Source organism: Scatophagus argus, chromosome 12 (genome assembly GCF_020382885.2).
Source record: "Scatophagus argus isolate fScaArg1 chromosome 12, fScaArg1.pri, whole genome shotgun sequence".
Classification (NCBI taxonomy): Eukaryota; Metazoa; Chordata; class Actinopteri; family Scatophagidae; genus Scatophagus; species Scatophagus argus.
In genome coordinates, this window is record NC_058504.1 from 2,644,013 (window position 1) to 2,716,101 (window position 72,089).

The 72,089-nt window shown below is 41.8% G+C and overlaps 1 protein-coding gene and 1 long non-coding RNA gene across 4 annotated transcripts; both read left to right on the forward strand.

Moving 5' to 3' along the window:
• Positions 1-289: 289 nt before the first annotated feature.
• On the forward strand, positions 290-36,727 carry gfra3 (GDNF family receptor alpha 3). 3 transcript variants are annotated; one of them, XR_006844909.1, is made up of 9 exons: positions 290-877; positions 13,677-13,973; positions 16,893-16,964; positions 18,722-19,076; positions 19,718-19,827; positions 21,566-21,700; positions 23,099-23,232; positions 29,962-30,317; positions 32,024-36,727. XR_006844909.1 is itself a non-coding variant. In XM_046406694.1 (8 exons), the coding sequence occupies exons 1-8, from the start codon at positions 838-840 to the stop codon at positions 30,172-30,174; spliced, it is 1,356 nt and encodes a 451-aa protein (XP_046262650.1). In that variant the 5' UTR covers positions 290-837; the 3' UTR covers positions 30,175-36,727. The 3 variants fall into 3 exon arrangements, 1 of the variants encoding a protein (XP_046262650.1); XR_006844910.1 differs by having other exon boundaries at positions 29,962-30,313; XM_046406694.1 differs by having other exon boundaries at positions 29,962-36,727.
• Positions 36,728-36,873: 146 nt separating this feature from the next.
• Positions 36,874-38,162, forward strand: LOC124068437. The gene is made up of 2 exons (XR_006844911.1): positions 36,874-37,414; positions 37,578-38,162. It is a non-coding gene; the product is annotated as an uncharacterized LOC124068437 (long non-coding RNA).
• The last annotated feature ends 33,927 nt before the right edge of the window (positions 38,163-72,089 follow it).

Consider the following 72,089-nt stretch of genomic DNA (forward strand, 5'->3'; position numbering starts at 1 on the left):
GCACAAACCATGAACACGCTATTCTAATAACTCCTGGGAAACAGGCAAGTCCTTGAGAAAAATCCTTGTAGTCTTTGAATTATCAGCGTTCAGATCATCAACAAACTGCAATTATTAGCAATACAAAATATCAGAGCTTTCTTAACGAAAGTAAGACTAATGTTTGCTTTAGATCTGGGATTTCAGCAGATCAGAGGAATGTTTTTTTAATTTCATCCAGTTACAGTTTTTCGTTTCTTTGTTTGTCTCTGAGGGTGATGATGATGATGATGATGGTGATGATGATGATGATGGTGGTGATCTGAGGTGGGAGAGGAGGAGGCAGGAGAGGAGGGGGAGGGCTGTCGTCAGTGTTAACCTCAGCCTCCTGCCGGCAGCATCATGACCACGCAACGCACCGGGACCGTTTCACCAGTGGAGCCCGTGAAGCAGCGACGACTGTCCGCCGGCAGACGAGCATCCCGGTTACGCTTCGCATTTCCTCAATCCAGTAGTTGATTTCTCAGGCAAGCAGCGCGGCGTGAAGCTGAAGCTTTGGCACAAACATTCTCACACGCTCCTCGACACACTCACAACTGCCTCTCCGGCGCGCACTTCAGTCCGACGCGTTCCTGCGAGGCTTCTTCCTCCTTCCATCTGGGGATCCGAAACTTGAGGGACTTCACCGTCACGGGCAGAGAGCAAAGGACGGACGGACGGACAGGGTCGGTGCGGTGAATGTAGCGGCAGGCTGGGTGTCTGTCTGCGGGGCTGCTGGACCAAGCCGAGAACGCACCAAGTGTCGTCCCACGTCTCAGCCCCCCTCTCCTCCGCTCCGGCGTCCCGAACACGGCAGAGATGGTTCTCCTCGGGTCTGTGCTCGCTCTTTTCCTCTCAGGTACGTCCTGTGGTTTGTTTGTTCCGGTGAGGAGAGAAATCTTTCTGGTGAACCTCTTGAACAAACATCTCAGTCTTTGTCTGGATGCTCTTTGACTCGCAAGTTAGATGGAGACGAGGATCCGGACCGGAGAGTCTCACTTCATTTGTCGCCTCACGTTGTGCTCCAGAGTGAAGGGGGGTTTTGCTCCTTTCGGTGGGCCTCTCTAGTCTACTTCTTCTATTAAGTCCAGTTTTTTTGGCGCTCGTTTGGTTAATTTCACTGTTTTGGGGGCACAACTTTTCGTCGCTGTTACTGAATGTTAAAACTCTCTCATTTTTGTCTCTCTCTGTGTATATATATATTTATATTGTTTACTTGGCTGTAGTCCAAGCTAGACAGTAAGTGTCTCCGCTGTGTTTTCGCCCTAAATGCCACTAGGCTACGCCCTTCCAGCTCCGAGCCGTCAGCTCAAACTTTAAAATGATGAGTGAATACAGAAGCGCGGTGACTGACGGCCATCAAAAGCCTCAGTCAGGCACGGATACGTTTTATTGTTTGGCTCCTAGCAGTACAAGAATATTTTATTTCATTTTATTTATTTATTTATTTTTATTAATATTGATTTCAGAGGCTAAAAAATGATTTCGTGATTGACTTCATAAAAAATAGGCTGCAACAATAGGCTTTAGTCGACATATACGTTTTTATTGCCGTATTTTGCGCCAGTTGCAGATGAGGAAGGGCACAAAAAGAGCAAGAAATAAAAAAAAAAATCAAGGTTAAAGTAAAGCAGAATATTCATGATGAATGTAAGTACATAGAAATGATAGAACGCTTTCATTCACACTAACACCTTCTTAAATGTGCCATGTGGATTAAGAGGAAGGTTGATGGAAAAAGTGAGTTCATGTTGATCCTCTGTGAGGCTCAGCCACCTTATTGCAGGCACATGTAAGCAGTTTGTCTTTCAGCAAAGGAAGGAAAATATTCAGGTATGAAAGTCATTGATTTCAGGGACCCACAGTTTGACTACAATTACTGATGTATTCAAATAGATGTTTTTCCCACTGCGCCACTTTATACACACTTACAGGCACCTCTTTACAGCTGCAGAGAGGCTTTCACTTGGTTATTGAAAATAAAGAACTTTTATAGATATAAATGTCTTGTATATAGAACCACTTTGCCTTGTTTTTTCACTTTCACTGACTGAGTCTGAAATGATGAAATGATTCACTTTGAGTTGGGATTATGTTGTGTGCTGAGGAGGCCGAGCTCGTAAAAGACGTGAAAAAAAAAAGAAAAAGACTTCATTACAGCACCATGAGCATACTCCTGAAGAACGTCAATACAGAGTTGTTTATGTCAGAGTACTGGATTGTGATCAAGCCTAAAATACCTGCGTTGAAGTGAATATGACAGTATGGATGTACTGAGAGGTCAAAACAGCCAAAGAAGCCTCAGGTCAGAAGTGCAAAGCTGATCTAATCTTTAAAATTTAGGAGTACACAGGAAGAGATGCGACAGCACAAAACAAAACTTGAGCGTCAGTTTTGTCTCCTCTCTTCGTTGGTTGTTTGGTCAGATTCAGAGCATTTCAGAATGTGAGGGGACTGTGGACCCAAATCACGTGTCGTGGACTGGAAAACACTCGACACCTTCTCCCAGCCCAGAGATTAAACCGCATGTTGTTTAAAACGTGTGCCGCGAGTTGGTCGTTTCCCTTCATTTCCTGACTCGGCTGACACCAGCTCAGCACCAACAGAGCAGATTCTCAGTGTGGGCAGTAAACCTCAGAAGACCCTCTGATACCCGACAGGTCGTGTCTTAAAAACATCTGCTGTGTTTTGTTGTCATTTACGGGCGCGTTGCTTCTGTCCTCTGCTGTCTGTCTGTGCTGAGTTTGATATCCACGGGGACACGGACTCTAAACTCTGAAGTGGTTTGTATGGCAAAGTGCCAGGGTGCCAACAGGGACTTCAAGATGCATTCAAGTGCACCTTGTGAACAAACCACCTCAACAAGTGAACAGCTGCAGTATTTGGAGTTACGCTGAGAAGAGCAAGTCGAGGCTCTGCTGTTAGAGTGCGGTTACACTTGGTGAGGAAAGCATCGTTACTTGTTCAGGATTTGAAACTCTTGCAACTTGTTGAAATGCCTGTGACTTGATCCCACTTCTGTTTGGCTCTTGTTGGATGTTTTTCATAGACAAATGAGACAAAAGTTGATGTAGCACACAATGTCTCAGATACGTTTTTTGTAATTAATTACATCCATATATTCAATCTATAAAATAGAATGTCTACAAATCATTTTAAGCTGTAATTTTTCTTATACTACATTAGCTACAGCTGTGGTTGGGCACATTTTTGGCTGTATGTGGCTCCATACATGACACCGAGTTCATGCAGTTGTTGTTATGTTTGTCTTTGTGTTCTTTTGTGTTTTTGTTTGTTTCAGTTTAGTTTGTATTTGCCCTTTTAACATTTAACCATTTAGTTGGCTCTTCTCCGGCTAATTTTCGCACAGTCTCGGTGCACTGGACTCGGGCTAGTAGAAGACTGAGTGTCTTATGCAGTCAGGCTACCAGAACCGGTAGGTTATGCTGGAAATACATACTAGAGATATGTCTCACACAGTTGGAAAGCATATTTCTTTGTTTGTTTTCCTGCTAAACACACGTGTGGATGTGTTATATCATATCATCATTTTTACTTTTTACTTTCTTGTCAAATGAGCTGAGCTACTCCCCAAACGTGCCAGCTGATGGTCGCAGCAGAAGTAACCCCTGGCGTTGGTGCACCCCTGCCTGGGAATCAGTGGGTCATGTGAGTACTGTAGCAGGACTAATGAAATTCCCCCACAGTGGCTTTGTGCGAGCACGGCGTGCACTGCAGCACGGCCCTGCTGTGTTCATTAGCCGTGTTAATGATTGTCCAGCATGTAGTGACACTGTAATGTTGAGTGACAGGCTCACATATCTGTCTCTCAGCCTCAGGTCTACCCCCCCCTCCCCCCGACTGTCTCTCCCTCAAGGCTTTCAGGTCGTGTCTGATTTTCCCTTTTTTTTCAGTCTCAATCTAAATTCCCCCTTGGATTCAGCGGCGCGTCAGAATAAATTGTTCAAGTCGTTCAATGAGGAAGTGCAGTCAACCGACGCCGGTGTGCAAACACATTTGGAGCAGCGGTGGTTCACGTCTTATCGGTGTGCAGGCAGGTGTGCATGTTTGTGTGTATTTTTAGGGGTGGGAGGGTGTGTAACAGGGCTCATTTTGCCTCGACACCACTGCTGGTTTTTTGAAGACCTTTACTGATACCGATACTTCAAGAGTGGAGCTGCCCACAGGACATATTTACCTTCTCTTGTTGATCACAGTCTCCTAACACTGACTTTTCTCCATGTGGTTTCTGTAAAGGCCTTGAAAACTTCAAATCTTCAAATTGTATAGTCTGAACAGTTTGATGATTGAAACTGAGAGAAATTTGTCTTCGGTGTTTTTCATGTGTTTCTCTCACTGATTGGAAGTGTGTGGAGTTCTGTTATGTCACATATTCCCACCCACCAATCAGCATTTAGCAGCATTTAAATAATCTGTGGTCAACAACGCTGTCCAGATGAAGCAGATTAAACCCACAGAACACAATTTAAAGGAATAAACTTGACCATAATAATAATGATACTTATACTAGTTCATTTAAATAAGTAATGTGGAGTAATCAAGTGACTTTCAAACAGTTTCAGGACTCATTACAGTGGATCTGGATGATGCAGCAAAAATTTGATCAGAATAATTTTTCCCCATTGATCAACACTGATATTTATCACAGTATATAGTTTGCTTTGCTTTGAGAATTCTGACAATGACAAAAATATAAATAAATAAAGCGATAAAATGGTAAAATAGAATAACATAACTGTGGCTTGGTTTAGAATATTTTGTGATTAAAGAACATATAAAACAACACCTTGGCTAAATGTAAACATTTTCACTTTGTCTGCCTCAACAAAACAATATGGCTTAGCTCACCTTGTAACATTAAAATAATGCTGTGGTTGCTGGGATGGTACCAGCAATGAACTGGCAGCAAATTTCATACTGTGAGATTGGAATTGCACAGAGCAGCTGCACAGTATAAATAAAAATAATGTGTAATGGTTCAATATGTATATATAAGATCATGTGTATGTAATATGCTTGCTCCCCGGGCGCTGCACGCGGTCGCCCACTGCCCCGGGTTTGCTGTGTGTGTGTGCACGTCACTTGGGTGGGTTAAAGGCAGAGCACAAATTTCGTTGGAGTGAGTTCCCTCCAATGACAAAATATGTCACTTTCATCTTTTCATCTTAATATGAATACATAGGATGTACTGTGTAACCTGAGACCAATAATGCTAAGTAGCTTGCGATGCTGTGGGCTACAGTGACAACAACGCTGTTACATCACGTTATGCTCCAGTTAAAATTGTGAGTGCTGCTTGAATGCAGTTGTGCCCCCTTCTTACACTGAAGGAGTCGCTTAAGGCCCCCCACAGTCAGTGTTTTTCCGGCCTGGGGTCAGCTTGGCTGACATCCTCCTCTCACCCGCCTCCTCTGTGGAGTCTAGACGGCAGTCCAGGACAGAGCTCGCCCTCTTCACCTGTGCCTCCAACTCGCCGACAGACCCCACAGCGTTGAAGGCTGCAGATACCACTGCAGTGATTTAACAAGGTCCTGCATCCTCCAAAAGACCTCAGTCACCAAAGCAAATGAAGATGCACAGGACATCCATGTTGTCCAGCCAGCCCCCCCAATGTGTGCATACGCTCCCACCATCTCCCCACCCAGTATTTTTGCAAAGGGGGTTGAGCTCACTCCAGTCAGCAAAATCTTTATTACACGTACATTTTACGAACATAAGTAATATGTTTGTTTGACTTTAGACTTTATGTCACATCCCGATACACAAACACGCATACGAGTGTCAGGTGTTTCCAAGTGTAGGCTGTTGGCTATCTCACCATGCTAATGCACATATCACTAATAATGCTCAGCGCTGCAGGAGTGTGTGCTCTGAACAACAGGTGTCCTTCCAGTAGGCATGCAGAGAGAGAGTGTCTTATCTGTATTGATCACCAGTGACAGATGATGACGTCTATGAAGAGCAATGAGGCCAGAGAAATGAGCATCATAAACCTGCTTTGATGACAAGTGTAAAAAGCTGCTCGGAATAGGAGAGGCAGTCATCCTGGGTCAGAGGAGAGAGAGAGAGAGAGAGAGAGAGGGAGAGAGAGATGAAGAGGATTAGAAGTGTGTGAGGTGAATGAACTTGGTAAAAGAAGTGAGGAAATCCATCTTCCTTTTTCTGTCACATTTAATGAAAAACGAGCAACTTACCTGGCCTCCATCCACCTGGTCTGGGTTTGGAGGTGTGTGTGTGTGTGTGTGGAGAGTGCATGTGTATGTGTGGGTGATAGCGTTCTTCTCAGAGGGAATGGTGTATATCCAAGGGGGTAGTTTGGAGGTCTTCTGTGTGTTTTGTTGATAACTGGGATTTGGAACTTAAACACAGAGGCAGCAGATGGTGTTGGCTTCTGCTTCCATGTCTCTGCATGTGTGTGTGTGTCAAGCGTGTGAACAGGCATTAGATTGAGCGGTGTGTGTGTGTGTGTGTTGGTGTGTCCTCACTGAAACTCAGTGTCGGAGTCAGTGGTCCCTGAAGGTACCGTTGCTCCCTGTGGTCAGAGGCGGGCTGATCCCAGGTCAGCCATGGCCTGACCTCAGGCCCATCTGCTATCATGATGACAGATGTGTCAGGGACTGGCTTCAGATCTGTGGCTGGGCCCACAATCCCCAGTTAGTCTTTCTGACAGACTGCCCTCCAAGTTGGCAAGGAGGAACCACTGCCAGATATTTAGTTTGGTTCATCAAATCCTAAAAATGTTTGGAAACACACTGAATCAAATGTTTTGCCTTTGGAATCTTTGTGTCGAGGAGGGCGTGGCCAGCATGTTTTCTGAGGTTTAAATCACAGTTTTCATCCAGTTTTGTCTCGAGTGTGTGAATTTACAAGTGAGCGTAGCTTCACTGTCGCTCTTAAAGCCTGAAAGCATCCTGTAAAGTTCAGCTGAATCACTTGTTTCCAGCCTTTGTGAAAACAGACTGAAGACAGTCCCACAAGACTGTAGGTGGTAGCTCCTTTAAAACACAATGATTTGGCAGGAGCTCCTTTGCAAAATGTATAGAAAAATGGGAGGCATTCATCACTGTCTGAGACCTTTGCAACCATTCAGACATTATGCATTATTTGCTCTTTGATCACAATTGCACTAATTATGGCTCCTCTTATTACCTCAGTTTTTCATAAACAAGGAAGAGTTAGAAATGTGAACGTAGAGACTTAGTGATTCAGAGCCCCTGAGTGTCTGTGAAATGTGATTAGAAATGTGCAGGTGACACACTGACTTCTGTGTGAATTATTCTGGTTAATGTGTGAGAGGAAAAAGTGCTGGGTTGCTGGCATAACGTGGGAGGGAGGGGAACCAAAGCTCAGCTCATATTGTTGATTTCCTGCAAACTGCTCCACATGCTCTTGCTGCCACATTTTTTTTTTATTATTAGATTGGCTGACCTACCCTGGTGCAGCAGAACTAATTTTACCAATATGATGAAGTTTTTGCTCTGTTAAAAGGTCACTCAGACTCCAATTATTGGCTCTCAACTTAAGCTTTTACTGAGGCAGCACAGAACAGGGAGGCAGAGTCCATGCAGCGACCCTTAGATGTCCTCTAATCACAGGCCATGCACGGTCTGTCCTCACTCTGTTCCAGTGTGTCCCTCCAGCATGAGTGCCTCTAACTGCAGCCATCAGCCATGGATGGACTTTTCCTCTGACATCATGACAACTGCTCCAACACTACATGGCTTTGAATTGGCATTAAGTTTGGAGCGACTTGGATGGTGCTCGTTACTTGATGGCTGGCGTGCTGTAATGCATGTAATGCTAATGTAAATGCTTCTACAAATTGGTGTCATGATTATCGGTTGAGCATAGCTTGCTGTTTCATCAATTTGGCGTTTCGTCTTGCGTTATTGCTTTACTTTGCACTGCCTAGTGTGAATCTGGATCCACTGACTTTATATGTTATGAAAATTTCAGATATTTGCTTCAAGTTCATTCTTAAAATGTCATCAAAATTCTGATAATAAGGGAATAGTTTGACGTCGTGGCTGAAAGCGTATTTTCTGCCTAGCTGAAAGTGACTCATGTTTGGCCGTTCATTGTAAAGGGAGAAACAAGGTTCACGCAAGTACACGAATGCAGCCGATGCAGACGCTTCTAGCTGCCCAGATTTGATTACCTGCATTGTTGCACTCTGAAATGTGTCACCTGAAAACTGTAAAGCAATGCAAGCTCAAGCTGCAGTCAGAATGCTGAGGCCAGCGGGCACTACGGGCTTATCGCTTCTGTTTGGGTTAACGTTTACTCAAAATAAATCACGACTGACAAGTTTTCCAAAGGTTTAGCGAACGCATCCGACTCTGCACACATCGGAATACTCTTCTCTTCTCTTCTCTTCTTCGGCTGTGGTTCCCATCATTTCTCATTCTTCCCGACCAGTTATTCCTCTCTTTGTTGCAAACAAATGCCGGATGTGAAATGCATCACTTCCACTTGTCATCTCAGTGGTGAGAATACTTTCACCCAGGGAAACACTTTTATCCCCTGTCATACGACAACTAGCTCTCAGTCTTTCTCTGCCAATAAGAAGAGGGAGATATTTGACAGACAGAGGGATTAGAACTGACAACAGCACACAATGACAGCCCGTATATTCTGACCAGGTGAGACTGGGAAGTTGTAACAAGACAAGCGTAATCACATTGTGGATTAGCTGCAATTGTGATGTAAACTAATGCAGCATTTTCACATGTAATCCAACCCCGTGGCACAGGATGTAAAAGCCAGGAGGAGCAGGTGCTTCGTCTAATTATTTGTTGTAATTACACTGATCAGCCACAACAAGAACTCCACTGACAGGTGAAGGGAACAACATTAATCGTATGTTTTAAATGCAATGTTCCGCTGGGAAATCTTGGCTTCTGGCAATCATGTGGATGTTCTCTGACATACATCTCTCACCTAAATATTACAGACCAAACTGAAGTTCATCTTTATAAATTAATGAGCTGTTGCCTGAGGCGGGCGACACGGTGGTGCAGTGGTTTGCACTGTCGCCCCACAGCAAGAGGGTTCCATGTCTGAATCCTGGTCTGGGTCCTTCTGTGTGGAGTTTGCATGTTCTCCCTGTGCCTGCGTGGGTTTTCTCCGGGTTCTCCGGCTGCCTCCCACAATCCCAAAAACACATGTTGGGTTTTTTGGGTACTCTGCATTGCCGCTCGGTGTGAGTGTGTGCTTGTGTGTCTTGTGTGTCGGCCCTGCGAACGACTGGCGACCAGTCCAGGGTGGACCCCGCCTCTCGCCCGTAGTCAGTTAGATTGGCTCCAGCCCCCCACAATCCCGATGGATAAAGTGTGTATGGAAAATGGATGGATGCTACTTGAGGCTACACCCTGTAGCACACACCATGATGGCTAATAATGTTGACTTAGTGCTGTTTAGAGACTGACATTAACACTGCTTCTAAGTTAAACAGCTGTAATGAAAAAGTTTTCCTTTTAAAATGTTTTTAACTTTACTTAGTTGTGCAGCACTATTGGAGGGAAGCTGTGCTCCTGCTGCAGAAAGACTGCATGAGCGCTTGCAGGATGGAGAAATCCTGTTCATGCTGTCTTGCCGACCTGTGATCACTTGAAGAGTTCCCCAGCTTCAGAACTCTGGCTCTGGAAAAGTCTCACTGATAATTCCAGACTCAAGTGTGGCATCAGAGCGCAGGTTCAGCTGACAGAAAATTAAAACAGCCATGAGAAGTAGTCTACTCAAGGCAGACTCTTTTGATGCGTTTGATTGTGTTCAAGCAAGCACCCGCTTTAATCCATGTGGACCTGGAAGAAGGTTTGAGTTCAGCTGGTCTAAAATTGATTTAAATGTTTTGTAAATGGTTTGTTAATATTTTGATCGTGCTTTCCTAATTGATTATCCCTGTGGAAAAAAACAAAAAAATACAAAACATTTATCTGCCTTGTGAGGTGATGACATGCAAAGTGACTGCACAGTCTTTGTTCTCTTTTGTGTCCAACCCCTTTCCAAAGCAAGTTTGTTCTCATATGAAATGTTATTGAATAGGCATTATTTATTATCTTTTAAAGAAAATCAAAGTAAATTATGACAGAACTTTTAGTGACCCTGTTTTTCAAAATGATGGCTGATAAAATTCCTGGGAATCAGCATCACAGACAAACTGTTTATATTTGTTGCATTAACATGCATCTTGGGCCATCTAATCTCAAGTAAACAGCTCTAAGCACATGTGTGAATTCGCTCAAGACATCACGTTCTGTTTAAAACCTGGAACACTTGGTATGAAACGTAACCTGTGGCTGCTGGATTGAGGAAATGTTATACAAACACGCAGAGTCTGAATCATAGTCCTCTTTGAAGCAGCTCACCAGACCTCCTCTGTGTATTCATGCAGTGTTAGTGAGCAGCAGATGACATAGTGGATGTTCATTGTTTTCAATGGGAAAACAATGATAAACTCCATCAACACTGATGGCGAGTGCTGCTTGCCCCTGCAGACACTGTGGCAACAAAAGTGTAATTTTCCTTTCTGCTGTCTACCTATGACAAACAAGTGTCGGAAAATCTACCAAAATGGTGGCACATGATGTGTACTGCCTGTTATTCCCCAATGAAGTTAAATACTGAACAGGCTTTCTTCCTCTGACTAATAAACGTTTTAAAGTGTGGGAAGAAAAAGATGTACTGCCAAAGTGAGGGTTAGCTGAACAATGTCACTTCCATGCTTGGCCCTCTTTGTAGTCAGCCTGGGCCTTTAAGCTTGGCATTGCCCACTTTGTCACATTGTGACTCGGACTTCCTGTGGGAACACCCCTTGAAGAGCTCTGAAAACCCCTGCAATAGCAAAACAACAAAAACGCTGGCTACTTTATTCATTTCAGTGGGGCTTAACTTTTGTGCAGTGACTTGTCCCATCACAGGACAAAGCAGTGAGGATAAAGGTTGGTTCTAGTTGGCACTATGGCCTGTGATTGCCACTGGAGCATTAATTAGCTTCTTACTTTACCAACAATGACACCAGAACCATCAAATCATTTGGCTGGCCACAAACTTTATGCTTTTACCTGACATGATGAGGTTTTCTGTGGGAACTCAATGTACGCTGTTTAAAATTGAAAACATTTTCTTTCTGTACGGGGAAACGGCGGTTCCTTTTCTCTCTCCAACCAGCAGTACTCTTGTTTTAAAGCATGACAACAATCAACCAAGCGTTTATTGTAACCGTGATGATGTATCTTATTTAAAGGGGCAATTTTTAAGGCATGGGCAGAATTTTAGGGTAAAACATCCCAAAAATAATCAAGTGAATGTGAAAAAACAACAGCATAGACGTTATGTCATGTAATATGTGTTGCGGATATTCAGTAGCTGCTGAAGTTAGCATGCTAACCAGCGAGGCTCCAGCTGGTTCTGTCTCATGTTACACACACGGAGTTAGTGATGAAAAATCAAATGTGTGAATAGGCGAGAATGTCGAACCTTTCCTTTAACAATCAAAGAGAAATTGTACAGTGGGTTACTGCTGTCACTGGCTTATTTTAAGTCTGTTAAAGGGGAACTCCACTGATTTTACACATCAAAGTGTGTTTTCCTGGTCTTTGCTACCGTCTGTGTGTGTGTGTGTGTGAAAAGTTGTATTATGCCTCTGGGCTTTGTTTAGACTGCAGGCGAAACAGATTTGTTTCTCAAATCAGGTCTTTAAGACAGACTGTTCATACATCAGAGATCACCAGCCCATCTGCATGCTGCAGTAATGTTGTCGGCATTGGCAGCTACGTATGCTGATGACACAGCTTTCCAACACAGAACCATAGAAAAGCGGATCCAGGAGGTGACACAACACATGAAAATAAGACGACATGCTGCTTTGAGCTTGATTCAAGCTTCAGACAAAGTCTCTCTGCAGACGTCACGTGTCTGACCTGAGCGTGAGTCCATACGGAGCTGCTAACATCGGAGGACTTTGGGTTGAAAGGAAAAATGCTGTGTTTTCTGGGCTGTAGATTTGGGAACTAATTTTTTTTGTTTGATGACGTGACACTGGCACGAGGCGGGACAGCGTCTGGTCAGAGAGGTGGTCAGGATCGGGCTGAGCGGCTGGTCTGATGTGTGGACAAACTGAGTGTGGGGATGTGGCGCTCCACAAAGGCTGTTTGTTCAACCAACAATGTTTTATGTATGTGGTTAGTCTTTCATCAGCGCACTCAGTATTCAATTTACATACTGTCTACTGATCCGGCACTGAATGTTAAGCTGTTTATGCTCTCTCAGCTACTTTATTCTGACACCGAGATGTGTGTGTGAAAGTCTGCACGTGTGTGTGTCTTAGACAGATTGCTTTGGCCCCTCAGCCCCCTCCCCCGTGGTTGTGCAGTATTGTGTTCTGCTAGTAATGATGGGTTCTGTGCCTCCCAGTCTTCCTCCCAGCAGGACACACACATAAAAGGGTCCTTCTCAGGGCAGCCATGCCATGTGTCTGTGTGTTGTTTTCTGTGATTTTGTGTGTGTGTGTGTGTACATCTTTGTGTGATTCTAAGAACATCATTTTCGGTGGTGCATGCTGATTGTACCTCATACTGTGCGCGTGTCCAACCCATCAAGGTTCGCATTGGTACGCTCGCTCTCTGTCTGTGCTTCCATCTCTGTCGCTCCCTCCTTTGGGCCTCACTCCCCCTTTTTCCATCTATCTTTTCGTTCCTCCATTTCTCCTCTCCATATGACATTTCTGCTGTCCTCAGACAACTTCTCTGCACTTCCCTTGTGTATGAGCTACTGGATTTTTACCAGGGGAGCCTCTTCTTTTCACTGTTGCAAATCGAAGAATCCGCACTTGAGAAAACAACGGTTCATCGTGGAGGAACTTTGTGTCAGACTCAAACCAAATGCTATCTGTTGTATCAAATCAAAACTGGAGTGTCCCCCAGTAACTTGGCCTGCTTTGTCTGTGACTGCTGGCCTGACTCCTGGTCCACAGCCTTCTCTGTCCTGTAAGTGCTTTCACACCTTGGCACAGTCTGAATAAACTCTGTTATTGTAAAGTTTTGCGTGTTTAGTTCAGTTCATTAAGGCTGGCGTGAAACTTTGAGCGTCTTTTCACACCTGACTGGCTTTTAAACCGAGAGTGTTTCCCCCCCAAACATTTGGACTTATATGAACACAGCAGTCACATTTAGATGCGGAACAAAACAAACGGAGCTGAGATCACCAATGAACGGTCATATTGGGTTGTTTCCAGTCAAACCCCGGAGCGGTTTGTTTGTGGTGCGAACGCAAACGATTCGACGTTGGGATTTTATGGTAGCAGATATGTGATATTTCAAAAACTGCTAATTAAATTACCAATTAATGGTAAATGGACTGTATTTATAGAGCGCTTTTCTAGACTGCTCACAGTGCTTTCACACTAGTGACACATAATCAGTGAGTAATGTGATGAAGTTGTGTTTGCGTGCGGTGATCAGCAAGTCCCGTCCCGACACACAAAGTGTTCTTTATAGCGTGAAGCTTGTACCTGCTTATTGTATTTTGTGCAACCGTTTGTTAGCACTACGGAAAAGTTATGTATTTGACCTTTACGGTGCCGAGGGTTTCCTGTCAATCTAAACGAATCTCCCTCCATCTCTTTTGTCCTCTCTTAGGTGTGTTGCCGTTCTCAGCGTCCATCTTCCCTTTCTCTCCCTCCCCCACCGACTGTGTTGAAGCTCATCGGGAGTGCTCCACTGACCCACGCTGCAAGGCGTTGTACCGGGGCTTGGAGCTGTGTGCAGCCGACACAGCAGTGTCCCCACAGGGGGAGCAGGCAGCTGCCGAGTGCCTGGAGAGACAGGATGCTCTGCTGGCCAAACACCCCGCTCTGTCGTCCTGCAAGTGCCAGCGCAGTTTCCGCAAGGAGGAGCAGTGTCTGCGCATATACTGGAGGGTTCGCCTGCTGCCAGGTCAGCCAGGCCTCTGTTGGGGCTGGGGTGGATGGATGTGGGTGCATATACAAAAGCTGAGTCCCTTAATTCATCCTTTACCAATGTCATCCAGTGCAAGGTCATCGGGAGTTAAAACTAATGCCGATTTGGTGAAATGTAGGGTACATTTTGGACAGGTCGTCAATTTGTCAGAAGGCTGCACTCAGCAATTTAAGATAAGATAAAATAAGATGAAATTTCCTTTATTGTCCCACAATGGGGAACATACATCATCTGTCAGTACTTTCTGACTCTCCTAATCCGCCTTTGGCTCTGCAACACACCTTATATTTAGAAATGCCTCTAGAAATTTTCATCAAACATGAGAAAATAGTTGCTGGGCACTACTTTCAGCACTTATTGTTGGTTTTGATATTTTCATTATTTGCTGACATTAAGAAAAACAGACAGTAATGCCAGACTGTAAATCTCCTGAATATATTATATACAACATATAAGTAATCTTACGCAGGTCTGCTGAGGTGCATGTTGTGCCACAGATGAAGACATTGTTGTGATGCATTGTTCAAAAACACCTTCACAATTTCTAGGAACTGCATTCGTCTTAACACTTTCGCACAAATCTGGATAATTTCTACTTAAACCATAAAATGTAGACGAGGTCCAGTTAAGAAGTCCAAACTCTGAACTTGCACACACACACACACACGCAGAGGGAAAGAGTCACAGAAGCATATCTGGAGAGCTGGTGTGATGGGTGCATCAGTAAGCGAGCTAACACTAGCCAGCAGACTCCTCCTCCCCTGTGGCCTATTAGTCAGCGGAGCATTAGTGTAATTACACACTCTTCAGTTCCTAATGCTGCTAGGCTGCTCTAGCGTGTCATTACCATAAATATATAGCCTAGAATGGGATTTACATACATAAACACTTTACATGTCATTACATTCTTGATTGAGTTTGTACTTTGCAGCGTGTTTAAATAATTTGGAGGAACAAACGACTTGTCCACTAGTCAATCAAGGCTCTGCTCAGGGGTTTCACAAAAGGACAAAAGCTGCCTTACCAACATGGTGACTTTGAGTTAGCGCTCATAGCTTTCTTGCTAATCTCACGCTGATGAGATTTTGAATGATGGGGCAACTGTAGAATAGGAATTACATAGACCCCACGAGTAAGAATATGGTGAAAAATAGCTACATTTAAATAATGTTCATAAAATGCTATCCAAGATTAATTGCGTAGCACACCTGAACAACTGAAGTGGCTCAAATGTGAGCTGCTGCACTTTACTGTTTTCAAAGCTGCTATAAACTACGACTACTATATTGATTGGCATAAAATACGGTACAGACATCAATGGATCTTTGGATTATAATCTAACACCACCAGCAGGTATATTTTTCTTTGTGTCCAGTAAAACTAATGACATCCTCATCAGCCTCAGCTACTTTGAGTTTCGTGCTAATTAGCAAATGATAGCACCCTAAACATTGCACACAATATACCTGCTAAATGCCAGCCTGTGAACATAGTCGCTAAGAGTATGTTTGCATGCAGATGTTAGCTCACAGATGTGCTAGCATAGCTGTTGTTAGATTTAAAGTTCTGCCTTTGACAACAGTGCATCCCACGTATGTAGGAGGCGTGCACGCAGATGATGTGCACCTGTCATCCGTGGGCTTCTGCTGCATGTTCCTCCACACGTCCTGAAGACCACATCTAAAACGGAAAGAAAGGATCACTAATTCTTGAAGCTATTGTCACTTTGCCACTGCCTTCTGTCACAAAGTATGAAAAGAATTAAAAAATGAAGATTGTAGATTGCAGTTGCTTTGTACCACCAGCAGTGAAGAGAAGAATGTGCTTACATTTTTCTATTACAAAGACTGGAAACACACTCACTGTGAAGAATACAATTAAGCACAGTGTGGCTTTTTTATGGATGTAATAGCTCCGTCTAGTGTGGCTGTATTGCGACCAAAAGTTGAGATCTGATGCTGAACTCCAGTTAATAATACTTGCAGTACATCTGGATATCTCGGTCCTTTCCAGACCCAGTGGAGGGTGGGGGTGTACACTGTCCACTAAAGTAAGAAGGGAGTAAGGAAGGAAGCTAGAACATTTTGAAATGTGCAGAGGAGGTGTGGTTGGACTTCAGGGACCTCTCTGCATTGCAGGGAAAGCAGGGAGAGGCCTTTGTTCTCCTTATTAGCTTTACTAAAGTAAATGCCATGTCAGTACACTGATCTGCCAGAAAATACACGGCACAAATTTATTTAGAAACAGAATAAAATATATGTGATATATATATACATCACAGAATCATTTACTTTTAATCATTTTACCTTCAATTTCATTGTACAGGAGACAGTACAATGACAGTAAGGACTGTCTTATCCTATCTTATCATATCTTATCTTACTTTACGTGAAGAGAAGCATGATGGTGAGGCCAGTAACTGACACTGATATGTTATTAATGATTTTATTTTGGGTGATTTGAACACACGTTCATGTTGCAGATGACTCATGTTTACAGTCGTGATCTTATCATTGCAGGATTTTCCACCGCTGTCTTATCTATTTCCTGTATCACCGTCTGTGATTATTTTATTTACTCTTCTCTGCGCTTGCTGATACAACTGTAAAGTATTATTTTTACTCTATGTGCAATCACACACCTTGTTATCTTAAAAGAAAAGTTTGTTATTTAGAAATTGGGATCAAACTTTCTTCTCTCAAAACGTTGTCATCAGACATGATGAAGGCTTTTATTCATTGGAGATCGTTTGAGTTGCTCACTGAGTCTCTTTGGTTTTCAACTCTTCCTTTATTCTGTTTGTCTTCGATTTTTTCCCCCTCCAACCTCCTATTGGTCACCGTGTGAATGATTGCTCAATTGTTTGCACATTTTTGTGTGTTCTTTTTTTGTCAGGGGAGGATGAGCTGGAAATGTCTCCCTATGAAGACACACTAAGGGATACTCACATGGCCTCCTTAGTGGCAGGTAAAACACACACACACACACACATTTGGTGTTATGAATAGATAGTTTGAGTTAATGTCCGTCACTGTTTTCAGTTTTCAGTGACAGACGGCTCTTAACAGTCATACAAAGTCATGTTAGTGAGCCACCTGTTTATTAATATGTGTCAGTCACTGACACATCTGACAATATCTGGAAACTGAAGCTGCTACCTGATCTTTCATCAACCATCACATCTCAACAAGTTCCCTTTGACCAGTGCTTTCTTGTGTGACAGGTGCAGTCTTTTACAGTATACTCAAAATCTCAAGAGGGTGAATCATAAGGGTTGTGGAAATCTCCTCCATATGGCCAAAATTTCACAAAATGGTGGTCATTTGGTCTAACTGCTCCGATTTCTGCAGAGTGTCGCCATTGTTGCCATTCAGTATAACATGCAGTATAGAGCTGCAGCAATAAGCTATTTTAGCAACGGAACATCCACAGATTATTTCAACTATACACTGCATAATCAGATAAAAAATACTTTTGCTCATACAAAAGGGAAAGTAAAGCAGAAAACGATTGCAGTGAGTCGGATCAACAGGTGTAGGACAACCTTCAACACAGCACAACAGTCAGTCTTATTAAATTACAGAAGCCCTTCATAAAAGTGTCGAATGTTTCTATAATTTCTATAATGAAAGGTTGTCTGACTCCTGCTGATCCCATTCACTGCAATCAAACTAAGGCGGAACTAAGTCTCCAACTGCTGCTCACAGCGCCTGGTATTTGATATTTTACTTTCTGAGGTATTTTATGCATCAGAGGTTATTTTGCTTGTGTGTGTGTGTGTTTGTGTTGCGGATATCATAATAATAACATGACTGAAGCTCAGGCTTTGGCCATAATTACATACTAGCCTTCATCTCAGCCAGTAACCATATTGATTTCTTGGTTCATTAAACATTAGCGCTAACATTAACTTGTGTCAGGTCGGCTCCGGATGTTCAAAAAACTCTAAGCCTTGAGGTCATGCTGTGGTTGTATTCTAGTTTGGTTTCACAACAATCACACTGTACAGAATTTTAGTTTTGTTCCTACTTGATGTGAAGTTTGGATGCTTTCTGATGTTTTCTCCGGCTTGTCTTCACCTCTTCACACCTCACTGTTTTCTTTTACTCTCTTTTTGCAATGCGCACCATGACTTCATGTCCTGTTTCCACAGCGTTGTGTATCAGTGATAATCATCTGTTCGACACACAGTGCATTGCATGTAGTTATATGGATTCAAGATTAAAGATTTTTCTGTAATTGAGTCACTTGAGGAACTGTATCAGCACTAGTTCAGTGTAGTTTATTAGGAATACTATAAAATAAAGATGATGATCATCGATGGAGTGAGAAGCTGTAGTTTTTAAGACAAGAAAAACAAAGATGAAACAAACTGTCATTCCCACTTTGCACAGAGAAATGCTGAAGATACATCAAAATGTTTCCACAAACCACCTTTCTATCAAAATGTTAAAATTTAATCCAGAGGAACTGTAGTTATGTCTTTGGCCCTTAACTCCATGGGAGTGCATTTTCAAACTGCCCCTGAAACTGACTATCTGATCTCTTGTAAGCATCCCCCATTTTTTATGAACTGCTCCCACTCACATACTAATGTTAATAAATATAAAATTCCTTTTTTGAGCGATTATTATGTGAGGCTTGGCACTTTTCTTCCCCTCCTCCCTACACACACACAGGTGTTTTGTGTTTGCCTAATCTGACTTTTCCTCACCTCCCCCCAGCCTCATCTTTCATGCAGCTGGATGGAGAAAACCGGTGCCTGAAGGCAGCACAGGACTGCGGCCTGTACGAGAAGTGTGGATCCCTGCGATCAGAATATGTCCTGGCCTGCACCAAACCGGTGCCCGGGACCAACCGATGCAACCAACACAAATGCCACCGGGCCCTGCGGCGCTTCCTAGAGCGGGTGCCTCAGGAGTACAGCCTGGGTGTCCTGTTCTGCCCCTGCACCAACACCCTGTGTGGCGAGAGGAGGAGGAAAACCATCGTACCCTCCTGCTCCTACCAGGAGATGGAGGGTCTGCAGCCTAACTGTCTCCATCAGCAGAGCTTCTGCCGCCGAGATGACCTCTGCAGGTTAGACATGAAGCACAGACAAATACGCGATAATTGATGATGATTCTATGCTTGCATTCAGTACAGCATGGGTCTCTGTTTGGGTGAACACGCATTCTGTCATTACAGCTGTGCATCCTTGCAGCTCTCCATTCATAAACTGAAAAACTGTACTGACTTTAAAAATTTTAGGGAATTTGGAGTGTGGGATGCTTGATACTTGGCAGATATTTGGCAATTGGGTCAGATAACCCAAAATTAAGTTAAATAAGTGCTCACCACTGCACCATCGTGCTGGCAACGTGCCACCCAGCAGCCCACCCCTGCCCAGAGATTTCAGCATTTTGAGGGTATTAAAAATTGGGACAAAATACCATGCTGGTAATGGCCATTAAAATGAATATAGCCCCCCTCCTGTGTTAGGGGGCAAAGGCTAAAGGGAAAGTGGATACTAAGCAAAACGATCAAGAAGAAAGTAATACCAAAAGGACTGGAAGGAAGATGAAGGTTCATGTACTAAAATGTGTCAGTTCTGTATATTAAAAAAAACAAAACAATAACAAAAAAACCCACATTGGTACTGGACTTAAAACCTCAACACATTCAGATTTTTTGCCCCCTTTTTGAGTTTGATGTTGAATTCTTGTTTATGCTGTTGCCAGGTCCAGACTGGCTGATTTTCTTCATAACTGCCAGCCATCTGCTCTGATGGCCAGCGGCTGTCTGAAAGACTCACCAGGCCTGTGCCTCCGAGCCTACGCTGGACTCATCGGTACGGGCCGTCGGGGGGGGGGGGGGGGGGGGGGGGCACAGTGTTACACCTCCAGCAGGACACAAGGATGTTCTGGCACTTTGTGTCAGGGAAACTTTTTCTGAAGTGTAAGAGACAAAGAGACCCTGGGCATTTGAACTGTGGACCAAAATCAGTGATTGCCAAATTCATTGAATTGTAAAAGATAAGATGATCATTTTAAGACTATGGCATCTAAATCTTATGTGTGGGATCTGATTAAGTTGAAGACTATTCAACAAGCACAAAGATGTACCGTATTTTCCGGACTATAAGCCACTACTTTTTTCCCACGCCTTCAACTCTGCAGCCTAAACAACGATGCAGCTAATCTATAGATTTTTACGGGCCAACTGCCCGGTGATGCGAAGAGGAAGACACTAGTTTTAAGCGTAACTTTTAACAGTCATTTTGCGCGTCATCCAACAGCACATACCGTCATCATGGAAAACACTCGAAGAAATGCATATGATGCAGCTTTTAAGTTAAAAGCAATAAAACTGGCTGTCCAAGAAGGAAATAGAGCTGCTGCACGTAAGCTTGCCATAAATGAATCAATGGTGAGACGTTGGAGACGTGAAGAACTGACGCAATGCAAAAAGACAACAAAAGCTTTCAGAGGTAATAAAAGCAGATGGCCCGGACTTGAAAACGTATGCTATGTCGTGGACACCTGCGGCTTATAGTCAAGTGCGGCCTATATATGTACAAATATTTTTTCTTTTTAAATTTGGTGAGTTCGGCTTATACTCAGATGCGTTCTGTAGTCCGGAAAATAAGGTAGAAGTAAAGGGCACTCACTACTGCATCTGTCCTGGAAGCAAAGCGAGACCCTGTTGGACCCCACATTAAGTTACAGCAGGCTTTTCGTTTGTCTGCAAGACTCTAATCAAAGACAGCGAAGGCCTCACTATCCTGAGCCAACTGAATCAGTGCACATTCAATGTCCTTTCTGGTTATTTTGGTCCCTTTACTACCACCAGTCCAGCCTACCAGTCAATAAAAAGGTGTATGCAAAGTTTACTTTTCATGCATGCATAAAGTTATCAAACCAAGTTTGGACTCATAAGTGTGTCTGTGATACTTAGCTGCTAAGCATTAAGTATTTCAACAACACATTCGCAACTACAAAGAACAACAACAACAATATTTATCTAATAATGTTTGCTCAACATAAAGTGGATTAATGTAATTACAATAGTATACATTCTCTTGCATAATAGTAATCGTTGTGGAAATATTTACTAAAAGAGACATCAATCTGAATGAAACTGATGAAAGACATCACTGAAGAACAGCCGCTTTAGGCAAATCAGACATTGCTTAACCTTTTTATGGTTACACTGAGGAACTCAAAGTTGTGTGAGGTTACGTTTTGGCTTTTTACACAACAAGCCAATAGTGACTTGAAACATGAGACAAAACGTGTTTACTTCTACTGAGGTATAAGCAAGTGGCTGATCTTTCTAACCTGGACCAGAGTGATTTTGTCGACTCAATCTGCAACACTTGGTGTCAGAGTCCACCATGAGCACCTCTAAAGTTCTTTCTTTGCTCACAGTAAAACACAGAGTTGAAGCCGATAGATGCTTCCAGTCGTTTTGATTGTGTGATCTGTGTGACATTTTTACTTCTTAATATTAAAGTAAAACATGCACGTATGTATCCTTTGACTTGTCCGAAGCGAACATTTGCCAGCTTTGACCCCTCTGACCTGCAGGCACCATCATGACGCCCAACTACATCAGTAACAGCTCTGCAGACGTGTCCCTGTGGTGCAACTGTGAGGGCAGTGGTAACCGGTGGCAGGACTGTCTGAGACTGCAGCTCTTGTTCACCCGCAACGCCTGCCTGCGTGAGTTTATGCTCGTAATGAGTTTGATTTATTTATTTATTTGTTGTCTTTTGGCCCTCAGTGCTGAACTAATTGATTGTTAATATTTGGATCGGATTTTATACAGTTTATTTTTAGTTTATTTTTGTTTGTAGTATTTGTAGTTCACGTAACATTCCCTATTGACATACATTATATGGACAAAAGTAACCTGTTTATTAGTGAATTCAGGTGTGGTATGGACAGGGGCTGATTTCCAGGGTTTGCGCTCGGCCCCTGACTTCCAGTGAAGGGAAATCTTAATGCTTCAGCATACCAAGACATTTTGGACAATGCTATGCTTCCAGCTTTGTGGCAACAGTTTGCTGAAGGCCCTTTTCTATTCCAGCATGACTGTGCCCCAGTGCACAAAGCAAAGCTCCATAAAGACATGGTTGGATGAGTTTGGTGTGGAAGAACTTGACTGGCCCACACAGAGCCCTGAAACACACACACACACGCACACACACAGATAGCCTTCCCAGAAGGGAGAGACCAACTCCACACCAATGTCCATGCACTTACAATGGGATGTCACCAAAGTCCCTGTTGGTGTAATGATCAGGTGTCCCAACACTTTTGTCTATATAGTGTGGTTTTAGTTAATTTGGTGCAACCTTTTTCTTCCCAATTTAAAATATCCTTAAAAAAATGGAAAGGAAATCATTTATTATGTTTTCATGGTTTCACACACTTTTTACTCTAAAACATTTGAGTGTTTAGAATTTAGATTGGATTGGATTGTTTGCAGTATAGTCACATTAAAAAGACTAAGCAAAAACCACTGCTGTCTGTATCGCTTTTATAAATCCTATTTTAAATAATGTATCTGAGGACCAGATTTATGAAAACAGAATTAATGTGTCACCATCAAAGATTCTCTGAGGAACAACTCAAAGGGAATAATGAAAAAAATGTCTTCAACGTGATGTCTGCTGGAGCTGCCTGGGTGGCTCCTGCAGCGAAGTTCCCATCATGAACTCAATGCCTGTTCTTTGTATGTCAGCTACGTAGCATTCATAAGAGTCTTACAAGAGTCTGCATGCGCAGCATTAGTCCTCTGCAGGGCTCAAGAGGTGTGAGGAGAAGTGCTGGAGAGTAAAGCCCTCCAGGTGTCATTCAATCACAGGAGCTGTCAATAGGGCTGTCGATACACACTGAGCCTGTATGTCCAAACACTAAAGCCTGGATCGATGCGTCAATGCACTTCCCATAAAGCCTGGTGATTTATCAAGCTGTCGACAGCTCAAACAATAAAGCTGCCAAATAGATATGTAGGTTTACGCCCACTCAGATGCAGCCGCAAAGCACGCAGGCCAGCCGGGTGCACACACACACACACGCGCGCAGAGGCAGTGACGGGGGTGTGTCTCCATGCAGGTAACTCTATCAGTTGGATGGGGAGCCCTGGCTCCCTGCCTGCAGACATCACCCCTCCTCCTCCTCCCAGACCCTCCCCGCTACTTCTGGAGGATGAGCTGCTGAGCAACAACCACCTGCCTGAACACAACATTGTGAGTACACTTCAGCTCATCACGCACATCGCCTTCACATTTTAAATTACCTTTCAGACTTTTATCCCAAGGCCTTTTCGGTTATCTTTGGTTTGAGCTCTTCTTGTCACTGTCTTGTTTATTTATAGTATCTGTTTGGCGCTTTTTATCTCTTTTATTATTTTCACTGTTTTCCTTGTTTGTTTCCTGTTCATATTCCCTTGCTACTTTTGGATTGCGACAACACAAGATGGAGTATGTGTTTACAGATAAGATAAGATAAACTTTATTGACCCCACAGTGGGGAAAATCACTTGTCACAGCAGCTCAATAGTCAAAAGTAAAGGAAAAGAGCGTTAAACAAAAATAAAATAAAATTTAAAGCTATAAACATTACATACACATTTCACTTTTTAAAGTAAGTTTACTAAAAAAAAAAAGCTCAAAATCGTATGTCCTAATCCACCTCATGTGTTTCTGTGCTGTGACGGTAACCTGACAGGTTTTTTTTATTTGTTCAGTCAGCAGAGGTGAACAAACGGTGGAGGTAACGTCACTAACATTCAAGGTTTTCTGAGGCAGTAACTAAACACCTGAAAAGGTAACATTACCTCGGCACATGAGGCAGAAGTAAGGCTAACGTTTCAGGTGACTGTTAGCGCTGTACCTTGTAGCGCACTCTTCTTTACACACTTAAACTGTGCAATAACTTTCAAGGCTGCCAGCTGTCACACGTCCATTTTCTCACAGAGAGATAAAACACATCTGTAACCAGTAACGTCCAAAGAGGACACTGACAGCGACAGTCAGGACAAAGCAGCACGGCACAACAGCAGTGACTTGTTCACACCATCAAAGGGAATAATGAGGACAATCCAGAAATCTATTACACAGTAATTTATCCCCCTGCATGCTGTCGTCTCAGTCAGCGTCTGTCCGTCTCTTCTCTCTCCCCTGCATGCAGACAGGGATGAGTGAGTTGCTGTGGGGTTGTGGGGATCCTCAGTGTCTCAGTGGGTTTTAACATATCCATGCAAAATCATGAGTACATTTGTACCGACTATTCGACAACCATAGGTGATAACAAAGTAAAGAATCAGGTTCAGCATCTCCTCCAAATCCACACTGGAGCATCTTCATGAGGAGCATCTTTGTTCTTTGATTGGATTAATGGGCTGTTATTTTTGATGAATCAGAGATGACATCCCCAGTGATGATAGTGACAGGAAGTCTAACTTACATGTCTGTGAGTTCAGATTTGACTGAGTCATGACTCGTGGAAGGCGTATGAATATTTATGCAGCTTGTGGCTATTGCCTCCACCTCTTCAACTCTCTTGCCCCTCTTGATTGGAGGCACCAATCACAGTTTGAAAATCTCCACTATGGACATCATTTTCCAGTATAAATGATGTCTCCCATTGAGCCAGTATTGATTGTGTACCAACCTCTAACAAGTGATCCTCCAGTTCACAGTGTTCAGGGTTTTCCTTCTGTTTGGTGCTGAGCGGGTGGGTACTGAGGGGGATCAGGGTCAGACCTCAGCTATGACCACACAAATGTTTGGTGTGTCCTGACTGCGCCCGTTTAACCCATTAGGCTTCACACAGTCTGTGTTCCACAGACAAGACTCGGCCTGAAGTCTTTTGATTCCTGTCCTGTTGGATCATGTCTGAATGTGCCAGTTCATAATGTGCAGACAGCAACAGACAAACAGACATTCTGAAATGCCATGTGAATGCATATGTTGTGAGTGTTCCTCCTCTCACAGCTCCTGGCCGCCCTTGTCCGGCACTGACCATTAAATATGGTCCAATTCGGTCACGGTCCTGGCTACTGTAACCTTGGCCAGACCGCAATCTGATGTGGCTGTGGCTCCCAGGCTCCCAGCATGCCTCGCTGCCAGAGATAATCTGGGCCGCCAGACAAGAGGGGATTCCAACTCTTCCTTTCCCTCAGTCTCCCTCTCCGTCCGTCTGCGTCTCTCTCCCAGCGAGCGGATTAGATGAGGTGTTGGTTGGAAGCAGTGCATCAGTCAGGCTTCATTAGTATGAATTTATTCATGACCATATGTCTCCTCCCTCTTTCTCTTCCTCCCACAAATCCCTATCTTCCCTCCTTCCCTCTTTTCTTCCTTCTGTCACTTCTTAACTCCATCCTTCCTTTTCTTTTTTAAGCTATTCACTCTTTTCTTACTGTCCTCAGTTCATTCGGTCTTGCATCCTGAAGCCTTCACTGTACCTCCTTCCCCTCCATCCACACCTGCTCCAAATCTCCTCATCCGTCTGTCACTCAGCTGCTTGTCTTGTCTTTCTGAGAAGCTTTGGCTTGTTTCTCTAAAGTGATTTTTCCCCAGAATTTGAAAGGTTTCACTTCAAAAAAGCAGAGTATGCACTCCAGCAGTGGGCAAAAATAATGTCACGCTCAGAAACATAGATTACTGCTCTTTGTTTTAAATGTTGCACTTTCACCAGGAATGCAATCAAATATGTAGTGAGATTTGAAGGACATTTTGAATACCAGTTGGCGGTTGATTTTCTCTTTTGGAGAGAAATTCACTTTTGTTTTGACGTGGCTGAAAGACACCGACTCAGCATGTATTTTAATGAAGACAAGTTGTAAGGGAGTCCAGTCATAGTGGAAAAACATGCAAAAAGTTAGACGCAGTTTGTATTGTGTGAGATAAATTTACAATGTAGAATACAGTGTGGAGATATAGAGATCTCTCGCTCCGGTCTGCATGTCGAAGGTGAGCAAGACGCTGAACCCCAAATTGCTCCCCATGCTGTGCCATCCATGTACGAATGGGTGAGTATGGCAGTCGTGCAAAAGCACTTTGAGTGGTCAGTATGACTGGAAAATTGCTGTATAAGTGCAGTCCGTTTTAAACCATTTGCCTTCCTGATGTTGACTTAAATAGGCTGTGTAACTGCTCCAACAATCCCTTCCACTTTCTGCCCAGGTGTGAGGAGGCATTAAAGTAGCTTATTTTCCACTGAGCTTCATTCACCCCCTGTCACATGTTCAGCACTCTGAATGGCTCCCTGGGATGTGGCCATTTGTAACAACCACAAACAGTTTTTCTTGTGGTCGTGGTCGGAGTACACTTGGCTTCTTGGGTTTGTTTCAAGCATACCGTCAGAATGAGCTGCTTGCTGTGAGGCGGCTTTAGCCCAGTGGCCAAGCTGAACTGAAAATGAAAAATAAACACTCTACAGTAACTCTCTGTATTATCTGAATTTAATCCATTGGGTCTCGGTATCTCAACATCTCAGTAAATTATTTTGTCATTAATGTGTACAGAACACACTGTCTCAGTTGGAGAAGAAGTCTAGCATGTAGGCTCTAAAAAACATCCATCCATCCATCCATCCATTTTCTATACCGCTTATCCGTCAGGGTCGCGGGGGAGCTGGAGCCTATCCCAGCTGACTACGGGCGAGAGGCGGGGTTCACCCTGGACTGGTCACCAGTCAATCGCAGGGCCAACACACAAAGACAGACAACCACACACTCTCACTCTCACACCCAGGGACTGGAAAGACATTTTCATGAACCGCGATCCATTTCACATGTGGAAGGAGAGCCAAAGACAAACACATCATTTACACACTTCCACAACTGTCAGACTAGATGAAAAAAAGTAAAAACTGAGTCAGAAAATACCAGACAACACAAATCTGAACAGCATGACACAAACAGGTATCAAAGACAGTACATCAGTGAAATGACAGAGAAGTGTATTATCGTCAGTAGCAAAACAATAAGCTAGTGTCAGCCTTGGGCTTTCCCAGATGTTGTTGCATATCACTGAGGATGAACAGCTGTGTGTCCTCAACACTCAGCACCCATAACACAGCAGTGAAACATATTCATCAACAGCTTTAAAGTTTTAAAGACTTCTCTCGATCAAAGTGTTCATTCATAAACACATTAAACATTTAAAGATTTTCTACAACATTCACTGCCGGTAGATGTCGCACTAGAACAGCCTCATCTCGGACCCGAAACAAATGGGTGCGTCAGCTCCCTCTCCGCCATGACCTCAGACAACTGTTATGCCAGACTCCATGACACGTCTTTGTAAACGCTCAAACTCAACAGAAATAAAACTGTCATTATTTCAGCTGTTCCAACAATCGGTTCGGTGAAAATAAACCTTTAATTTCCAGAGTCAGGTGTGAAGATATTCTGGTTTTACTTCCCGTCATTGCACATCAGTATCATAGTCAGCTTGGTGAAGAGCTTTTTCTCTGATCTGCTGAGTGTCCTAAATCCATCGAACGTAATTATTAGCTCGCTAGATATCCTGCTAATGCTAGCTACCTAAAACATCAAGCATAATATGCTTTAAGTAGCTAGTATTTGACGGTTTCACATGAATATGAATGCATTCAGCCGAATGCTTCAAACTGCATTCTGCCATCTCCCTTTTACAACACTGTGTGTCTTTAAGTGTCTTTAGAAACAGTTTAGGAGAAAATACGACTGAGAGCAAAGAGGCAGCTTAGCTATGTTGGTGGAACCGTGGCTGATATGGATACTAGACCTGGCTCACTTCTGCAAACTCTATAGCTAATATGTCAAATAATATATACTTGAAAAGAAAGCCTCGTTGATTTCTACAAAGTCCACACAAGAGCAGGTCCAAAATGAAAATGATCAGCCCTTATTTATCCAACAGAAAAGTTCTGAAATCAAACTTAAAAAGGGTGTTTTTAACAGTCGGTCACTGTTTTGCAAGTAATGAGGAAAGCACACAAGATCAGTTCCAGTTAAATCGTGGGGAATCTAAATTGTCATAGACGATTCTGTGCACGAACTCTGGTAACTCTGGTACCCTGCAAACGCTGTTCAGTGCTGCAGCTCCGTCCAACACTTCGACTCCCTCCTAAATCTGATAGACTTTGCTATTGTTGATTTAACTAAGATCTCTCAGAATCCTCGCAGCTGCTCAGATGCTTCAGAAGCTCCCACAAAGAGCTGAGCCTTTTTTTTACCAAATCTACATTCCTTCATGCTAGTGTCTATGACTGTATGTCCTGCATTGGCACTGAATATTGTATGTTGTTCATGTTGTAAATTGCATGTGCGTGTAAATCATGTGGAATCATCTAGTATTAATATAATTCTAATTCATAATTCTAATAAGAACATAATGTCAAGGTATGCTGGACTTCTGGTTCTAGAAAAATATGAGACCTGGTTTGAACTTGAAATAACTGAAGGTCTGCCCCCCCAAACAAATTCAAAATGTGAAGCCTTTTGTGTGAATTTAAGCATTTCTTTTATAATGCACTTTCCATGAAAATTACAAAAGACATGCAAAAAAGTGTGTTTATCACTTGTTTTTATCATGATAATTTGTTCTTTTAATTGCAATGATTTCAAATCAGTTTTGCTTAGATCCTCAAAAATCTGGTGGAAGCCGTGGAAGCCTGCTTCACCCCACGTAGCACACATTGCTTTCAGTAAGAATTTAGGATGAATCTGTGTTTGCTTTTTCTTTGTAAATCCTGGAGTGCAGTGACTCAGAAAGCTGAATTTGAGCTACCTTACGCTGCCGACATTTTAATTAATGTTTTAGTTATGCATTTGGATGAAAGTCAATTTGAATTTCAGATTATGGAGTGCAGATAAATACTGTTTGATCAAACTCAACCTGACATACATTTTCAAATTATAAAATATAAAATAAAACTTACAAGGTTTCTCCTCTCTTAGAAATGAAACCCTATATTTATTTGATCTAGTTATGTCAACCAGTCCTACAAAACTTGGTTGTTTATAAGGAAAAAGTAATATAAAATTAATTATAACAATATGTTATAAGTAAATGTAACTGAACTGCAGTAATTAAATGCTAATTCACAGAGTTGTGTTGAATTAACTTTACATTGACAAGCAGTTAAATTAACTTGACATGATTAGATTCATTTTGTTTAACACATACACTACAAGCTTTATCAAAACTTGGAGTTTGTACTTAATGACTGGATACTAATTGGCCTATTTAAGTCTGCAGCTCAGATAAGTATAACCTGAGCCGCTTTAATTCACCTCATTTAATTAATTGGCTTGTCCACGTTGGATTGAGGTTACTAACAGTAAATGCAACATCAGTCAGAGGTACAAGAAAATGCCTTCTTGACAGCTTACTTAAACCCGCAACGCTGTCCCAGAGCCTGCTGGGAAAACCCCACCCGCCTTTCTGCAACACACTGCAATACATAAAAATTAAATAAATGGTTTGCAAATCTCTCTTCACTCGATTATCACTTAAGGTTGAATCCCTTTCAGATGTTATATGTCAGATAACTGGGAATGCTGCTCGCTCCAACAAATTAACAGAGGCAGTTTCCCATAGGTTACTACAACAGTTCACTCATCAGCCAAACACAAGTCATCTATAACTGCCCAAGACTGTAAATGCATAAAGCACGTAGGAACGTAGGAAGTCCATAAGTACATTAAAAGTGGAGGGATTTAGTATCATTGACATCTCATGCTATTACTTTAATGCAATGAAACCTGCTCGTTTTGACTGAATTGAGTGAAAATACATTTTAATTGTTAATTGCTAGACTGAATTTAAGTACCTGGCACAAACATCTGCCGGAGAAATCTTACTTGATCTTCACTAGTTACCACCTGAGAGTTTAGGTGAATTTCCTTCTATTGTAAGGTGCTGCTGTGTCTTAGTGTTATACAAGCCTGAGAATTTTTACTCACACTTTATCCTCCCTGTCAGATGGTGGAGAGCGAAGAAGAGGAGGAACTGACACAGACAGAAGAAAGTGAAGAAGACGGCCAGTTTGATGTCATCCCGCTCTACTCAGAGAGGGCCACTGTCTCCAGTCTGGGCTCCTCGGGTACCGGCGGGGCCCCGTCCCTCACCACTGGCCCCCCTAAACCCATACTGCTGCTCTTTCTGCTTCTGACTACCTCTCTGAGCTGGGGGTAGAACATCGAGGATGTAGAGAAGACACACACACACACACGCACATGTTGTCAGTGACATCCCCTCGATTCAGCACTTCTGTCCTTGTTTCCTTCATTTCCTCCACTGAAAACGGCGCTTTGTTCAACATGGTCTGACTGAAGTAGGTAGGATGGTCACATGATGCCACCAATCAGTTAGCTTAATGTAGCTATTCATGTCAAAAGGTCCAGAAAAGCTTTGTCAGTTTGAGTGGCTTGCTCGGTCGTTAGCGTACAAATATTAGCAGAGCAAAACGTGTTAGCAGGATACAGTTTGCTTGTATGTTTATCGTATTGGCAGTGTGCCTAACTGTGAGCAGCTGAGAAAAAAAATGTTCATGTCAGCCTAATTTTTAATCATCAGTACTGCATACTGATTTCTGACTGTTGTGATTTCTCATAGTTGGCGTAAAACTTAAATGGCTGCAGAACCGTTGTTGCTTGTAGTTCACAGATAAAACTCATATTAGACTTTTGTTATTCAAGTCAATGCAACTATTTGATAAGGTACAACGCTTACACAGTGAAATAACTAATTGAATGTGAATGAATCTGAACTTGCTGGGCTTCATTTCCATTTTTGCCAATTTTTATTTTAAAAAGAAGAGGAAACGGATAGCAGGATACATTTTAAAGCATGTTTGTGGAGTGAGAGCAGATGATGAGCCAGAGAAGGTGACAGATAAAGAAATGGTGAAGCAATCACGAGCAGACAAATGCCAAGTGGCTGCGGTTGGCCTTGTTGTGTGTTTTGTTTTGTTTTAACTTGCTGATGGATGATGATTTGTCCCACTGGTTGCGACTTACCTGTCTATGGGTCATCCTAACAATGACTGAAGGGGGACGGGGTGTTGATGTACGACGCATCAGTCGAACTTTATCACGGTGATGAATGGAGTGATCCTCTTCTCCCTGCTGCCGTCGCCACTCTACAGCCGCGGTGAATGACAAATTACACACTTGTCTCTCATTGTTTAATGAACATCAAGTGCCAAGTGTGTAATGTGCGTGTGCGTGCGCAGGCATCGCAAAGAAAACCGGCTAAAGCCTTTTGTTATAATTTGAGTCTTGCACTTCATAGTTCCCAGCCACGTCAGCAAAGCCACACATACTGCACAGACTCACACACGTGCACGCACATACATTTGCACACATACGACCTGCCATGTTTTGAGCCAGTGCAGCTCTTTCTAGTTTTATTGCTCCATCCCTGTCCCTGTCTCCCTCCCCGGTGACTCAGGACCGGGACCCGAGCTGCCACAGGCACCGATATGAATAAAGCCGTCATAATAACAACATCACACCAGAAACAATATGAGCTCTAAAACGGCAGAACAAATCAAATGTCTCCCCAGCAGGCGAAAACTCACGCTACCCGTGACACCGACACAGAGACAGAATGAAGAGTTGGAGAACGAGTGGAAGAGAGAGAGAGAGAGAAACAGAGAGAGAGAGAGATGTTTGGAGGAGAAATTAAGAAAAAAAAATAAGGCCAAGTCCCTGTGTGGTCTTTGTGCGTTTGATGTTGTACTTGTTTTTAGTTGGGAGGCTGATAATCAGTCCCTGACAATATCTCTTTATCATCTGACAGGCTCCTGGGGGGAGGAGTGTGTGTGTGTGTGTGTGTGTGTGTGTGTGTGTGTGTTGGTGGGGGGGTAGAGAAATAGTGTGCCATAGCGAGAACAGAAAGGACCCTGGAGCACAAACATAACAGAGAGAATCGCCAGCTCTTGATTTTCTATGTCTTATAAATCTTTTGCTGACACTAATTTTTTTTTTTCTCATTCCTTTTCTATTTCTTGAGAGCGTGTAAAATTAACTTTCATCTGCAGGGGCGCCCGTGATGGTGGAGGGTAAGGAGACGGAGGGAGGAGAGAGGCTAAGCAGGGGAGAGAAAGGAGGGAAAAGATGAGGAAGCAAGAGGAAGTGAGGAGAAGAGAAAGAAAATGTGGGAACCAGGACAAAAGAAGAAGTGGAACAAAAAAGAGCAAGAGGGAAGACTGAGAGAAGGTAGGAGAAAAGACCGGGAACAAATTGGAGGGAGAGGACAAACAAAGAAGAGGCGAAGCATGAAGAAGAAGAGGAAGGAAGAAGGAGAATAACAAATGAGAAAAGCAGGGAAGAAACAAAAGAGAAGCAGAAATCTGAAAGGGGAGGAAAGATGATATACGAAAAAACAGGGAGAAGAATAATATGGAAGAATGCAAAGAGGGAAGGAAAACAACTCAGAGTATGAGAAGAGGGAGAACAAGGTGGAGATATGAGATTAAGGAGGCAGAAAGAAGAAAAGAGCAGAAAAGGTGAAGGAAAGAAGATGAACCCAAGAAAGGAGGAAGAAGTGGAAGGAAGTGATGATTAGAAGGAGAATACCCAAGAAGAAGAAAAGGGGAATAAAGGCAGGAACAAAGGGGAGAGAGAGAAAAGAAAGGAAAGAGGAAGACAGATGCTATAAAAACAGAATGAAAAGAGCAGCAGAGAAACAAAGAAATGAGGGAGGAAACCAGGAGAACAGGACAGAGTTAAGATAAGTGAAAAGAGGAGGAGTGTAAACACAAGGAAAGATGGAAAGGATGAAGGAAAGAAAAAAGGGAAGGAGAGAGAAAGAAGAGAAAAGGACACATGAGACTAGGACAGAGGACAGAGACAGACAGAAGTGACTGCGGTGTACTTTAACCTCTCCTTCTTTTTGCTAAGGCACTGCTGCTGCATGCAGAAACACACACACACACTCTCAAAGGCCTTTCTCTCTGAACACACTCCTCAGACAAAGCGGCTGTCAGTCAGTGAACAGCGATAAGACACGGAGCTCTGCTGGCTCACCTGGAGATACTCCTTCAGACATTTAGCTGGCTGAACAGTCCAAGCTGATGTTCTGTGAAGAGTTTGCCAAAGCATTAAGTAAGAGTCATAAACAACAATCAGGCACTGTGATCAGTAATCAGTATTCCTATGAAACATTCATCCACTGTAATGACTGCAAATGTTTCCATGAAGTGTTTTCATTAAACTTTACGGGGGATCATCAGCGAGGTGGTCATGGCAGCTTTCTGAAGTTTAAACAAACACCTTATGTGCTTCGTTTCCTTCTCTAACAAAATCCATGAAAAGACCCAAACAACAACGAATGTAACCTACTAACAAGTACCGTGTTTGTGTCCAAAGCCTGATATCGTAAACACATGTGCCACAGAGCTCCGCTGTTATCCAAAAACTATTAAAAACACATCAGTGAGACACACTGTTGCACTGGCTGACATGTTCCTTCAGTGCCATGAATACACACACTGCAGTTTACAAGTAAACACAAGTACAAATGAGGAGAAGTTTTAGTGTAGAAATGGTATTTCTGTACAAGTCTCAAGTCAGCAGTATGTGCTGACTCTCGGCCAGTCGGTTGAATGTAGTAGTTTGGTGCAGCACATCTAATAATCAACACTAACCAGTGATAGATTTGACTTTTCTCTGAGAAAAGTCTTTAGTGGATCATGTTGGGATCATACACGACCTGAGAATTTTAACTTTGTGCGATGTGCGCTCATAATTAAGTCTATAGAGGATTATTTTTACTGCAAAACGACGGTGATTGTTAAGATTTGAAAATTAAACTAATTTAATCATTTTTGTAGACCTGTTGAATTAAGTGGAGAAAACTGCACAGTCTTTTACTGGTTTGCAGCCTGATGAATTCCTGATAAATTTCTGGGTGTACTGGACTTTGCATCTCGAAACAAGTCGGACGCAAAGACTTGTCGAACAAGCAAGACCAGACACTAGCAACACTGGCAAGCCACCAAGCTTTCACAGCTTCTTTAGCTGACGAGCACCACCAAGTCCCTGATTGGTTTAGCTTATAATAATCTTGTCTCTGTAAACAGTTTTCTTACTCTTGTGATCAACAATATTGATCTGAAGCTCACTTCTGACACTGTAAAAAGTTTTCTACTAAATCATTAATATGGCAACTTCTGATCAACCCATATCAATTCAAGTCTGCTTAGTCCCACCCACTTCCAGTTTAAGTCCCGTCCATTCTGAAATACTTAAACAGATCATTTAGTTGACTGAACAGATACTGATACAGGTAATGGTGTACTCACCCTTCTCTAGTCACCAAGATATGCTGATGCTTGCCTCCATCCCAACATCCACCTGCCCGCTCTGAGTCTGCATTCCCATTGGGCCGTGTGTCTGCTGTGCTGAGCTTGATATTTACCTGTGGATTAGCCTCCAAATATCAACACTGCTCATGTTTTATATTCACATGCGAATCCATTTCTTGTGTTTTGGGGTGGATGTCAATGCCTTGCTCAAGAGCAGTAACGGTACTCTGAGATGTGTCTGCTGGCTACTGTATTTTCCGTGTATCAACTGTAACAAGACCATTCACTTCTAAATCTGACAAACTTGAGCACAGAGTATACAGTGAATTACCTGAAAAGGTGATGAGCGGTTTCCTGTGACCTCAGAATCACTCCCTCCCTCCACTCTACCTTGAATTACACAGAATTGGATGGCAGGTCAGAGGCCCCTTCGACACCCCAACTCGTTCCACCCAACAGTGGGGGTTAATTGAGGTCAGCAGGGGGATGATGGGCGTCTGATTGACGTGGCCAGCGGAGGTCGGAGCGACGCCCTTTTGCCAGGCTCTGTTGTTTGTTTTAATTGTTGTTTTAGCTGTTTGTCATCAGGTCTGACACTGTGGCAGGATGGCAAGAGGGACGGACGGGGGACAGAAAGAGAGACAGCAGAGGGAGAGAGGAGGGAGTGGACACTGGTGATTTACATTAATATGTACTGAAATAAACAAGCAGAGAAGCCATGCGTTAAATCAACTCACAGAGAGAGAGAGAGGGAGAGAGAGAGAGGGAGGGAGGGAGCGAGAAAGCCTCCAGGGTGAGAGAGAGGGAGGATGTGTATGTGAGTGTGTGTGCTTAGAAAGAAGCTTTCTTTTTATTGTTCTATTACAGTGCAGTAGATTTACATGCACAAAAGCACAAGCGCACACACAGTCATACGCACCATGTCAGATTTGAGAGTCTGGTCTGCTTTCTCTCTCCAGTATTTTAGTATTCTAATCCATCATTGGCCTGACATGGGGATGCTTTTTCTCTCCGACTGTGTGTGTCTCTCTCTCTCCATGCTACTGCACATACACGGCATCCAAACGGAAGATAAAGGCAGAGCAGGGGGAAAAACAAACTCCACAGCAGGAGCAGTTTTATCCAGAGAGATAAAGAGGCGGAATAAAGCGGCAACGGAGAGATATAGAGGGAGTTGAGGAGATGGAAAGACAGGGGAAAAGGGGAAGGAAAGAGCCGGAGAGAAAAGGAGGAAGGGCATGGAAATGGATGTGGGAAAAGCACGAAAGGAGAGCAAAATCAAGGCGGAGAGAAGAGAAAGATGAAGGGTTTGTGAGATGGGTGAGGGGAGAGGTGAGAGAGCAAGAGGTAGAAAGAGAGTGTGTGTCTGTGTGTGTCTGTGTGTGTGTGTGGATGCTGAAGCCTGAACCTCCCTGCTCCATTTCACACCCTGTAGGTCCTGACGCATCGACACTCAAAGACTCACATACACACACAGTCACACACATTGAAACACACGGGTTCCGTCCTTTTTCCATTTGTAATTCACACACACACACGTTTGCCACCATTTCTCAGTCAGCACACAGATAAACAAAGATGCACAAACACACAGTCACAGTCACAAACTGAAATTCCTGCAGCCCTTGACTCTCTGCTTCTTGGATCCCTGCTTTCAAGCTATCACACTGGGTTCAAGAAGTATTAAAGGACAAGTCCCCTCTAAAATATTTCAGTGTTTTTCTTACACAGCTTTGTGATGTTGGATGGAGCATTTACACTGACCAGCCACAACAGTAAAACCTCTGACAGGTGAAGTGAGTAAAATGAATCATTTGTTTACAATGCAGTGTTCTGGGTTCTGGCAAACATGGATGCTCTTTGATGCATACCACCAACCTAAACATTGCTTACCTGTCAGATCTGGGGGTCTACAGGCTGTCGCTGTGGTCCTTTGGACTGGGGGGCGCAAAGAACAGCCACATGATAGTCAGGATTCCCCGCATGTTGGGGCTGACTGGTGTACTTTATGCTTAAGCAACCAACTCTGATGCACTGAGAAATCTGCCAGAGAAGCAGAGAGGCGAGTCGGGTCAAAGAAGAGCTGATACAGCTCACAATATAACAAAATAAACCCAAATGACAAAACCCAAACTCCAAAACTATTTGGACAGCCAGACATTCTGAGACATTCGTCTGTGAGATTTTTGGATTCACTTCAATCACATCCTTCTGTTGGGAACAGAGTAAAACATGGAGGAGGCATAGAGGTTGACTCAGTGATATTAGTTACACAGCGATATCTAAATATTGCTAACATTAGCCACAACAAGCTACTGCTCATACCTGATCAAGTAAGAGCGCAGCTGCACATGTCCCCGAGTGTGTCGAACTGACAAGGCGATTTGTTTTCTTGTGAACTCAACTTTTCCTTTGCATGAAGGGGAATTGGTTGATGCGGATTTTGACATCTGACATCTTTGATGAAAACATATTCAGCAGTTGTGGTCAGAGAGGAAGCTCAGTCATTTTAGAGTCATTAAAGCCGTCTGATTTATCACTTGATCCAAATACGAGTCAAAACTCAGAATCCCCCCCCCCCCCCCGACAAGCACAATACTTCTCATTTCTTTTCAAACTCTGTACGCTTCAGGTTGAAGCAGCAGTCTGTCGGCCAGCCTTGCACTTTTTATTTATTAAACTGTCATGATAGTGTGTGTAGTATGGGACTTGTGTGTAATGTCTTCTCATTTGACAATTCATTGTTTTATATATTTTCACAGAATTTATAGGCCCACAGGAGAATATTAATGCTGTCATTTTTGTATTTAGTTTTATATTTGTCTCATTGGTGTACACTCTGAGAAAATTTCTGTAAAATTAAATATCTAGTGAGTGAATTGTTTGGGCCTTCCTGGAGCCTCCATTAGGATGTCCATCCATGTACCCGTTAATGGACTCCTGGGACTTCCTGGACTCTTTGAGAACCACTTCACCACACTGGACATGAAATTGTGTTTTTGTCCTCTGCTGAATGTTTTTTTTTTTGAGCCGACACAGATGCACAAGCTCGCCACCTATGGCAGTGCGTTGCCATGGTTGCCCATCTCACCTTGGATGCTGCACCCCAGGTGATCCCAAAAGGTAAATGGAGCCGAATGATCTTCGGAAGTCTGATTCTTTTCAATACACCAACACCTGGCGAAGGCACGTTAGCCATTTTGATGGTATTTTTTTCCCTTGCCTGAATGACTGACTGAAAGACCCCTTCCCCCACTCCTTCCACCACCACCTCTTATCCCGGCAGGTGCTTGGCTGAATGGGACATCATTGCCATGGAGATTGGAGGCGATGACACACGCGTGCACACACACACACACACACACACACACATTCGTGGACTCAGAAATGAGACTGGCTTTCACGAGCGAGCGGCTGCACAGTCTGACTCGATGAAAAGTTGTCTCTCTAAAGGGAAGACAGCCGCACAGATTGAGCTGTCACTGGAAGGGAACTCTGCTCTGCTCTTTCATCCCTCTGTGTGCAAACGGATGGATCTCCTTCTCTTTCATTCTGTCAAATGTAAACCTTTCCGTTGGGTAATTCCAAACTAAAGCTCGGGCTCGGCAGACAAGCAGGTGGAGATAAATGTACGCCATTTAAAGAACATTGACCGAGGCTGAAAACACTCATCGCTCCCCTCCCCCTGCTTCCTGTTTAAAGCATGTCAATGTACAGCGCCAGAGTGAGAGAGGCATATCACTGCAGGGCTTTCCCCACCCTCTAACATTTTAGCGTTCACGCTCCTTCGGTCCTGTGCTTTCTGCCTGTCGGACTTTTGGTGAAACTTTTTCTTCAAGACGTGAAGTCAAGCGGGCTCTCATGCACACATTAAAAAAACAAAAAAAAACAAATAAATATTGACTCTAGTCGATAGAGTGGTTCATTGGTTTTAAACTGTATTGGTGGAAAACTGTGTATCTCCAGGGGGCATATACGTGGCCCTGCATGGAATATTTCTGTTTCTGATTCATTTGCTGACATTTTGCCCTGCTCAGTGTGCCCCCGAGGGGATGTGAAACACTCTATGCCTCTGCTGTGTTCACCTGTGAATAATAAAATAAATGTACAAGCTGACATTTCCTTACCTTGACTTCCAGTGTGTCTGTTCTTCTTTAATGACCTCTGATACTGTAGATTTTGCAGTGCAGATTGACACATTATGTTTCTGTTGTTTTGGCTCTATACAGCAAATAAAAATATATGTACATATTATTTTTTTGAACAATGATTACTGTTAAAAATATTAGTACGCTCTGATTGCAAGGAAATATATTTTTATGTTAGAATGATAACAGTTATGTGCAAATTAATCTTTGAAAGGTAAAGACTGCAGTCACGTGGCTTTTCGAGTCACAAATTTGATGACTCTGGATTTGATCCCACAAACATTTGCAACTCGACTCGAACTGTAACACCAATGACCAATGGCTGATCACTTGCATTTGATTTGCGTTTTGACTTAAAAATACTTGACACCATCAAACCCAAACCCAAAGTTTAAGAAGTATGCCACAAATCAATTATCATCTGTTGATCAGTGGTCATCTGGTCCAAAATTAGCATCATCGAGCACCAAATGCAGCTCACTTCTCTATTTGGTGACAAAATGACTTCGTCCCACCTTTGTAACAAACAAACAAAAAAGTAATTATATATTCACTCCTTTCGAGCCCGTATTTAGCAAAGTTAATTAACTTGTTCTCTGTAACATAAGTTCAACTTCCTACCTTTTTCCATACATTGAACCCACCACATGGTCTTCAAGCTGCAGCTGGTGGAGTTTGTTCAGTAGTCATGGAGACGGATCTCTGAACATGTGAGTTTAGTACAGTAATGTAATGACTTTATCCCTTTTACTTTTAGGGTTTCTCTCATTCATGTTGGCGTAAAGTAAGAATTAAATTCATTCTTCATCTCAGAAAGAGTAAATTAATGAAACAATCCCAGCTCAAGAACATCAGTAATTTACAAGTAAGAATTTGTACACAAGAGTTTGACATGTTTTTCATTTCTAAAGTTTTAGTCTTCACAATTGACACCACATGAGGACTGAGGCTGCCTGATCTGTGCCATAACCCTGGTCCACTGGGTGACAGATCAGTACATGGGAGTGCTTGGGGATTGGTTAGGATTAGACTCATCCTTCATTTAGCATCTGAAATACACACATGAGTAAAATGGATCAGACAGCTGATTCGGTATTGAAAACAACAATAAATTACTTGGTCCGATTACGTTTTGTCCACTGAATTTTAAGGATACTGTGCATATTTTCACTCTTCCAACATGATTAACACGCTCAAATTAAAGAAGAGAGTCAGAGCATTAACAGCATCATTGTTTTGTTTCAGATCCAATGTGCTGGAGTACAGACCAACGTGACAAATACTTTGTGTCCAAACATGTACTCACTGCAAATTGACTTTGACATGAATGTTTTCTGTTCTGGCTATATGGCAAACAGAAACAAGTCCATGCAATGATCTGGACAAATAACAGTCAAAACAACTGAACTGTGAAGCAACAGAAGATACAACATTCCAGCTGTGCAGGTTTGGTCATGGCTGACATGACTTGACTGGGTGAGGGACAGCTGTTAAAAGGGTTTACCTGGCCAAACTGAGTTCAGTTCTTTTAGCATCTTTCTGGATATTGTTTTGTTTTTTAAGGCCCACGACTTTGTTTGGTTAAGTCCCACCACTCTGAGCAGCACACAGCAGATAGACAGTTAGAGACTAACTGGTGGACACAGTGGAACTTTAAGCAGTTTAAGTGACAAATATTTTTCTCAAGAATTTGTGACTTACATTCATCAGAAACATAATTCCACACTAATGCTGTACCGTGTCTGCAGTAAGTTTAAATAGGCAAATGTTTGCCAACTCCATCATATTTACTGTGCAATGGAATAATGTAGTTAGGTCCATTTATACTGGGACAAGTATATGTTTTGTGGCATTGGGCCTCTGTGCACCACCACACTGAATATGAATTGAAACAATTAAAATGTGGGTGAAGTGAAGACTCTCAGCTTTATTTCAAGGGGTTTGACAAAAGTGTGGCATTAACCATTTAGGAGTTACAGCCATTTTTATACACTCCAGCCCATTTTTAACATTTTTGACAAGCTAAGTGAAAAGCATGAAAACTCACTTGACCAATGATATATATATATATATATATATATATATATATATATATATATATATAGATAGATAGATAGATAGATAGATAGATAGATAATATGCTATTTCTTTGCCCTGGGAAGCTCTTGGGTTGCCTTTGCTGCATGTTTTAGGACCTTATTCATCTGCAAGATGAAGCTGTGCCCTATCAGTTTTCAGCATTTGGCAGAATCAGGGCAGAGAGTACAGCCCTTAACACTTCAGAAACCTCAGAAACATAGGTCCTCTATTGTTGGGAAGATGTCTCTGAATTCAAGTCTGATATGCTGTTTGTTTAGCCAACAATTGTTAGTTATAAAGCTTTCATTGAAGAACAGTGACTTGTACAACCTGCGGGATAATAAGACTGACAGCCACACTAACTGTTGCTTTGAACATGTTAGGCTGCATGTGGTGCATACAGATGGATGACGAGAAGTAAACATCTCTAAGCATCTGCAAAGGTCTGCATTAATCAGGTCTGCAAACGACACTGTGCTATTTGCATTCACTGGGGAGGGCATTTGCTCCGACATATGGCCGCAGTAATAGGAATGCACATACATAATGATGCACACATACTACATGCAGAGATCGCCGTAATTTGAATCGACTTCACAGGCAGATTGATTTTCCTTCAGGCAGTGGTTTTAAGTACTGGACAGATTGCAGCCCACACAAATGGCCTGATACAGCAGGATCTAAGCCTCAGTAACAATACCTTGATTCCTGCATTCAACCCACTAAAACGTCAGAAACTGAGAAAAACACTAATGACTTCCTCTTGCAAGTTTAAACCAGCGCAATTGTATTTCCTTCAGCTCTTACTGTATTTTACTGGCTGAGAACATGTTAATTGTAAAATTTCAATATTGGCCAGATGTAGCAAAATGGGTTCAACAAAAAAACATTAACATTGGATATGTGTTAACTCCTGTGTGCTCTCCATCTCGTCATCCTTCTTGCCATGAGAATTACTTCCATCAAACTGTGATGAGAATGAGTCCAAGGGTGTTTTTAATAGAGCCTGTCAGTATGGCACTGATGAAAACACACTGATATCTAAAAACTCATTTCATACTGGCACAAACGAAAACAAGCTTGCGCGCACACACATACACACACATGCAAACACTGTTGTATCACTATACTTGAAAGGTCCTGCCATTGATCACATTCACTTACAGATCCTTAAACCAATTTCAGTCTTACTTTTAAAAGAAGAACTAACAGTCCTCCTCTTACAAATGTGAAGTTGAATCCATCTGGCCTTGCTCACTTCAGTGTGGTTTGGTAGCTCTGTGCTTACAGCCTTACTTAATAAGGGAAGAGCACTCTTCAGTTCTGACAATCCCTGCGTAAAACAGAAATAAAACAGAATGTGATAGTCTGCTAATCCCTATTTATACTGAACTGAAAACATCACAAAGACAACACATCAACTTCATCAATTTTTGTAAATATACACCAGTCAGCTGCAACCTTAAAACCGCCTGCTTAATATTCTGTAGGTCTGCCTTGTGCTGCCAAAACAACTCTGACCTGTCAGGGGAAGGGAAACAGGACCTCTGGGGGTTTTGTGGTCACCGGCGTCACAAGGTTGGATCTTTTGGGTCCTGTGCTTTGAAGGTGGAGCCTCCAGGTGGGAGGTGTCAGAGAACATCCAAATGATTGCTAGAACCCAAGGTTTCTCCACAGAACATTGCATTGCAAACAGATGGCTGTCAGTGGTGTTAACGTTGTGGCTGATGGGTGTATGTTTTTGTTTTTGCTAATTTCATCGAACAAGAGATGGGACAGGATCGACAAAGGACTGGGTTGTGCCCTGCTGAAAAAACACGTGTTTGGAACATTGCACAGGTAAGCAGACTCAGGTGATCGTTTCATGATTGTGTATGAAAGGGGCATCCTCGAGTGGCTCAGTCGTTGAGGATGGCGCGAGGCTCAGCACTTTGTCAACACATGGCTGCACAAAGGATATCACTACATGGCCTCAGAAACACCTTCAGATCTATTCTCTGCAAACACATCTCATTAGTGAATAATAGCATTCTGTTTTGTTTTTATTTACGCTTTTCACAGGGTCCCAACTTTTTTGGACTCAGGATGGCACGTTTCTATATAAACTTTATCCAGTAGTTGTTGCTTGTGGCCGTTGTAACCTCAAAGTAAAGTAACCTCAGCACAAAGCAAATTTGTACAACAGCTGTCACAATTCATTATCATTATACAGTTTCTCTCTATGCAACTGTCAAATGGTAATTTATGTAACACATTTAGGTGTTGTGTGTATCCATATGAAGTACATGTATGTGTTTATATACACACACAGTATGTATATTGCACAAACAGTACATAAACGTATGTATTCATATGTTTGTCCTGTGCATAAAGGTGTACCTCTGAGTGGATATGCCTCTCTAATCTGAAGCTTTTCAGCCACGTGATTCAGCCTCCTAACCAGTCTTGACATCTGCTTGCTTTAAACTCTTCAAAATGCTACAGTGCTCAGCTCTTTAACAATCTGCCTACAAAAATGATTTTAGCAGAGCACTCTTCCCCGGCGGCTGTTTGTTTGGTAATATGTTTAGCAGGCTATGGTGCAGCACGACATGTCTGCTCATTCTTGTATATAAGAAGGGAAAATGAACTCTAAATCTAATCTAGATTTGGGTTCAAGTGTCTTTGGCTACTTTTCTTGAGGTGTATCTGGTGTCAGCCAGCCAAGGACAGCACACTGATGTTCCTGCTTTATGGTTCAAAATAAAACCACGTGACTGATGCAAAGAATTTTTCCACTTATGCAGACGGAGAACTGACGGAGTCTGTTTGGTTAGTGCAAAAGACACAGGGCACCCTGTCATGTTACCTATAAGGACCGGACTTAGACAGAAATCACCCCAACATCCCAGATAAGTCACATGTCTGTGGGTTTTTAGTTTTTTGGGGTTTTTTTCTTATCTACAGAAGATTGTCATTATGTGCCACAATGCACAGAGCACCAGGGAAAGTGACCTCATCCTCTATTAATTTCCATTTGCTACGTTTAGCAGCTGTTCTTTTATGACCCGAGTGACACAGTAACTAATGCTGTGTCTCATCAGAAGGTACTTCATTTAAAGTTTTTCACACGGTGTCCATCTTTGTCAGGTGGCTTCACTCTGCTCTGATAAAGCTCTGCCATTACAGGGGAAAGAAAAGGGGCAATGTGATTGGTCACCATCACACCAGCTGTTAATATATTCGGACTAATCTCATGCTGTTTTCAACTCTGCTGCAGTTACGCTATGCACCTCAGGCCACAAAAATTACCACAAATCACTCGTCACACCTTGTGCTCTTGTGCTGTGCGCCATTGATTCACAGTGATGGAGCCCCAGGTGTTTGGATGAGCAAATATAAAAGCTATCATAAAGTCAATTTTGGTCGAGTCACTATTTCGTTGTAGTAATTTGTGATGAAAAGTAGAAAAGTGAGCATTTATATGTAATGGGTTATTAACTTCAAAGGCTAAAGTCCAAATACTAAATAAGCTTTTGAATGTTGAGCTAATAAGTTTCATGGATCTAAAACATGAGCAGTCCTCAAAAAGATAGCGGTACCTGAACACACAATCACACGCACACACACACACACACACACACACACACACGCACACACACAGATCTCCCTGTGAGGTCCATTCTGAGGACTATTAAATAATCAGACGGGTTTCTTCCCCACCGGCAAAAATCAGAACCAATCGGCTGCTCCTCAGCAAACTGCTGTGTGTGTGTTATGCGTGTGTGTGCATGTGTGTGTGTGTGTCTCCTCCAGCACTGCCATCTCTGAGGAGCAGCTCCAGAATTAGCACTGAGTATTTTCAGCCTCCATGGTTCATCTCTGACCCTGTTTGAATTCAGGCCTCAGCTTCTCTTTACCTCCAAATCCACCTCCATTCCTTTGATCTCATACCACCAACCCTCCCAACACACACACACACACACACACACACACACGCATAACACACACGCAGCAGACTCACTGTACACTTTGAAACACGCTCGTTCACTTCATTCTTTTCCCATATTCCACTGCCTTTACATTACTTAACTGCCAGTGTTTATTTTGAAGGTTGATACCCCAACACTGAAACTGCAAATTGCTTCTATTCGTGGAAGTAAAATTACACAAAAGAAGGTGCTGAAAGTAAAAATCTTGTCAACTGGAGGATCCAAAGGAGCAGCGTAACTACCATTGCAGTATTTTCACTTTGACAAAGTTTCTTTAGGAGCAAACCCAGCCTTCTACATTGTTGTGTGTCTTGTGGGAGTGCTGCTCTGAGTCATTTAGTCCAACTCCATTGCCAGACAATATTGATATTATTCCCAGAATTTATTTCATGGTCTCCTTTTCCTTCTTTATTTCTTTTCTTTTTTTAAATCCAATACCAAACATTTCAGTTTGTACAATTTCAGTCTCTTGGGATGGTGTATAAATCACACCACTCGTAAAAGCATTTTGCACATTCTAAGCTCTTTGCCTGTCTTTTCATGCCGTCTGCATGCTTATGACTTTTGGCCGTGCAGGAAAAGACAGGGTCAGGTGACTTGTGATGTCATGTGACTTTTGTTGTGGTAGACATGTTAGTTGCTGTTTGGTTAGGTATGGACATAAACATGGAAAGATCACGTCTCGGGTTCAAATAAGTTTACTTACATGTGCGACGTCGGTTTAAAACATGAGCTCCTCATGGTTCAGGTCAGCTGGAATTGCAATGTGGGCGTATGACTCTTGAGCTGGGCTTCTGATTCAGTCTTAAAGCATCCCTAAAAAAAAAAGCTGCCAACATAGTCTTCACACTAAATTTAAACTTGCCTCATGGCCCATGATTTAAAGAAAAAAGTACAATAAATTGTGACACCCAATGGAGGATCCATAAACTACCTTCAAACTAGTATCATCATACTGCATCATGCCAGTTTTATCAGATGTGAAGTAATAGATCCCGAACTGATGATCAGAACTTTATCAGATTCATAAATAAACCATTTTTTTGGTTTTATTGTCTTTCACTCTTTTGTCTTTCTTCATGCATTCCTCCTCTGTCGAAGCCTTTCTTCAGTGCCATCATCTACCTAAACAAAAATAACTCTCCAGAGCCTAGATTGACAAATTCAGAGAAAGAGATGATGATGAGGAGGGAGGGGAGGATGAGTAGCAGGCAGAGGAAACAAAGTAAAGCTTTTAATCTGTAAATGGAGAAGGGTAATGGTCATTTAAGCATTAAGATATCCCCTCTGTCGGTCTGCTCTGTTTGTGTCTCCTTAATGCTCCTTAAACATTTATGAAGGCTGATAACAAAGACAGACCATAGCTACGCAGAGTAATCAAATCATTGCTGGTTATAGGGTTTTACTCGGAAGAGCAAGGGAGGAGGAGGAGGAGGAGGAGCGAGAGAGAAAGAGGAGAGGCTGAGAATTAAGGCGAGCACATGGAGTGACAGTGTGAGAAATGTAGACAGAAAGGAGAGAAGACAAAGAAAAATAAATTATCTCTTAATATAGTCATCTTTCAATGTGCAAATAAACTGCAGCGTGTTGCTGTCAGGGAGAATATACCACAATATATATTTCACTTTCCCTAAACATATCACACAGTGTCTCTCATTGGTTCCCTCCAGAAAACAACAACAACAACAACAACAACAACAACAAAAAACAAACAAACAAACAAAAAACCCCAAAACCCATATATTCATTTTACAGAATGTGTTCACTGAAACTCATGACTCGTTACATTAGCAGCTGAATATTGAATGATTCTACAAGATAAGGTTTTGAGGTAGATATTAAGGTAGATGACACCCAGTGTTCAGTTTCACACTCTGATACCTTGTGCTAAGTTCTTAATATGGCGTCAGAGCAGTCAAGTTCAATCATCTTCAGTGTTCTGCAAAATTATGGACTTGTTTCTTTTTTACCCACACACATTACACAAAATTAGATTGCTCTATTCAGTTCAGTTAATATACATATACCACAGATCACAACAAAAGTTATCTTGTGACACTCTCCAATTAGAGCAGGTCTTTAAATCAGTTTTTAGTACAGAGAGACGAGACCCAACATTCCCCCAGAAGCAAGCACATGGCAACAGTTATTACTTTTTATTATCATTATTACTACTACTACTATTATTAGTCTCTCTCTCTCTCTCTCTCTCTCTCTCACTCACTCAACCCAACCAGTCAAGGCAGATGGCTGTCCATCTAAAGCAGGGGTTTCTGCCTCCTAAAAGGTAGTTTTTCCTCACCACTGTCGCCAAGCACTTGCTCATGTGGGACTGTCGGGTCTCTCTGTACTAAAAACTAAATTAAAGACTTGCTATAACTGGAAAGTGTAAGTGTGAAAAATGAGTCCTCATTATATAGTTTGTGCCTGCATTGTGATCGCATGTGGGTGTTAGTTTGTCCAGGATGGTGGACTTGTCAGTAGTTGCAGTCCAAGTCATGGGATGAAATACTATCTCCTAATGACCTTGTAGCTACTAGTAGCTTTTGTGGGACTTTCTTAAGCTAGCAGGAAGGGACAGGTGAACTTTTAACTTGCAGGGCTTATTTATTTATTTATTTATTTATGAATGTGGTCTCTCTGTACAGAGAGAGCATTATTATTATTATTAGCATTTGCACCCGGCTGAGATCTGATCACGATAAAAGTCTGATCACTGCCAAATGAGCCCTGATTGATCCGGTCGTATTCCGATCCTAGTAAGTTCTGGCATGAACATGTGCAAAGAACGTATTCTGACACATATCAGGTTTTAATGACAAGTGTAAATGGGGTTTATGTGTGAGTACAGGGGGCTGTGATTGTTCTCTCATGCATGACTGTGCACATGCCCTTTGCCCTTTGGGACCATCTCTTGTCTATGCCATTAGAAGGCTTCTGGAAAGCTAGGAATGAGTCTCCTACCAAAGTGTGTTTCTCAACACACCATCTCATTGTTTTCCCGGCAGGTAGAACTGTATTTGACATAAACCAGTTTGTTTTCTTCCCTCTGAGCACACATCCTTGATAGTGAAAAGGAATCCCTTTCTTTGTGGGACCGGTTGAATTTCTGTTATGTATGATCAGTTCAGCATGACTAATGTTTAATCACCCACATTGCCTGAAATATTAATTCCCTGAGAATACAACAGCTGACAGTGTAGGCTACTCTACGTTTAGGGGGAAAGAAATCCACCTTATCAGACTATTATATTTTGCTCCTGGCACTAGTGAATGGATCTGCAGCTACACCACAACAATCTCTCTCCAGTATCTCAGTGTGTTTTTCAAGTGAATATTACACGTTTAAAGTATCAGATGTGGGTGTTTTGAAAGATATGTGGCACAAGCGTATTAGCAATTGTCATTTTGTACACATATGATGATCATCGTTTGGATTAATTTCTTTATCATCTATCTCTCTCTTCTGGCTTGCTCCACTTTCTCCACCTCTCTCTTATCCAAATCTCCCTCTGTGTGACCAGTGATGGGTTCTGGTTTGTGCTGATTCACCGTAGATGTAGCTGAGACAGCACAGCCAGGTAACGGTGAGTGGGTCAAGACAGATAAAGATGAATTTCCTTCCAAAAGCAAGTAAAGATAGCAGCAAGAGTACACCTCCTCATATACGATCTGTATAGCCTATAGGTTGGCAGAAGCTCAGCCAGTCATCCAGCTGGCTGGCGAAGAGGTGGGGAGGGGATGGTGGTGGCGGGGGGTTACTCAGGGTTAAATGGAGCCAATCACAGACAGAAAAACAGCATTACACACCACATTAGGCATCATCTCACCACTCTCTCTCCTCCTTTCTCTTCTCTCTCTCTCCCCCTCTCTTTTCTCTCGTTCTCCAGGTGTGCAGCCAGCTGATACTGTCGGCTCTATTTGCACATTCGCTTGAAATTCTCCAGAACTAATAGATTCTACCAGATTCAACTAACTCAATACTGCTGATCTGCAGCTTATTACAGCCAACCGGCCAACTAGCCAATCATTCAACCAACCAGCCAACCAAGGGACTGAACTGCAAATATAAAATTAATATGAGGTTATACATTGGGAGTGTAATCTATAAAGTCAATCTTGTATTATTGTTTTCCGATAAACTGAGGCAATGCAGAAAGCTTAATAACATCTCCTGGATGACTGCCTGCTGCACAACAAATACACACCATCTCAACAAAATGTATTAATCTTGTATATTGCTGTGGTCAGATAAGCATACACCTTACCTGCACAATGCAGAAGAGTATTTTCAAGTGTGTCAGAACAAGTGCCAGAACAAGGTCATATACCTTGAAATAATACAGCAGATCAAAGTGTTCATGACTCAAGACATTAATGAAATGACACATGAAAATCCACGTGTGTTTTTTAACTGAAATCTGTGGGTTTTTTCTTCAGTCTTCAGTACAAATGTGGTTGCTGGAAATTCACTGCTGCCCAACAAAATTTGTTTTTTCTTAGATCTAGACGTGCACTTCTAAATGGAAAAGTGGAAAAATCAAAGCTGTGAGCTTTAAAATAAAATGTGCCTTCAAATAATTGTGTTATTTATGGGTTAATAATAATGATAAGATATGAATATGATACAGCAAAATGCTTAAAAACTGCTGTAGATAATTCACTGAACTACAAAAATCCAACATGGATCAAGAAAATGCCAGCAGCACACAAGAGTGACTTATTTTGTGTGGTTTCATTCACTAGATTATAATTGATAAATTACACTTGAGATGCTGTTGAGTCCCCATCCAGGCTGTGTTGTCTGTTTTTCTCCACTTAGTACAAGTGAGTCTTTGGGTTGGGCTGCGGGTTGATGCCCAAGAGACAACATACTGACTCATGCAAACGTAAAGTACTCAGTGTACTTTGTTTCTATCCACCCTTGGGGTTACATAATACTGTACATAATACTAAGTGTGTATGTTGTTACAGCAGAAATGTCTTGAACTCATGTAAGCTGATTTTCCATGTGATTTTTCAGATAAGTAAAAGGAAACAAGAAAATTCAGTGTTTTTATTTTCTAAGAACCTCTTTTGATAATTTTATAACTTTTGCACTACGGAGACCAAAGTGGAGTCTTCATAGATCCTCCCCTGCTGGTAACCTTTGACCTTCATGACACACACTTGGGATGCGAAAAGGAGGCGGGATTAAGGAAGGAGACAGTCCAGGTTTGGAGGGAGGTGAGAGAGCAAAGACACCCCCTCACGTTACTCAGGGGTGGTGCATTTACTTTTACAATCTGCTTCTGCATCACCAAAGGTTGAGGTACAGAAGACATCATGTTAAGAAACGTATCTACTTCCTGTATCTACATCCGAGATTATGATCATAGACTGTAAACTGTTTTATTCTATTTATTTTATATACTGAGTTTTCCCTGTTTGTCCTTATTGGTGTTTACATCCCACCTCAGGCCCGTGTAAGTGAGGCTTTGCAACACCTGGCTGATCAGACGGAGAACATGGAGCATGAACGTGGAGTATAAACACCCAGACTCCCTGTTCAATGTTCTGTGGGACTGTAACAGAACAAACCTCAGGGACAAACTTCCAAAATACACACAGCAAATTAAGTGTCCCATGAGTAAGAGTCATCAGCATCACAGGGACGACATTTCAGCTAAAACTTAGTTCACAGATCCCAACACACAAATCTGACAACTTAACAGAAGTAAAGCCCCTGGATCAGCCAGTCCTCTGAGGCATTGTCACGAGAAATCCTGGCCAATACCTGTCAATTAACACATATTCTCACACAGAAAACAGATGCACTTCAGAATGTCATTAACAAAATGTGTGTTATTCAATATCAGTTTTCCGTTTGGTAGGTGGGATGGGTTTTAATAATGTATGCATAATTTAATAATGTTTAATTATGTAATTATGAGTAATTTAGCTGTGACTTGATGAAGTTGACTTCAGTTTGATGAGACTTTGGTCTGAAGGATGAAAGATGCAAACCATGTAATCCAATTACACAGTGAAAGTTAAATGAGCATATTTTAGACTCATGTTTTGTTGTTTTTTGCTTAGTGTGATACACAGACAACAGGGCTCATTACCTGAATTCCAGGTTCAAAGCCCTTGGTGAGCAGGAAATGATCAGTAAACATCATGTACTGATTAAAACTACACACATTAATACAAGAGGTTTGTGTAAGCTTTGCGATTGTGACTGAATACTAACTGAAGCATTCCTGCTGTTCTTTCAAACACAGGTCAGTTGTTTCTGAACAGTTTGTCTTTGAAAAAGCTGGCAGAAAAGACACAAACAGGAAGTGTACAACAGTATATCTCAGAATGGCCCAGCGGGTAGACGAGTCCTCACTGTGCCTCAGTGACGTGTGCATGCTTTGACAAACTATTGCTCGAGCACGTTGCAGTTATATTTGTCGGGTGAAAGAAGCTAACACGAGTGTCCCGATCAAAGTATTGATTATGTTGTTGGTCTGTTTGGGGAGCCTTCTCTTCTCTGACTTTAGCTCAATGCATTTTCTGCTGTGCTTATAGCAGAAATGAACTACACATCTTGTCACTCCACACAGAAAGTCTGCTCACTCAACACTCCACAAGATTCATCCGAGCATTTCTTTATATATAAGTGAAAGCATGAACCTGGAGTGGATGAGATCACATCAGTCTGTCTTTCTTAAACTTCTTCGCAGTGTTACACTTGACTCAAAAACTGTACATATACATAACAGAATAACGGTGCGATGGCTTGTGGCATATTTTGTATTTATGCTTTTATTCACGGTTTTAAAGAATGAAGGATTCAAGGTGCAGTATGTGCATTGTAAACAGTACGTGTTTGTAATGTACGTAATTTTTACACACGGAGAAGAGAGCCTTAATAATTCACTGAAAGTTGTTGATATACAGAGTATGTTAATGACTTGTGAAACACCCAGTAAACAAAGATGATGAACGTGAACCTGAACTTATTTGCTTTGCCAACCAGTTTGTTGTTCTGTCTGACTTTGTTAGCTAACTAACTCACCTTTAACTTACTATCATTACCTTGTTATCTCTAATTTTCTATCTAATTATCTCTAATACTGCTTCATTTTCTGCTATGATAGTTGCTCAGTGTGAATGACTGGAAACTGGCCACTGAGATGACCTTCCTGTTGTGTTTCCAGTTGAGTTATAATCACACCGTCAGCAGACTATGTGTATTTTATGCTGCTGATGAAACACTGTAGCTGTTGAAATGTTAATGAATTGTCATTACAAAGGCTGGTACATTAGTCAGTGTGCTCCTGTCAATTGGTACTTTCAAAGATGTGTGAGATAAACTACCTCAAGCTAAGTGTTGTTTACAGCCTATCACACTGAAGTTGTCATTAGCCAGAGACTGACTGAATTATGTCAATAAAGAAAAAGTTATGCAGAGAGTTTCCCATGACTGAGTTAGCACTAATGTTTTAGATAAGAGCTGGCACCATTTGTTCTGCTGAGGAATGGAGTGAGAAGAAAGAAGAAGGGAAGAAGAGAAGAGAGAAAAAATGAGAAATGAGATGAGAAGGGAATGCATCAAGAGAAGGAACTACGTAGGAAAGGAAGGACTGAGGACGAGAAGAAGGCAGCAACACGAAAAACAATGAAGAGCAAGCAAGAACAGGAGGAAAGAAGATGACACGGAATAAAGAAGTGAGGAAAGAAAAGAAGACAGAAGGAAGAACAGGTACTAAAGAGCAGAGGAGAGGGGGAAGGAAGGAGAGAGAGAAGACGTAGAGGTAATGAGGGGAACAGCAGAGAGAAGAACGACTACAACGCTCATTAAAGAAGAGGAGAGCTCCATTAAACAGCAAACCATCCGTGTGTGTGTGTGTGCGCGCGTGCATGCACATGTGTGTGCGCGCGTGCATGCACATGTGTGTGCTTCTGATATGTGTGTGTCTGTGCAGTCCAGTGGCTGCAGGGCTGTTGTCTGTACCTCATAAGTATAATGATGGCACATAAAGGAACTTCATGCCATTACACACACACACACACACACAAACAGGTGGTCCAGCCTGCAGTGATTCCTAGCTTCTAATTACATATTGATACGACAACACAAAGGTAGCACCATAAATGAACAGAACTAAAGGTGTACACTAAAAGAAAACAAAACAGGCAGCCTGACACCCCCCACCACACACACACACACACACACACACACACACCAGCAGCAAGTATTATGATGTCCAAAAATTAATGAGCTGAATTGTAACTGTAATATGGATGTGGCTTCGCATCCTGACGAGAATCCATAAAGCACATCTTTTATTATGGTTTTATGAAGAACTGAAGCATTGCAGAAAACTTAATAACATTTGGCTGACTGACTGGCTACGTGCCCAACATCTTTCTTAGCTGCACTGGAAAAAAAAATCTGACTGAACTACTTGTATTCAATCTCCAAATCGTTTTTTTTTTTTTTTTTTCATTTTTCCTCAAAAACAAGTGAAGCAAATTCAGAGTGAAAACGCAGCTGAGACACAACTTTGATTTCTGTGATGCTGGTGGATGAAGGATTAATACAACCAAAGCCTTTCATCTTTTACTGGGAAATAATAATGTGATTGCTCATCATGGATCAAATGGTGACTAAACCGTAACTATGAGCAGTTTGAAGGCAGCTGATAGTCACTAGCTGATGTTACAGCTGGATTTGTTTCATATTATTTTGCCTCAAGAATATTTTTAGATTCTCTTGCACATAATTACACGCTTTCCATTCTGTTCAGAGATTTTTAATTAGTTTCAAACTGTCCTCCACTTTGTCTTTCCATCCATTCCTACTGCTGAATCTACCTTAAAGGAACAGTCCAGCACTACTGGAACACAGCTTACAGAGAGACTGAAAACTACCCTGTGGTAGCAGGGTACTACCCAAGGTACCAGTCATATGATCTAAGAATTCTAGGGTTAAGGTAAAGAAGTGGTGCACCTTATATGACTCAGATATGGATTTTTAAGGAAATCTAGAAGCTGTTGGGAGTTACAAGTAAGTTGTCCTTCAACTGTACAGAAACAAGGCTGACAAGGAAACAAGATAACAGAAAAAAACAGAACTAATTTGCCTTCCAACATCTTAGAAACTGTCTCATAAACTGTTACAGCAAACTTTGCTTTTAAAACTTTGGCAAAGTGTTATGAGAGCTGAGCTGTATTAGCGGAAGTGGACAGAAGTTAACCCTGTAGGCTTCACGCTGGGCTGCCTTTTCAGATAACCTGAACCCCCGTGTCCAACATCAGCCGCATAGCCTCGCTGGCTATTTCCGACTTCCTGCTTTCTCAAAGGTGAAATGAATGTTCAAGTTCACTGCTGTGTAATAACAGGCTAACCTTTACTGCCTGAAATTATCGCACAAAACCACAAAATTACATCTAATTTCACTTTCCTATTAACTATGCTGGTGTCCGAATATGCATTGTGATTATGATCATTATTCAAGGGTCACACAGTGCACTTATGATCCGATATAATTTGTCATTCATGCCACAAATATAAGGGGAACATTTTGTAGGACACTGAGGGGTCCAAGCCTAAAGATCAGACTGTTTCAAAAGAAATACAAGTTATCGTGTGTGGGAACTGACAGAAGCACCTTTGCCTTTAGCTGAGAGCCATCAATACGCATAATCAAACAAAACTAAAGACACAAATGAATCATACCTATGAGCTACGAGTGAGAAACATGTCAGCATCGTTAAGCCACTCATTGTTAGCGACTGAACTGGGCAGGTGGATACGCTGCAAGTCTTCCTCATCTTTCCTTTCTTTCTTTTCAATTTTGGTAACCTGAAGGTTCTTTCTTGGGGGACCACATGACTCACAGTTGCTTCAGCATCAGCGGTCACTTTGCTCAATTAACACCATTCAGAAATGAACCCCAGTGCGGACAGACTGAGCCGTGCCGCGTCTTTTGTAACAGGTGAGACGCTCTCGATCGATTTATTCAGTCAGTGTTTATTTAATCATGACGCTAAGAAATAAAAACTGCACACAAAGCAAATTTTTCACTCCAGGATTTTCAAAGCTTAATCAGTCCCACTTTTCATTCCACTATGACATTCATATGTATTTGTAATTACGTCATCACAATTTCAAATTTGTACGTATACATTTGTGTATACAAATTATGATGATTTGTATTGTGAGATTTCTGTTGGTCAGCTCCAAGGATTTTCAAAGTCCCCCTCACTCCACCTTAGTTCATTGCTTAGTGTCTCAACTGGTTGATGCCTGTGGCATCATGACTAAATTATCTGAGCCCACAGAAGACATTTATTGGTTTCTGACTCTGAGAAAAGTGGATATTGCCACACACTGCTAACTGACACAATCACACTGTGACTGGAGAAAAGATTACTTATGCGTCATGGAGAAACTGATGCATTTGTACCTTTTCAGCCTCTGATCGGAGTACGTCTCAAACCTCTTTTCACGCAGGCGGCACTGAGTTTGTCACTGGCCTCCCAGTCAGTATCCAATCACAGCAGAGATGGAAGGAAACAAGACGGCTCATTCTTTAGCTGCTTCCACTCTCAACTGTAGAAAACAACGTGTTTAATTTAGAATGTTGTTGTCACTATGTTGAGATGCTAACAATGACAGTGTAACATCTAATATTCATCAAGTAATGTCAGGTTATAAATAGCACTAAATACAGTTTCCAGCTGAGGCCATGAGGGATTGTGCACAAGAGGAAGAGTCACCAGCCCTGAATGGTTTTAGGATTTATTATTCGTCTAGAGCTAAGATAAAAAACAGAACTAATTTGCCTTCCAACATCTTAGAAACTGTCTCATAAACTGTTACAACAAACTTTGCTTTTAAAACTTTGGCAAAGTGTTATGAGAGCTGAGCTGTATTAGCGGAAGTGGACAGAAGTTAACCCTGTAGGCTTCACGCTGGGCTGCCTTTTCAGATAACCTGAACCCCCGTGTCCAACATCAGCCGCATAGCCTCGCTGGCTATTTCCGACTTCCTGCTTTCTCAAAGGTGAAATGAATGTTCAAGTTCACTGCTGTGTAATAACAGGCTAACCTTTACTGCCTGAAATTATCGCACAAAACCACAAAATTACATCTAATTTCACTTTCCTATTAACTATGCTGGTGTCCGAATATGCATTGTGATTATGATCATTATTCAAGGGTCACACAGTGCACTTATGATGCGATATAATTTGTCATTCATGCCACAAATATAAGGGGAACATTTTGTAGGACACTGAGGGGTCCAAGCCTAAAGATCAGACTGTTTCAAAAGAAATACAAGTTATCGTGTGTGGGAACTGACAGAAGCACCTTTGCCTTTAGCTGAGAGCCATCAATACGCATAATCAAACAAAACTAAAGACACAAATGAATCATACTTATGAGCTACGAGTGAGAAACATGTCAGCATCGTTAAGCCACTCATTGTTAGCGACTGAACTGGGCAGGTGGATACGCTGCAAGTCTTCCTCATCTTTCCTTTCTTTCTTTTCAATTTTGGTAACCTGAAGGTTCTTTCTTGGGGGACCACATGACTCACAGTTGCTTCAGCATCAGCGGTCACTTTGCTCAATTAACACCATTCAGAAATGAACCCCAGTGCGGACAGACTGAGCCGTGCCGCGTCTTTTGTAACAGGTGAGACGCTCTCGATCGATTTATTCAGTCAGTGTTTATTTAATCATGACGCTAAGAAATAAAAACTGCACACAAAGCAAATTTTTCACTCCAGGATTTTCAAAGCTTAATCAGTCCCACTTTTCATTCCACTATGACATTCATATGTATTTGTAATTACGTCATCACAATTTCAAATTTGTACGTATACATTTGTGTATACAAATTATGATGATTTGTATTGTGAGATTTCTGTTGGTCAGCTCCAAGGATTTTCAAAGTCCCCCTCACTCCACCTTAGTTCATTGCTTAGTGTCTCAACTGGTTGATGCCTGTGGCATCATGACTAAATTATCTGAGCCCACAGAAGACATTTATTGGTTTCTGACTCTGAGAAAAGTGGATATTGCCACACACTGCTAACTGACACAATCACACTGTGACTGGAGAAAAGATTACTTATGTGTCATGGAGAAACTGATGCATTTGTACCTTTTCAGCCTCTGATCGGAGTACGTCTCAAACCTCTTTTCACGCAGGCGGCACTGAGTTTGTCACTGGCCTCCCAGTCAGTATCCAATCACAGCAGAGATGGAAGGAAACAAGACGGCTCATTCTTTAGCTGCTTCCACTCTCAACTGTAGAAAACAACGTGTTTAATTTAGAATGTTGTTGTCACTATGTTGAGATGCTAACAATGACAGTGTAACATCTAATATTCATCAAGTAATGTCAGGTTATAAATAGCACTAAATACAGTTTCCAGCTGAGGCCATGAGGGATTGTGCACAAGAGGAAGAGTCACCAGCCCTGAATGGTTTTAGGATTTATTATTCGTCTAGAGCTAAGATAAAAAACAGAACTAATTTGCCTTCCAACATCTTAGAAACTGTCTCATAAACTGTTACAACAAACTTTGCTTTTAAAACTTTGGCAAAGTGTTATGAGAGCTGAGCTGTATTAGCGGAAGTGGACAGAAGTTAACCCTGTAGGCTTCACGCTGGGCTGCCTTTTCAGATAACCTGAACCCCCGTGTCCAACATCAGCCGCATAGCCTCGCTGGCTATTTCCGACTTCCTGCTTTCTCAAAGGTGAAATGAATGTTCAAGTTCACTGCTGTGTAATAACAGCCAATTAGAACACATTACAACAGGCTAACTTTTACTGCCTGTAATTATCGCACAAAACCACAAAATTATTATATTTATATATCTAATTTCACTTTCCTATTAACTATGCTGGTGTCCGAATATGCATTGTGATTATGATCATTATTCAAGGGTCACACAGTGCACTTATGATCCGATATAATTTGTCATTCATGCCACAAATATAAGGGGAACATTTTGTAGGACACTGAGGGGTCCAAGCCTAAAGATCAGACTGTTTCAAAAGAAATACAAGTTATCGTGTGTGGGAACTGACAGAAGCACCTTTGCCTTTAGCTGAGAGCCATCAATACGCATAATCAAACAAAACTAAAGACACAAATGAATCATACCTATGAGCTACGAGTGAGAAACATGTCAGCATCGTTAAGCCACTCATTGTTAGCGACTGAACTGGGCAGGTGGATACGCTGCAAGTCTTCCTCATCTTTCCTTTCTTTCTTTTCAATTTTGGTAACCTGAAGGTTCTTTCTTGGGGGACCACATGACTCACAGTTGCTTCAGCATCAGCGGTCACTTTGCTCAATTAACACCATTCAGAAATGAACCCCAGTGCGGACAGACTGAGCCGTGCCGCGTCTTTTGTAACAGGTGAGACGCTCTCGATCGATTTATTCAGTCAGTGTTTATTTAATCATGACGCTAAGAAATAAAAACTGCACACAAAGCAAATTTTTCACTCCAGGATTTTCAAAGCTTAATCAGTCCCACTTTTCATTCCACTATGACATTCATATGTATTTGTAATTACGTCATCACAATTTCAAATTTGTACGTATACATTTGTGTATACAAATTATGATGATTTGTATTGTGAGATTTCTGTTGGTCAGCTCCAAGGATTTTCAAAGTCCCCCTCACTCCACCTTAGTTCATTGCTTAGTGTCTCAACTGGTTGATGCCTGTGGCATCATGACTAAATTATCTGAGCCCACAGAAGACATTTATTGGTTTCTGACTCTGAGAAAAGTGGATATTGCCACACACTGCTAACTGACACAATCACACTGTGACTGGAGAAAAGATTACTTATGTGTCATGGAGAAACTGATGCATTTGTACCTTTTCAGCCTCTGATCGGAGTACGTCTCAAACCTCTTTTCACGCAGGCGGCACTGAGTTTGTCACTGGCCTCCCAGTCAGTATCCAATCACAGCAGAGATGGAAGGAAGCAGGACGAGAATGTTATTGATTAAGACATACGATTTAACGTCTTCTGGATGCCCTCTCATGAGTTATTTGATATGTTGGTCTCTACTGTTCCCTGTTTTCCAGCATGTTGTTGATGTCAGGTGTGAAATACGTGAAGATAATTTTAAAGGCAAACTTGTCTGTTGGCAATTGGAAAGGAGCTGAGTCTTGTAACTTTCAGCCGGTTTACTCAGCATAAAAAATACTATATGCACACTAATTTAATAAATTAACAAATTGCTATTGGATAATCATTTTTGCTGCTGCGTGAAAATGGATAAAAGAGTTAATCTGCTCTCCACAGAGAGGCCTCAACCACTGCCACAAACAGAGGGCCAACCATCAGACCCTCCAAGTCGACCATAGATCAGGATGCTAGGAGCAGTCCAGGTGTTGCTTACCAGACTACTTGCATGGAGCTGACAGAAATGAGTCTGATGCAGGATTTCTGCCCCTTTAATGTGGCAAAGTATCCACAGAGATCTCTCACCCAAATCACTGATTTAGCCCCTAATTGTTTACATAGTCTGTTTTTAACTTAAGTTCTCATGGCTGTTGCTGAGGAACAGCAACGTATCTTGGTGCAGCTGAGGCAGAGGATGGATGAAGGCTGGTTAAACTGCATGAATTTCACTTTCACTTCTGGCTCCTCGGGCTGTTAAAACTCTTTTAGAAAGTTAGCACATAAGACTTGTCTGAAGGCTATTCACTCAAATACCATCTCAATGACCAAAGTTTAATTTGTTGCTTGGATACCAAAACAATTAACGTCACTAATTAGGCATATCCAGGCCGTGGAGTGTAAAAATAAAGAGTCCCACTGCCATCAACATTATAAACAGCACTTTAATGCACAGTCACATTACCCGTTATGTGTTTCTATTCTATATGCAGTCTTTTGGTGAGATGTGTGTACTTTGTGTCATTAACAATTACAGTTGCCACCCGCTGCACCGTCTTACCGAATCAGTAGATGGTTGGTTGTGTTTTGGTGCACTCTCACTCCAATGCATACACTACTTTTTTTTTCATTCTTACAATGACCTGAGAAATCATAAAATCAACAGAGTTTCATGAGATTTAACAGTGAATTATTAAATCAGACAGGTCTGTCACTGCATGTCACATGAATCAAACTTAAGGCCTGTGAGCCAAATCTGGCCTTGCACCTCATTTTAGATTATGATGTGTGCAATGCAGTTCATTTCCTGAACACATTATCCATAAACTACATTTCCCAGACTGCATCCTGTCTAGCCACCAACCGACTGGTTGCAGGTAGCACCGTTGATATGAGCAGTCTGGCAAAGGTGTCCAAGGAAAGAAAAGACAGAGATGGGAAAGTGAAGACATGTTTTTGCTTCAGACAAGCCTGCATGTCTTTGAGGCAGTGGCAGTGCCAGACTTACAGCAGCACTCTGACAGCAAACAGGCAGTCAAGTACATTCACCTCAGGCACCAAGAAAAGCAACAAAACATCCAAGAATGACATGCAGTCTTTGTTCTAAACAGCACACTTTCACAAATGGCCCAGTAAAAATCATGCAGCAGTGAAAGTTAGCTTAACTGGTTGAAGAAATCACCCAACTGTTGGAGTATTTTTCCACAGTTGCACTGTTGAAGAAGATATAAGAAGATATAAGATGAATGGTTGCTTGCCATAATTTTTTGCTGGACTTAACCTTTCATATATAGTTAGTATTTATGAAGTTATTATTAAGTAAAGTAATAATTAGAATGCAGAGGCAGCTATGTGATATAATAGCAAGTAGATAAAGTCTTACATTTATAGTCAGCCCTTTGAGTGCACCCAAAATGCCAATGTGGCCCTGATTTACTGAGATGGTATTTAAAAATGTCTTTGCATACCTCCAGCTCAAGTCCGCCTGTAAGAAGAAACAAGCTGCCCAAAAGCAGGTGTGTATGGCAGACGGACCCAACTTGTTCATTTCTGTCAGAGGAAATGAAAACTCTACCGTTTGCCATTAGTGATTTCTGTTACCTGAAGCAACATTAGAGCAGCTACTACGTCCAAGCAGTGCAAGGGCCGAAGATGCAGAGTGGGATTATTCATGATCAGTGACGGCTGGTATAAATGGACTAGTGGGGCCACGGGTATCATGTTCCGTCCTCTTCACTTACTGACCATTTGGGCTGACTTCATGTTGCCCACAGGCCAATTGGATCTGACCAATCAGCAGCGAGCTGGAACCAGTTAAATGATTGACAGGTGTCATTTTTTGTTAGCTTTTTGTTAGCCCACCCAATCAATTTCAGCACCAGCCGCCACTGGACATGATACCTCCGAACTGAACTGCTGTTTTACGAGTGCTCATGTCACAGGTACCCTATGCTGTGCCATTCTTCGGATACACAAAGGTTAGCAGTTCACTGAGGATGTTAGCAGAATACCTGCACAACCTCCATGCCCATGTGCATGTGTGTATGTGTGTGCATCTAAATTCCAAATCTGAATAACTACCATATTGAGGATATTTAAAGTTACATGCAGAATGCATTATTGAATCCAAACTTCACTGATTGCTTTGATGTCATTCCTTCCTCATGGCAGAGTTCTTCCCCTCAGGAGAGCATCTGGTGTGTTATCTCCCAGTCTTAAATCATGAGGCAGTGTGAAGGGATCATTGTGGCAGGGGGCTTAGAGCAGACTTACTCTGGCACTCTATTATCTTTGTTTGCTTGCTGGGATGCAAGTTGTCTGTTTTAGAGAAGCACTCCCTGGTTTTGTTAAAGTACAAATTGTGCCCCTAAATTGCAATATTTCACATTTCCCATAATTGCCATTTTGAAACCCAACTGTGAACTATGTTGCCTTTCGACATAACAGCGATGAGCTTGGAGGAAATCTGGGGATTTCTGAGCGCTGGAGTTGTTCAGTTGTATGTACAAACAAATCTTTTTATTATTTATTATTCTGTAATTCTACAAAGTGACTACACTGAATTACCATCTTCCCTGACCAGATCAGTAGCTTTCAGTTGTGTGGGCTCCTCACTGGTGTCTGAGAGTGCTGTTGTCAGCTCAGCTGCGGTTCTCAGGAAATTACTTCCTTGTTATGAGCGTATTAAAATACCATGATATCCACAGAAACAATCATAAGTGCTTGTGTCCACATTGAGGTTTTTTTTTTCTGAGCACCAGCTTCTTCTTTTCAATCACTCTTAAGGAGGAGAGCGAATGAGGCAGCATGCGGCAGCGTAGAGAAAAAGCGTTGAGCCAAGCGTCTGTTTTCAGAGTCCTCAGCTTTTTTGGTTTGTTTGTTTGTTTGTTTTTCATAAATGTGCTGGGTTTGGCACTGTCACTCTCTTTTCAGGCAACCAATCGCACATTAAAAGGGACAAGACTCATCTGTCATCCTCGTAACCAAGAAAACGGAGGAGAAGCTTATTCTGGTCGTGTCTGTCCATACCAAGCTGCATCAGAGACAGAAGGTGAGCAGACATGTTGCCTACAGGATGCCAACCCTATATGGTGGTAATATGTCAGCAATGTTGCTACAGCTTGTTCTGCTGCCCTCAAGTGGCCCAAAATAAATGAACTGATCCAGCTTAAAAGAAACTATGACACTGAACATTAAAACTTGGTCCTGAAAAACATCCTGCATCTTTATTTGTGACAGGACTGGACAGTACTCAACATTAGTTGTATACTGTACTTTAGTACATTGTTGTCTGTCCTGCTGCTCAACTACATTTGTATGATGTTATTCATTCTTTTCTTTTCTAAAATACAATAGGCCATATTCATCTCTGGAGAGAAACCAGTCATAATAAACTATTCCACCAGCACCTGTCCATCAAGTTCAAGTCAAGCTGAGCAAGTTGAGCCATTTTACTTTATGCATATGATTAGTTTTTGTTTTAGCTAATGTTAAAGACTCCTCCTGCTGACCCTGGAAGATGTGTGTTGGTTGTGACAGGAAATGACTCGTGAATGAGCCAGGTGTTGCTCACAGTGATTATGAGACAGGTGTGTTTTTTGGGAGAGTGTTGTGTTAGAGAATGGGATGGGAGCAGCACAGTCTTTTGACCGCAACCTCTTTGTTATCCTTCATTATTCATTATTTCCTTTGTAAGCTGGACGCCTGCTGCACTATCAAAATAAATTGTGATCCAACGATACTGAGAGTCGGTGATTGTTTTGGACTGGAAGCAAAGAGCCAGCGAATCCAAAACTACACAGCATATCAGACAAAGAGCCAAGTGGCTGTCATTCTGAAATACTAAGAAGCCACAACACAGATTGTAATGATGGCAGATAAAGATCATCACAAGAGCGTGACGGGGTATTTGTTTGATTCTTGTAGAGGTTGCAGTATTTATGCAGTGCTTATGCTATGGTTGATTAAATCAGATTTACCCAAGTTGTTGGTCAAGTCTGTGTCCTGTGTGAATGCACAGCTGATACTGTTTGCTCGTGAAAATGCTGAATTAACTTACTGACCAAAGGTTTCTGAGAAAGCTGTTTTAACACAAAGGCAGTGTAGTCACATCAAGGCAATGAGATTAAAAAGAAAGTGTACTTTTGAATATTTAAATTGTATTGGAGTAATATTGGACCAGAAGTATCTTTTCTGTGACTCAACATATGGACTTGTTTACTTTGTCCACCACTGCCAATAACGTCATCAAAATGTTTTAACAAATGTTTTAAGGAAATATATCATCATTACGTCTTGATACCATCATGGCATGTTTGATGAGATAGGCCTCTAGTCAGGATATCAACAAAATCATTTGTATACTGCTGACTGTTGGAGCAAAGTGGAACCAGATTTGTCTGAAGTCTAATATTTGTCAAGATGTTATCAACACCCAGAGTGGCATCACAATGGGACAAGAGGTAAAGTCACAAGCTCTGTAGGATTTAGATGTGCACTGAAACTCCTAAAGCTTCTAAAGTAAAGCAACGTGACTGAAAGTCTCAAGGATGCAGAAAACAAGCAAAAAATTCTGATTAAAATCCTGTAAATACCAACATGAACAACTATTAGCCAGACAGTTGAATGAAAACAAAGAAGTAAAACAGAAGTGAGGACAGTAACAGAGGGAACAAAGAAAGACAGGAGGAAGGGGATGAAAGATGAGTAAGAGGTGATCAGAGATGGACACAAATGATTGTTGAAGGCATGAAGAGACCGTAAAAAGATGAAAGCGATGTTGTACGTAGATCAGCTCTGTGAGTAAAGGGGTGTGGGTCAAACAGAGTGGAAGATGAGATGAGTAAATAATGAGATGGAGAGGAAGCAGGTCTTTAGCTAAGTCAGCTGGCACATACTGTAAATCCCTAGAACCTGTAAATAATTCATGAACACTTATTTCCATGCTGATGATCGCTTTTGTTTTATCACTCGCATCCACTGCAGATCATCTACTTGACTCTTGAACTTAGAGAAGCACTCATTTGTTCATCAAATGTCTTCCTCCTCGTCCCCACACCAGCACCCCATCCTCTTTGTCAGTTCTGTATGTCTTCATTGCCATTGTTTTATAGATAGATAGATAGATAGATAGATAGATAGATAGATAGATAGATAGATAGATAGATAGATAGATAGATAGATAGATAGATAGATAGATAGAATCTCTTATGTTCTGGACTCAACAAGACAAAACCAAAACCATGACTATCGTATCTTGGACAGGAATGAACTGAGACAGAACTGGACTGGACTGGAACAAAACTAGACTATTTTGGTCTGAACTGGGTGGGTTTAAACTGAACAAATTTGACTTTTTAGCTCATTTAGGAACCAGGAACCAGGACTAATGTAGCACTACCTGACAATCCTTCAATGTTTAATACAAAAGTGGCATAACTAAAAACAGGGCATCAAGGAAGTCTATCATGCATATGTACTCATTTTTGCTCTCCTGGCCACTTACTGTGTGAAGTGGACGTGACTGTGGAATAAGCTTATGCTTATGCTTATGATGTCTTTATCTGGTTCTTTAGCTGCTAAATGCTGTTTGGTACTAAGCAGGTAGTGTGAGCTAAAAAATATCAAAAAGCTACGTAGATCTTCATTGTTGAGTGGCGGCTCTTGGGTTTGTTTTATTGCAGTTTATCTTTTTTTTTTTAAATCATTCACCACTGAAGGTTTATCTATAACTTAACAATATATGTGAAATTGAAAGTCTCGTGAGTGACCATAATTAGTGATGTGCATTTTTTTAGGAGCAACTGAAAGATGAACATATATTGCATGATGTCATGATGGCTTATGAGTGACCGTCATCCTCTGCACGTCGTGAATATGTGCTGTGCTGGTGGACCACTGGATTAACAGACCTGTCAGACGTCTGTCAGTAGGCCTCTCTGCTGCTGTGCTCACAATGGAAACACATCACAATTCACACCATCACATTCTCTCTCTCTTGGCCTGTTTGTGTTTGGATGCTGTTTCCTGTGGACGTAAGAAGGAGAACAAGTTCATACACATTCCCAAGTGACAGGTCTCCGCATCTCAAAAGAAGATGAGAAGGCGGCAAAGAGCAAGTGAAACTAAAGTGTTGGTGCAGGAGGAAGCCGATGAAACAAGTTGAGACGGGAGGCCAATGAATGAATGTTTTGGAGAGAGGCTGCGAGAAATGATTTGAGGCCTGCAGGTGTTTTCATATCCTAAAAGAGATCGATATTTGCGTTCATTCTGACGCTGACTGTACCGTGCAGCTCCAAATAAATAACCATAATCACAAAACGCCCCGAGATTGACTCTCAATAGAATTATCATTCTTTTCTCTTTGGCAGATTTGGATATTGCTCCTTCAGGGTTCTCAAATGACTTTGTTGTCGAGTGTGTTGTGAGTGTGTGCTTATGTGCTTGTTTATCTGCGTGTTGAGGGCATTCAAATTTCATTGAGGCAATGAACTATGGGCATTATATGAAGTGTGTGTGGGCAGTCTTGTGACAGTGTATAGATCCATGCTTTTGTGTGTGTGTGTAGCCATGGGCTGTGAACAACAGGCCACAGTAATTGAATCTTCAGCTGAGCCCTTAAGTCTTACCATTAGACAACGATAACACAGTACAGACACACACACAAACACACTGCTCGTTCAGTCTCATTACAGTATCAGAACAATATAGCAGTAGCTGGAGTGCACAGCAGTAGGTTTCGTCTTTCATCATTAGGAGCTGATGGCCTACTGTGATTGAGCCCTAAGAGACACAAAGAAAGAAAAGTGATATGAGGAGTAGGGAAAGTGAGGAAAAATTGCCAGGTTATGTTTTAACCAACTATTAATATGTAATCTAAGGGGGGGGAGGGGTATCGTCCCAATAACAAAAAGCACATTAGTCTGAGCTTCAAATGTACACATGGGACACATTGTGATGGAATCTACCGGAGTCAGTCAAGCGGAAATGCAATTCCCACAGTGTGTTTTCTTTCCATGCTGGACAGACGTGTTGCCACTGCAGGTAGGATCTTCCTCACCACAGCTGAAACAAGTCATCATCATTGGAGCTGGAAAAACGCCACTGCCACAGGTAGAGCTCTGATTGCCAATGACAATGACAGTGGTGCTTTGGCACGAGGAAGGAGCACGTTGTCACATGTACTGGAGCGTAGCACAAAGAGACCCTGGCTCTGTCCTCGGTGCTGAGTAGTGTGCTGCTGTCTAATAATTCTTGGTCAGAGCTGTCTCCCCTCTGCTTTGTAGTCTCCACCGCTTTAACTGTTGTCTTAATGGAGCTGTACATCCCCATCAGCCTCACTCACCCTCCATTTCTGTCCCTCCTATCTCTGCACAATTCTAATTCAGCCCGACTGGGCAAAAAGCAATGAAATGGAATTGACTGATACTCACAAAATTTGCGTTGCGGTTCATAATTGGATATCAATAATAATAAATACACAAGACTAGAAGTCTAAAATGTGCCTGGCTGCCCCTAGAGGACTTGAGCTTAATTACACCCTGTAATATAAAGGTGTTGGATATTTTTAGTTTTTTAAGGTACCATATCAGTGGTGCTGATCAGATATAAAATTCTAAATGTTTTATCTTCTTGGGGACATGAATGATTTCATGGCACAACCTACAAACTTCTGAAATAGCAAAGACTCACGTGGTATTCTGTCAGAAATGGATTATGAGCAGCCCTTTCCTGCCCCACAGTATCTCATTCAGTGTTAGTGGACTAACCTTGAGGTTGGTAGCTTGCAGGATGTCAACATCTTCCCATCTACTCAGTGTTTTTTATACATTAAATCATAGAAAAATAAATCTCAAATCTTTAAAATCTCAACATCTTCATTCTCTTGCAACCACTATCCTCCCCTCCTCAGCCCCCCTTCATCCCACTCTTTGATGAGTTTTATTGTTGTTTTAATGGCATTGTGGTATCTGCAGTGCAGCTAGACTGGACAGGATGGATTAAACTTGAAAACAGGTAATGAGTTTCTGGCTGACCGAGCCAACACTCACAAATTAAGTATATCACAAGGAAAGCACTTGTCTCCATCTTACAGCTGCCTTATGCAGGTATTAATCTGAAAATATTCCTGTCCTTTCAGTCAGGCAACAGCAAAAAGAGTCATCGTCTAACTGAGATTCTACAGACAAAATCCACATCTAAAACAAAGAAAAATCTGTTTTTTGAACACCTTTCTCTTTTGGTGGAAAACATAATTTTCCTCTTTAATTTCTTAAGCCATCAAACAATAGGCAGGTTGTAACCGTCCAATCTGCAGCTCAGTAACATCATCATCAAAATAAATAAATTAATTAATTAAATGAAATTTTAAAAAATAGTCTGCAATGAGTCAACATTTTAGGACCAAATATCTTCAACACTAATGACATTCCCAACAGCCTTTTGCTGTACTGTTGTTTTATATCTACTGCAGGCCATTGAATTGAATCAAATCATTTTTAGTTTAATATTGTATTTCATTACATATTTATTACATGTCTATGTCTCAAAATCTGTCCAAGACCAAAAGAAAGAAAATGTTCTTTGTTTTCTTTGAAACAGAATGATGGAAACAAATCCGAGAGAAGGATGTAAAACAGTAAAAACAAAAGTAATGACTTATTTTCTGCTTGACTGACAACTAATAATCACACTCAACCTGAAATTTGTTCCAGCACTTCTCTTTCAGAAAAGTAAGAATATTGTATAATGCAATATTCTTACTTTTCCGAAAGTAAGAGTAAGAATATTGTATAATGCAATAGCTTTCAGCACAGCTGTAACATCATGCAGGCACAGCACAGCCATCAAGGGGGGGGGGGGGGTATAAATGTTGTGTTTGCATGATATGATCCATATGTGTTTTCCAGGGAGATCAGCCCATCACTCAGCCTCCCCTCTATTCCTTTTCCAGGCCATATGTCTCTATATTTGATGTGTGGATGTGCGTGTATGCACAACACATGTGCTTGGGTGTGTGTGTGTGTGTGTGTCCATATTTGGAAGAGGTCTTAATCAGATTGTGTGGCTGAGTGAAATATGAAGAGCTGGGGTGATTTCATTAAGTCAGCGGAGTGGTGGAGCTCATCACAGCTCACCGGCACCTCAGATTTCTCTTTATTTATCCTCAACATTAATCCAACAAAACAATTCACCTAAGAGCCTCTCTGTCTTTCACACTATCCCTCCTCCTCCTTCTCCTCCTCCTCTCCCCCGTATTTGATTTTACTTTGCTATTTGGAAAGCTGAGACATACTGTTTCTGTGTCAGTGTGCTTTGTTCCAGCGCGTATGTAATCAAAACAGAGAGGGGGAGACCGACTGGACAGAGAGGCGACGGAAACAGAGAGCAGATAATGTATATAACCGGTGTATTTACTTGCTCTCACTTGCATCATTTTCCGTTTCAGAATCAAACTGCACACCAGGAGGCAGGGCGAGCTCTGACATCACAAAAACACACCAAACAGACACACAGGGAGACAGGAAAAAAGCAGGACTGGCAAAAGGATGACAGACAGAAGTGTCCGTAGAGATAGACCCAACAAGAGATGATGACAATAGTTTGTGCTTTCACGAGTTTATTTCATCAGACTTATGTCCACGCCGAAACCCCTGCAACAGCGCAGCTTAGCCTGCAAAGCCTGAAGCCTTCCATGAAAACACAGCCGTTAATCAGGACACTGAGACGTCCTGTCGCAAAGCAGACCTCTGAATGCAAGTCAGATCTTCTTGTACTTTCATATTTCATTAATTCAGTGTAAACGTTCAAATGTAGGGTGCAGCTTTCTGAAGAACTCCAGCTCACTGACTGTAGGTGGACCTGGTCCTGATCAGACACCTGATGACTGAAGGATCTTCATTCATTCCTCTGAGAATAGTAAGAATGAATGAATGAATGAATGAATGAATTTAAAGTATTTAATGCTTTCAACATTTTAGGAAGTGCAGACCAATAATTTGCCAAATTTTCCAACTTGCAATTGCCACATTAAAGGAGATGAAAGTACAGGTCTTGTACATGTTAAACTGAAGTTAAAATGGCAGAAAGTGCTGGCTTTGAACAAAAGAACATTTTAGACTCAGTTGTTTAACAGGTACAAGCAATGTCAAACTCTGAAATCACTCACGCAGCAGCAAATTGAGATTCTGGACATTTTTCATTAACATGGCACAAGGAAAACTATTGCGTTTGGGATTTTTAATTCTACTACACAATGAGATGTCGTCTCTCTGCCATTCATTCATACAAAATTTAAGCGTGTCATGTTTTTTTTACTCAGAACCCTCAGTAATACATAGAAAATGTGTCAAATGTAGTAGCTACATCTGTTAATTTAAGGTGTCAGGGCCAAGGAACATGATCAGGACACAAAGCAGATTTCAGTGTTGACAGTTAGGCTGGCGGTTTGTTTGAAACTGATATAAATCTCTTAAGATGATAACAGTTACACTTAGTGTCTGGTATATATCTGATGTCTGTGACATATCTACAATGTTTGAAAAGAAAACAGAGTAATGTAAAGGTAAGCATGTGATGCATACAAATATGACCAAGCCTGCAATGCTTCTCGTCACGTTACTGATACGATTTGACCTGAAGGCTCAAACTGAAATTTAACAGAATATAGAAACAGAATGTAATTAAATATTGCACCTGTAAGAATTACCAATGCAGTGAAATGCACTGTTTGGATTTTTCCATTGCACATTTGATTTCGCTTTCACCCCCTAAGAGGAAAGTGAGTCCAACCAGCTAGCAAATTAAGCAGCTTGTAGCCATCTTGCCTCTTGCCTGATCTAAGAATAGCTCACTTCCTCTGCCACACCTGAACTACCTTGGTTGGACGCCTGAGGAAAATTATGGTGAATATTATCAAAGTCTGCTGTGAATAAATGATCATCCTCTCACCAGGTCTTCATTTTTAAAATTGGGAAATTGGGAAATCCTCAAGCCCTTTTCTTGTCTCTCATAAGATCAAAGTTTATATTTTTACTTTTTTTATTTATTTATTTTTTTTTACCTGAGCGATGAACTGGTACAGTCATCTCAGAAATGTTTTGATGTGATGATGAGAGTCCTGGCCAACAGGAACACCAGCAGGACAACAGACAAGACAAAAGAGAAGCTCAGCCAGAGATATGACCGAGGAACAATACACACGTGTGTGTGTGTGTGTGTGTGTGTGTGGAGACAAACCTTTTTGTCTGTACTCATGTAAGTTTATGTGTGTATGTGTGTGTGTGTATGCATGTATGCATGCATCATCAGTTAAGATAGAGATGATGGAGTAAAGGTGGTGTAAACATGGAAATAGAGTAAGGAGCTTAACTGCGTTCTCAGCTCCCTCTGTGCACACACGCAGACGCACACACACACACACCACAAACTTGACTCATGTATGCACACATGCACGCAAATACTATTACACATTTACACACGCATACGCACACCATGACATTTGGATTCCATTAAAAGTCTTTGTCTCTGATCAATAATTTAATAACCTGAAAGGATGGAGGACTCATCATAATCAATACAGCCTCCTCAGGTCTGTGTGTGTGTGTGTGTAGAGTGAGAGCTGAAAAATACAGTTCCCTGTAAACACACACTCCCCATGCATATGTGAGCGCATATGTGTGTGTACAGTGACTTTATGGTGTTCTCAGAGAAGACATAACTGACAGCTTTCAGACTTTTGACAGTTAGCCACTGCTTTGATCAGTGTTATTCAGCAAATTCACACACACAAATACAAGCACACCAAAAAACCCACACAGAGAACTCCATCAAAGTCAGTACTGGGTCTGGTCCCAGCTGCATGGGCTTGATGATATTAAAGAAACCTTTTTTTTAGTCTGTTTTTTGTTCTATAACTTGCTGGCACTGATATTAATGATGCTGTTGGTACAACCCAGCATTTTAATTCATACATTTCTGTTTAAATAGAAGTGGAAGAACTGGTGAGTCTGCCTAAAATAAGTCAGAGGCTGACCTGAATACAAACCACTGACACACATAAAGGTGGCTAAAGGTGAATTTCTTGAATTTCCCTCAGGATCAATAAAGTATCTATCTATCTATCTATCTATCTATCTGACGTGCATCCACTTCCTCCCGCTGTACGAAAATGAAGCTAAAATACCCTGGATACAAATTCTGCCTGCTTGTTCTGGTGACATCATTTGGAGCCGGAGTCTGTGCAGTAAGCTGTGGTATCTGCCCATACGCCCAATGGACCCAGTCATGAGCACCACTCAGCTGTCAATCATGATGTTTCACCCCATTTTCCAAATCACATAAAAAAATAAAAACAAATTAAAGAACACCTGAACATACATTAGAGAGATAACAGCTCACTCAAATGACAGAAACCATCTTTGGGAAAATGCATTTGACTCTGAGTTGTTAGTTTGGCTCATGTCCCTTTGCTAAAGTGAAGGGGAAGGGGTTTATGACTGGAGTATGTACTGGAGCCAGCCGCGAGAGGCCAACCGTGTTTGGTTTGTTTCTTGGCTGTGTGTGATTAATAAATGTGGACTGCGCTCAAGTTGAATTGAATTGTGTTCTGCTTGAACACACCATTGTACACAACGTTCACATGCAGTAAGTGAACGTTACTCTAAACTGCCACGAAATTTGGTGAGCACTTAAACACTCACAGACAAAACTTGTATTTTTTGGTGAGAAGCCAGATTACAACAATGCATCGACTTTTAATCTTGTTTTTAAATAAAAAAACAAAGCAAACATAAGTCACTACTGTGGTTGAGCAGACAAAGAACTGAGCACCACCAACAGAAACTTCAGCTACAAGAACAGGAAATCCCAAGAAAAGTACATCATAATGAATAAGTCAGTGGGAGCCAGTCGAGCCTCGTGTTGCTGTTGTGTTCACGTTTCAATGGCACTGCGGTATGTAGATTGTGGTCCTCTTGACGCTTGGTGGCGTCTTCGTTGTCACCGTGGGTGTTTGTCTGTGTAGAGGTATACATGTCCATGTTAATACCTGTGTCAGTGCTGTTTGTGCTTTTTCATTGTCATTCTGGTGAGAGTTAAGTACTTTTAATTACACTGCAGCATCCCTTGCTCCCTAACACTGCTCCCTGTTTCTTTGTCTTTTGTTTCCTTTTCTCTCATTCGATT

Excerpts from the sequence above, each read along its gene's own strand:
- gfra3 (XM_046406694.1), top strand. The coding sequence starts at position 838 with ATGGTTCTCCTCGGGTCTGTGCTCGCTCTTTTCCTCTCAG. Across the intron at positions 13,974-16,892 it reads GAGGGTTCGCCTGCTGCCAG|GGGAGGATGAGCTGGAAATG; the intron begins GTCAGCCAGGCC and ends TTTTTTTGTCAG. Across the intron at positions 19,828-21,565 it reads AGCCTACGCTGGACTCATCG|GCACCATCATGACGCCCAAC; the intron begins GTACGGGCCGTC and ends TCTGACCTGCAG.